The sequence below is a fragment of the Vulpes vulpes genome, chromosome 16, assembly GCF_048418805.1.
Source record: "Vulpes vulpes isolate BD-2025 chromosome 16, VulVul3, whole genome shotgun sequence".
NCBI lineage: Eukaryota > Metazoa > Chordata > Mammalia > Carnivora > Canidae > Vulpes > Vulpes vulpes.
Window position 1 is genome coordinate 4,800,423 of NC_132795.1, and position 59,672 is coordinate 4,860,094.

At 56.7% G+C, this 59,672-nt stretch overlaps 2 protein-coding genes, 1 long non-coding RNA gene and 1 pseudogene across 20 annotated transcripts; 2 read left to right on the forward strand and 2 right to left on the reverse strand.

The window, feature by feature from the left end:
- Positions 1-5,570: 5,570 nt before the first annotated feature.
- On the reverse strand, positions 5,571-18,776 carry SLC4A3 (solute carrier family 4 member 3). 8 transcript variants are annotated; one of them, XM_072741489.1, is made up of 23 exons: positions 18,743-18,776; positions 18,083-18,202; positions 17,670-17,832; positions 16,812-17,092; positions 16,564-16,679; positions 16,077-16,303; positions 14,419-14,567; positions 14,091-14,271; positions 13,491-13,626; positions 12,923-13,106; positions 12,393-12,492; positions 11,737-11,921; positions 10,869-11,094; positions 10,492-10,710; positions 9,997-10,145; positions 9,617-9,811; positions 8,930-9,148; positions 8,602-8,691; positions 7,966-8,132; positions 7,253-7,506; positions 6,821-6,990; positions 6,486-6,659; positions 5,571-5,860 (listed from the first exon to the last, which is right to left on the reverse strand). In XM_072741489.1, exons 2-23 carry the CDS (start codon positions 18,131-18,133, stop codon positions 5,783-5,785), a joined length of 3,714 nt encoding a protein of 1,237 aa, XP_072597590.1. In that variant the 5' UTR covers positions 18,134-18,202; positions 18,743-18,776; the 3' UTR covers positions 5,571-5,782. The 8 variants fall into 8 exon arrangements, with proteins under 8 accessions (XP_072597590.1, XP_072597589.1, XP_072597591.1 ...); XM_072741488.1 differs by having other exon boundaries at positions 18,730-18,776; XM_072741490.1 differs by lacking the exon at positions 18,743-18,776 and adding an exon at positions 18,301-18,431 and having other exon boundaries at positions 16,077-16,276.
- Positions 16,259-23,318, forward strand: LOC140595871 (uncharacterized). Its single transcript, XR_011997811.1, has 3 exons — positions 16,259-16,335; positions 20,612-21,507; positions 21,909-23,318. It is a non-coding gene; the product is annotated as an uncharacterized lncRNA (long non-coding RNA).
- A 1,216-nt stretch (positions 23,319-24,534) lies between these two features.
- Positions 24,535-47,674, reverse strand: STK11IP (serine/threonine kinase 11 interacting protein). Of its 11 annotated transcripts, XR_011997810.1 has the most exons (28): positions 47,589-47,673; positions 47,335-47,420; positions 44,431-44,636; positions 44,179-44,253; positions 43,811-43,906; positions 43,333-43,440; positions 43,146-43,217; positions 41,763-41,889; positions 41,413-41,516; positions 41,193-41,288; positions 40,946-40,987; positions 40,608-40,754; positions 40,335-40,419; positions 39,453-39,782; positions 39,046-39,251; positions 38,593-38,709; positions 38,316-38,493; positions 35,799-36,029; positions 35,579-35,682; positions 34,627-34,724; positions 34,356-34,534; positions 34,048-34,129; positions 33,781-33,851; positions 33,078-33,325; positions 32,351-32,496; positions 31,582-31,676; positions 25,622-27,187; positions 24,535-24,647 (listed from the first exon to the last, which is right to left on the reverse strand). XR_011997810.1 is itself a non-coding variant. In XM_072741494.1 (27 exons), exons 2-26 carry the CDS (start codon positions 47,393-47,395, stop codon positions 31,586-31,588), a joined length of 3,300 nt encoding a protein of 1,099 aa, XP_072597595.1. In that variant the 5' UTR covers positions 47,396-47,420; positions 47,552-47,673; the 3' UTR covers positions 30,716-30,790; positions 31,582-31,585. The 11 variants fall into 11 exon arrangements, 10 of the variants coding, with proteins under 10 accessions (XP_072597604.1, XP_072597597.1, XP_072597599.1 ...); XM_072741494.1 differs by lacking the exons at positions 24,535-24,647; positions 25,622-27,187 and adding an exon at positions 30,716-30,790 and having other exon boundaries at positions 47,552-47,673; XM_072741495.1 differs by lacking the exons at positions 24,535-24,647; positions 25,622-27,187 and adding an exon at positions 30,993-31,010 and having other exon boundaries at positions 47,552-47,673.
- Positions 47,675-49,526: 1,852 nt separating this feature from the next.
- LOC112922472 (ATP synthase F(0) complex subunit C1, mitochondrial pseudogene) lies at positions 49,527-50,051 on the forward strand (annotated as a pseudogene).
- Positions 50,052-59,672: the final 9,621 nt, after the last annotated feature.

Sequence of the window (59,672 nt, forward strand, 5' to 3'; positions counted from 1 at the left end):
AGAGAGAATTTTTTTTCTTTTAACTAGGGTTGCTTCCATCAATGGGAACTTTTGGGGTGGATATTGACTAGATCCTCACATAGGTGACCCTATGACCAGTCAAGCCCTATCACCAGTCTTTAACTTCCTAACTTAAAGACGAGGGCAGCCAAGGAGACCACTCCCTTAGATATCGGTGATTGATCCCTAGTCTTCGAACCAGAGTCCGGGCCATAAAGCCTATCCAAGGCTCACGTCGGAGTTTGCATTTATTTGACCCTTAAGGAACATAACTATAAATTTTTCCCCTCCAACTCTAAAGAATCTTGCATTGTAGGAGTGCCTGGCTGGCTCAATCAATAGAGCGTGTGACTCTTGGTCTCAGGGCTGTAAGTTCAATCCCCATGTTGGGTATAGAGACTACTTTAAAAAAAAAAAAAAATCTTAAAAAAAAGAAAAAGACTCCTGCATTCTTTTCATATGATTTTTATGCCTTGGGACTGCACAAGCCTCAAGGATGTTAAACTTTCATCTAATTGAATTCTGGTTCTCTCTCAGAGCCTTGCCCGATTATTTGGCTGTGACTTCCAAAGTCATTGTCCAAGATCATCGCTCAGCCCTGCTCCTCACCCTACCTCACAGCCTGCAGTCCCTGACTTTCTAATCCCCCTGGGAATGGACAAGCAGACTCCTCCAGGATCTGTTTTTCTGGCAAGGCTAAGGAAGATGTTCTTAAGCTTCGTAACTTTGCCCAGAGGTTGTTGGGGGGAGGGGATTACCATGGCCCTACAGCCTCCAGAGGCAGCCTCTACAGTAGTCAAGGTCTGTTGGAAGAACAGGTCCACAGAAAAGGCACTAGAGCCAAATCCCTAATCTCCAAGAAGGATGAGGGGACATAACCGACGTCATCACCTTGGTGCCTGCACCGAGCTAGAACCCAGGACTCCCGACTCCCAGCCTCATGGTCTGGCCACAGAAACACGATGCCCCTCAAGAAGAGCAAGACCAGCAGGGCCAGGAAGGGCCTCACAGATCCCAGCCCCCAACCAATCAGCCCAAACATCAGAACACGCTACATACCGCCTTCCAGGTTGCCTGGTAAACAGAATAGAACTGGGCACGGCCCCGTTCTATTTCTAAAGGAAATGAGCACACCAGGTGTTTGTGTTTCCACACTGAGGAGAAGCAATAAGGAGAAATGACTTCCAGCTATTAGTGGAAATGGGGGTGAGGGCTGGGCCTCAGAGAGCAGAGGCTGAAGGAGAAAAAGGGAGAGAATGAGGGCAGCCTCCAGGGGTCCTGGCATTGGGGTAACTCTTACAAAGAAGCCCTATATACTATGCGCCTGGGTGGCTCAGCGGTTGAGCGGCTGCCTTCGGCTCGGGTCGTGATCCCAGGGTCCCAGGATCGAGTCCCACATGGGGCTCCCAGCAGGGAGCCTGCTTCTCCCTCTGCCTGTGTCTCTGCCTCTCTCTGTGTGTCTCTCATGAATAAATAAAACCTTACAAAACAAATAAACAGAGGATTCCCTGTATGCGATGTGCACTCCACAACCAGCAGGAAGAAGATGCTCTGGGCCCTCTGTCATTCGCATATTGAAGAACCACTGGTAGAGCAGGAAAGGGACGTAAGCGGGACGTGAGGCCTCCTGCTGATCCGAGCCCCAGGGCCATCTCTCACCCTGTCCATCCCCCATTCGGCTGCAGCCCCTGGGGCCCCCGCGGCACCCTCTCTTTCCCGCCTGCCGCTGTCTGCTCATCAGCCTGGGGTGCAGCACCACCAACAGCTCCCCCTCCAGCTGCCTCAGGAAGAAACCCACGATGCCTCTTTGGACCTCGGGGATATTGTCACCAACAGACACCACAAAGTGACAGCTATAAATGAAACTAACAAACACGGGGACCAAAATACTTTCAGAATTTTTTAACGGTTCTACTGGTGTCACCCGTGGCCTTCACTGGACCCTAAATGGAGCACCTAAAGGGTGCTGACCCTTGACCTCTGGGCCCTGCTTTCTCTGCCTCCTGTTCACCCGAAGCCCTCCGTGCACCCCTGTGACCAGCCGCCGTTCACTGTTGATGTTAGAAGCACAAAAACAAAAAAACAAAACAAAACCAAAAAAAAGGTCTCAGGCTGGGTCTCTGTCCATCTTACGGCCCTGCGGGAAGACTGACAAGCCCGAGCCGCAGAGGTGCAGCGGGCGAGGTGCCAAGGCCAGCATGCTAGGGAGCCTCAAATGAAAGTCATTTTGTACGTGTCCCTCAATGCTCTCTTCTGCATACTGTCATCCAGCAGCTTCCAGGCCGCTCTCTCCAGCTGGACCGCCTCCTCTCTGTCTCTCACCTCCCATGATCCTGGCAGCCCTGTCCCAAGAGCTCCCTGTTGCTCCTCCAGGGCCCCCAAATCCAAGCGGACAGGGCCTCCACGCCCAGAGGACATTCCCAAAGGCTGTCTGCTTAGTCCACACTTGACAAAGTTTGATAAAAAGAGACATTTCCGACTAGATTAAAAAAAAAAAGAAATCCCGGCAGAGGTCTCAAAATCTTCAGCCTTCCTTCCAGAAAATAAACCCTACAAATATTGGAGTTTGCTCCTTGCGCAAGTGGAGAGCCACACAACCAGTCAAGTCCTCTCTTTTTGGCAGTTACAGAATTTATTTATCTGGAAACCAGATTCCTCACTTTGGGTTTCCCATGTGCCTCACCGGATTCGAGCCACAGTTCGGTGCTTACCCAGAACCCGTTTTATTTTTCCCAGCAAAGGCTTCGTCACCAGCTGCACAGGCAGCGCTCGCCACGGGTGTCCTTGAGCCCTGCTTTGCCTTTCCATCGCTACTCAGAATTCCCTTTAGAAGCTCTAAGTGTCAACAGGCATGATCATTATTTGAGTCACCTGATACCAGAAGAGATGTCACACGGGCTGCCAAATGGGACACATTATTGCCAGGTTTGGTGCCCTGGAGGAGGGGCCCGGGCAATGCAAGCAGATGGTCTGTGAGCTCCGACAGCCAGAAGCTTTCACGAGGACACAGACATCCTGAGTGAGCTGAATCCCCAGCATGGAATGAGGAGGTGCCAGCCGCCCTCTTTGCTCAAAGTAAAAGAATGAGTTAGCACTTCTCTGGCCCTGACGTGGGCCCGAACCCGTCTGAAAAGGAGAGCTCTGGGCAGCTGCCCAGGAGGCGACTGTAATCCTGTGCAGAAAGCTAATAATCCCACGGCCCCACAATTCTCCTTACTAGAAGGGTCCTGTCCCACCTCGCATGTGCCCACTCGCCAAGCGGCTTCCAGTCTAAGGCAGGTAGCAGTGGGGCCCGTCCAAAATACCATGGCCTCGGACCCCATCAGAGTCCCCCAGAGCTGTGCCACCAGATGGGGCCGGATGGGGCTCCTCCCTGATGCTTCCCTCTCCTTCCCCTGGAAGGAGACGTCCTCGATGGAGCCGCCCAGGGCCCCAGAACAATGAGGCTAGAGAGTCAGTAAAGAGAAAGTCAGAGGAAACAGGCTACGAACGATTGGGGACAAACTAATCATCCAGGTCCCAAGCCAAGCCAGGTGCCTTTCTATGGGCTTGCCACTGTTCCACCGTCCTGGTCTTCCTCTCCTCCATGCCTAACCCTGCCCCACTGTCACTCCCTCCCCTGCCCCCCTCAAGGCACCTACCCATCCTGGCAAACTTTCAGGTAACTACAACCTCCACAGGCCTCTTGGAGCCCCATCAGGCCCCCACCCTGGGTGAGGAAGGAATCCCCGGGCCGGCACCCCGGCGTGCACCTGCACCTGCACCTGCCTTCCCTCCCTCGGGGGCAGTAAAGGTGGGTGCCAGTGGCGGTTGTCTTCAGGGTTCCAGACTCTCCGGCCTTATTCACGTCCTTCCCCACTGGGTGACACGCTCACTAGCCAGAGGTTAGATCTGGTTCTATCTTTTCACCTCCTGTTCTGAGGCCCCGGCACCTAGTTTTACTGAAGGCCACCCTGACACGCCAGCCGGGACCAAGACACATTCCTTTTGAAAAGCCCCCACCCTCTGGTTTCTCACTTTCCAGTTGAGCAACACCCCCCAATTCTCAGCCATTTGCCAGAGGTGACTGACAGCCTGTGTCCAAGGAAGAGCCGAGCTTTCCTGGCTCCGGCCACCACCTCCCCTCAGGGGCTCAGGAAGGAGCAGGTTATTTCCTGTGGGGTCCCAGCATCCCCCAGGCCAAACGGGGAAACCGGCTGCCACCAAGGCCCAGTGTGGAGCCAGGCTACCTGACGGGGCTCAGGGAAGGGACAGAGTCTTGCACACAAAGCCTCTCGGCCAAGGCCACCTGGGCGTGGGGCCCCTGCCATCTCGTGTAGACTCTGCTCTGCACTCGTCTGAGTTCTAGGTTTTTGCGCTTAACCTCAACTTTTGCTCCTGGCACAGTTCCTCTGCAGTTCCACCTGGACTTGGCCAATGTCAAGGAAAAAGGATTTTGTCTTCACACAGGCCAAGGGAGCCAACCAAAGGCCAGGTGGAGTCAGAGGCCACCGGGGGGCCAGGGACCCAGGGGCCGGCTGGAACGGAATGCTGAAAGCTGAATGACAGCCCCGGACCTCTGGAGGGCGCATCTCTTCCCTTTCCTCGCAGGGGTCTCTCCCCTCCCTGCTGACCCGCTTCGGGGCTCTAGCTGTTGGCCTTGAACAGCTGGGACGAAACTGGAATCGAGAAAGAAAGAAGCAGGGCCAGCCCAGGTGGGGCCGAGGGAAGCCGGCTCTGGATGCTCAGGGCCCCGCAGCACCGTGGAACCCCCCGGAACCTCTCTGGCCCCTCCGTGTCTCCCAAGGAGGCATGGAATTTGCTGGAACTGGGGTCTGGGACCAAGAGATCCAGCTGGTCCACCAGATGGCAGTGCTACTCCTGCGCGGAGGCGACAGGGCCCGCAGTGCGGCACAGTGGCCACCGGGGGGCAACACGGGGACCACCGGCTTCCCTTAGCGACTGGTTGCCTAGCAACTGTGACGCAAGGGGCTCCCAGTTTGCACCCTCTTCAAGGCCTCCCAGGTTATTTCTGGCAGAACAGACTGTTGCACAAGGAGTGGCCTCAGGAATCCCCACGCTGCTACTCTAAAACCGTGAGACTAAAATGGTCCAGGGACCCCAAATCCGGCCCCACCCTGGCGTCTGGGGGACTGGGCTACTGTCCCTGCTCTTCAAGAAGGCCGGGGATCAAGAAAACATTTTCCATTCCCTTCCATAGCCCCACAGCCACCGGGACACTGATTTCTCTAAGGCGAAGGCGAAGCGACCTGGCCCTGTCCCCTCCCCCGCGCCCTCCCTTCCCAGCAGGGGGTAGATCAGCAGCAGGTGACCTTGAGCCAGACCTTGAGCCTCCCCCACTCCCCAGCTGGACCTGCAAGGGCTGGGGGGCAGGGGGTGATGATAAGGTCCAGCTCTGACCTTCTGTGGTCTGGAGTCCCTCCCTTCCCGCCGCCCCAAGAATTCTGTCCTTGCCCGAGCCTCTCTCCCTGGTTTTGATGACCCTGAACATAGAATTCTTCTAATTCCAGTTGGATAAGAATGACCAGACCGACCAGAGGTGGAACCAAGAAAGTGAGGCGGACACAAGACACGGAGTGTGGTTATAATGAGCTCAAAGCCTGTGCCGGTCTGGTCTGTGCGAGGGCCCGGGCGCGCCAAGGTCAGGGCCCTGGGCAGAGTCCGCGGGCAGCGGCGTTAGTGGTTCCCGCACGTCTCTGGGTCATGAGGGGCCCGCCGGCCCCGGGCCCGGGTGTGGATCACTAAGGTGTCAGGGTCTCTGAGGGGCACCCCAGTGGGGGGGTCACACGGGCATGTGTAGCTCGTTGTACTCATCCTGGCCGTCCTCGTCGAAGTTGGGCTCGGCATCCTCGGAGTCCAGCTGCAGAGAGGAGAGGGTGGGAGGGGCGGGGAGGAGGCGCTCCCCCCCCCCCGCCCCCCAGCAACTCCTCCTGCAGCCCAGGCCTCGCTGGCTGCCAGGACAAGACCCCAGCCCCCCAGCCGCAAGCACTTCCCTCCGGCCAAAACCCTCCGGTCACCGCCCCAGTGACACCACCTGTGACAGTAACAGTGACAGCAACGCCCACACATCAGTACTCCCAGCGGCGTCTCCTGGCTCCTGTGCCGCCTCTGTGCACCACGTTCGGGCGGGTGACTTTTCAAAACCCTCCTCCAGCTCACAAACACAGGGCTCCGGACAGAGGGGTTCAGTGCCATTCGACCCCCTGCGCGTCCCTTGGCTGCGTGCTTTTGTTCAGGACACAGCCTGCACAGCCGTCCCGTGCTCACTTGCCACCGAACCCACCGCGCTCCGTGCTTTACCTGGACTAGTCCTTCACCCTCCCGAGGATTGTCTAAGGTAGAGTCCCTCAGCAGCCCATTAACGCCGCGGAGGTAAGCTGTCCGGAGGTTAGATCACTCGCTCTGGCCACACCCCTAGCGGGTGGCACGGCAGAGACTGGAACCCAGGCCTCCCTGACTCCAGGGCCCCAAGCAGCATCCCTTACCGCCTGCAGCTCCCTGTCCTGGAAGAGCCGGGGCAGAAGGCAGCGCCTCAGGGGCACCGTGAGCAGCAGCAGGAAGGGAAAGGCGAGTGAGGCTGCCGTGGACTTGACCACCCAGAGCAGTGCGATGCAGCTCAGCTGGATGCAGGTGAACAGGTGCATCCGCCACGTCTTCACCTGCAGAATGGGCCTCAAGTCTCACGGCACAGCGCCCGGCCTACTCCCACCACGTCTTGGGGGACCCGGCTCCGCAGGTCACTCTGTCCATCTCCCGCCCAGGAACCCCTCGGACCCCCTCCCTGTCACTCCCTTCCTTGCCCCCACACCCCCGGCCCTACCTTGGTCACATAGGGTTGCTCGGGATGGTGTTTTGCCGGCATGAGGATAAGCAACAGACGCTGGGAGAGCTGGATACCGGACAGGGACGTGACCCCCATGTACAGGAAAATCCCAAAGAGCACAGCCAAGGGGATCCGGCGCAGCACAGCCCCCATGACGATGGACAGGCCTGGAGGAGGGGACACGGACCTACCTGACCCCTCGGACAGCCCCCATGAGGATGGACGGGCCTGGCGGAGAGGGGTAAAGAGCTCATAGGGTGTTACGGGGGCAGGTTGGGGTCAGAGCGGGTGCGGGACACGATGCGTCTGGAGACTCAGAAGGGACCTGAGTCGAGCCTGGGAGACAGAGTGGATTTAAGGCCACAGGGACCACGAGAAGGCAAGCGTGTGGACGGGGGCGCGGGGGCCCGGCGAGGTGGGTGCCCTCACCCACGAGGCTGGCGATGAGCACTCCGGTGACCCGCTGCTCCCGCACCTCCTGGATCTGGGGCTTGTCGCCGGGCGCGATGGCCGTGCGCATAACAGTCAGTGCGTTCACGTGCGTGACCGAGCGGACGGTGGCAGCCGTGAGCCAGGGCAACCCGAAGAGCCCACATAGCCCCCCCAGGGAGCCGATGAGCAGCAGGTCCAGGTGGAAGCCGGAGCCCTTGAGCAGCCTGCGAGCCTTCTGGCTGACGATGAGCCTGCGGGGCCAGGCCGGGGAGCGGGGTGAGCGGCGGGGAGGCCAGGCCGGCCATGGGGCCAGCGCAGGGCAAGGACAGGCACTGAGGCGCGCCCCCCCCAACGATCTGCCAGCTTCCTCTTTCCAGTTCCCAAAGTGGTGTTCTCACATTTAAGCAAATGTGAGCTAAAAACCTCATCGTGTGGATATTTAAAACACCACCGAAGCCAGATGCTCGGTCTCACCACATTGTGGTTTAACCAAAATGAGACACATGTGAGCATCACTGGGTGAGAGGACGCACTGCCAGAGCGTTGCGAGGACTGCCAAGTGCCGCCCTGCAAATGCTGGCGGGGACAGACGGAGACCGCGTCACAGCACTGCAGGGAAACCGCGCCCAGGGCCAAGTGCGCCCAGGCCGCCACCCCGCTGCTTCCCGCTCCTCCCCCACCTGCCCCACCCGGGGTCCCCCAGCGCTCACGCAGTGATTTGCGTCTCCATGAAGATGAGGATGAGGACCAGGAGGGCGGGGACGGCAGCTGCCACCATCATCCAGGGCGGGAAAGGACGGGCACTGCCCAGGGGCGGGATGAACCACGTGCGCTTATGAGGGGACGTCACCGAGAGCCCCGTGGGCACCGTCAGCTTCTGCATGGCGGGAAGGAAGACAGGGTTCAGGGACACCGCCTCCCCAGGGTAAGGACCCCCCGGAGCAGCTGCTCCCACCGAAGTTCTGTGTTCCCAGTACCAGCGTTCCAGGAAACCTGAAGGTGAACAGGTTTGGAGAAAACTAGTTGTCCGTCTTCCAAAGTCCCCCCAAGGGTCTGGTAGAGGACAGAGGATGATATCCTTTCTCCCCGAGCCCCAGGGATGCCTGTCATTTGGGCCCCAGCCCCATACCTGCCCCAGGAATCTCGGCCAAGGGCCCTACATGGACACAGATCCCTGGCTGGCCTCCTCAGCTGCCCCCAGCCCACCCGCCCCGCGGGGCCCCAGCAGGTCACTACTTCACTAAAAAACCTGAATCCCACCCGTGATGGTGGCCGCTGCGGCAACGGGAATGTGTCGTGGCCTCCCTCTCAAGACGCCAGGTGGGAGGGAGGCGGGGCTTGCTCACCTGGGTGTAGGTGTCTGTGATGGAGTAATCCACGAGGACCATCACCAGAATGGAAATGGGGATGCCAAAATCCCCAATGATGCGGCGAGCCTTGAGGGGGCCACGGGGGAAAGGAGCGGAAGGTGGAAATGAGGGCAGGAGACTCACACTCCCAACTCTCTGGGGTCTGAGCTGGTCCCTCGAAATCCCACGGGGGTGCCGCCCAGCTCAAGAGGGCACCCCGGCCTGATTAAACCTCTTTGAAGCTCCTGACCGGAGGGACTGCACTGATTTGGTTTAGGGCCACCGGTTGACCTGGAGAACTCCGGACGGGGGCTCCACCACGCACCTTGCCACCCAGGAAGCGGCTGTTCCTGAACTTCCGCAGGAAGAAGGCAATGAGAAAGGTCCCCAGCATGAGGATGAGGGATAGCAGGGCCGTGTTGGGCTGGTTCCTCGGGCCGGGTGGCCCCTCGGTGGGGGGCAGGGCACTCCCGTTCAGCTCCAGCCCAGCCTCCAACGCCCCCTCGGGGGGGTAGAATGGCAGCAGTGGGTGCTCCGTGAACACCTGTGCGGGTTACAAGGTTGCCCTAGCACTCACCTGGGGGGGTGACCCTAATTTTATCAGCCTGATTTCATACAGTTGTCGGGGGGCCGCACTGACCCCTCACGTACCTGACCAGGCAACAGTATTCCACGACATCCAACTACATCACACGCACACACACATGCACATGCACACACGTGCACACACACACACACACACTCCCCTACAGGAGCCCCATGGCGCTGACCGTGCCCCACACCCTCACATGGTGCAGCCCCGCTGGGGTTCTAACCTGTACCCTCTGGTGCGACTCCCTGCCCTTCAGCTCTGACCTGCCCAGGGCTCCCACCCCCCACGCCCACACCCGCGGAGCCCTCTTCCTTGTCCCCTCTGCTCCCAGGGCTCCATGCCACCCCCTCCCACGCTCTCCTCCCCAGGGTGCTGCCCAGCCCCCCCCACACCTCCCCCAAGACCTCTCTGGACCCCCACCTTGTAGAGCTTGTGGAAGGTCTCATAGATGAAAATAAGCGAGATGAGGAAGGCAAAGATCTCCTGGGTGAAAGGTGAGATATAGCGGACCAGGAAGCTGCCCTCGGCGGCCACCAGGGCAAGGACGAAGACCACCAGCCACAGGCCGACCCACACCCGGCCAGTGAGGTACTCCAGGTCCTGGGACCGGCAGAACTGGAGGCCAAAAGGGAGGCGCGGTTACCCACAGCGGGCTGCCCGGGGGACACTGGGCCCCGGGGGACGGGCGGGCAGGGACGGGGGTGAGCTCCACAGGGGGAGCGGGAGAGAGACCGCAGGGACCCATCGCCTGGGCCGAGGGACGGGACCTGAGATCCCTGGGCAGGGGGGGGGGCTGTCACCTTGAAGAAGGCTTCTTCGAAGACCAGCAGCGGCCCCGAGAAGCCGACCACAAGCAGCGGCTGGGCCCCCAGCAGGGAGAAGAGGACGCCAAGCACCGCCGTGGACACGATCAGCTCCGACACGCCCATCAGCCCCTCCGTCTTCTCCCCTGGCACAGACAAGGGTCAGCGGGAGCACCCTGGCCCGGCCCCCCGTCTCTATCTAGCTTACCCTGACCTGGGGACCCAACTCCAACAGAGCAGCCCATCCCTCCCAGCTCGCTCACCACCAGCCCCCTCAGCACCCCCCGCCCCGTCATCACAGGTCCCCCACCCCTTGCACCTTTCCTGCCCCCTCTCACTTTCTAGATCCCCTGATCAGCAGCTCTTTGAGACGGTCACGCTGGAGGCTATCCCCACTCACCCATCAGCACCCTGAGGGGATCACTAGGGTCCCGTGACCACAGACTTGCAGGTGACACTGGGTCCCCTCCCCTGGCCCCCCCTCCACCTCACCTAGCAGCCCCCCGAAGGTGATGGCAGGGCTGAGGGCGGCGAAGTAGATGAAGAGCACGGCTGCCACGCACTGGGAGTGCAGGGCGTCTCGCAGGTCACTGGGGTAGTGTGGGTACCGGCGCTTCACGTCCCGCACGAGCCCCCCAAAAACCGAGCCAGTCCGCAGCAGGGGGTCATCTTCGGGGGTTGCCTCGGAGCCACCCAGCTCCACAGACAGCTCTGGGGGAACAAGGGGCCGCTGGAGCACAGGCCACCCCTCCTGCCGGGGAGTCCGGGGCTCAGTCCCTCCCATGGGGGCACCCAGGAGTTAGGGAGTCAGGACAGGCTGGGCTCATGAGCTGCGGGGTCCGGGGGGTGTGGGCCCCAAAGGCTCTGACCTTTCCCGGGGGCCACATAGCTCCCCTGCGTGGTCAGCTCCACCTTGGTCTGTTCCCGCTCCCGCCGCTTCCGCAGCAGCTCGCGCTGGAAGGCGGCCACGGAGCGCAGCAGGTCGCGGCCCTCCACCTCGGATGGAGGAATCACGATGCTGCCGTCCAGGAACTCACTGATGGCGCTCAGGAGGTCCTGCCGGTCGTCTGCCTGGTAGGCGGCCTCATGGAACAGCTGGGAGGCAGGAGAGGCAAGGGCTGAGCCGCCCAGAGAGCCCCTGGAGGGCTTCCGGGAGGAGGCGTTGGGCCGTCACAGAGCCAGAGGCAGGGTGGACGTCTGGCCACGTACAGGGATCCGGTGCGATTGTCAACAAAACATTGACTCCTGCCCCTGCTGGCTGGCGACGGGCCACAACCCTGAACCTCCGAGGGCCTTCTATTCCTCCAGGAGCTTCCAGGCTTTTCCACGATGCAACGACTACAGGGGCGACCACAGGGGCCCCCAGAACCATCCAGACTGGAGTTCTCACCCCTACAGGTCGGTCAGTTAGTGTTTCCAACATCCCCCCAGCTCCGGGAGCTTCCTGTCCAGGCCGAGGGGCAGCCGCAGCGGAGATGGACAACACAGCCAGCGCCCCCGTCAAGTCTCATGTCTCATCCAAACTTGGGGGCCTTTCTCTCCCCCGTCAGCCACCTCCTCTTCCCACAGCCCAGCCCGGGGCTCCCTCTTCTCCCCTCGGCCAACAGCTCCCCCTCCCACTGCCCAGAGCACAGCCTCCACCCAGAAGGGCTTCCCGCGCCCCCGCACCCATGGGCGCCAGTGTAGGCGGGCAGGTGAGCCACAGGGCAAGAGGAGGCCCCGGTCTGCAGGACCCACCTTGTCGGACATGAGGGTGGCGATGGAGCGCCCAAGCTCATGGTAGTCAGTGCTGGTGTGGCTGGGACCCAGCATCACAAAGAGGAAGCGAACGGGCACCGGGACTTCAAGCACAGATTCCAAGAGCACAGCCTCATTCAGGCGCACAAAAGCTGCCGCCGGCTGCTCCAAGAAAGGCACACAGCCTGGGGGAAGAGTCAGGCACAGGGTGGGGGGGGCACTGGGCAAAGAGGATCCGTCCAGGCTGGGCCCGGAGAAAACACCTGTGGCCACGCCGTACAGTTGAGCAGGCTGTGCACTGCACAAAAAAACCCCATTCTAGGGAAACCCTATTCGCGTATACGCTCACGTACTGATTATGATTCACCAGGAGGTGAAAAGTTAACAGTCTCCAAGAAGGAGCATTTCTTTTTAATTCTCACAAAAGTGCTACGTGGACTAGCAAGCAGTCCAAGGGAGCGGAACGCTGGATGGGAAGCAGGCAGAGGACCGTGAAAGAGCGAGCTGGGGGCGCGCTGGGCTGTCAGGAAAGGCAGGAGGGACATGCCGTCGGGGGCCTGGCTGGGGCTGGAAGGAGAAGCTGCAGGCCAGAGCCCAGGACCCGCAGACACGGCGGAAGCACCCGCACCCGGGGAGGGGGCCCCCTGCCTCCTCACCCACGAGCACAACAGTGGCCTCTGCATCTTCGGGGATCTTCTCCAGCAGCTTCAGACTTTTTCCCCGGTGACCGTCTCCCCCGGGCATGTGGAGGGGCTTCTGAGGACGCAGAACTGGAATAGGGCTGGGACCCTGACCGGAGGCCGTGGCAGGCCCTGCCATCCCTTGCTCCAGCCCTGGGCCTGTGCCCTGTTTTCTCCCTCCCCGACCAGGAGAGGGACCGTCGATGATGTGCCCCATGTCAGGAGGAGACCACGCGGGCTATGGCCGCCTCCTCCAAGCTGCCCCCCACCACCCCAGCCCCGTCTGGTAGAAACAGGTCCCATGGATCTGCTGCATCATCCCATCCACACCTCCCGTCTCTTTAGGGCAGGGGCCTCCACGCATGTCTGCTACAGACCCCCCCACGTGCCCCGTATGGTGCCAGGCACCCGACCTTCCTGACCGGCGCAGGGAAGCCATCAGTGGCCTCCAGTGAAACCAGAAGCCCCCTCAGTTCCCCAGCCCAGGTCTGAGCAAGGCGACTGACCTCCTTGGCATCGGGGTCGTGAGGCCAGAGTGGGGCTGGCTCCCCGACGTCATCGGACATGGTGGGCACCGCCCCGTCAGGGCCGTGGCTGGGGGTTGGGTGATGATTCCCCAGGACAGAGTTCACGCTGGAGCTGGAGGGGTTGCGGGGAAAGAAGCCGCTGTCCTTGTCATCATTGGGATGGCTGTGAAGAGGGCAGAGGGGGCGAGGCAGGTTAGGGAGAGAGGTGGGTTTTTTTGTTTGTTGTTTTTTTTCTTAGGTATCTGTCATACTTGGCAGGGCACTTGGATTTGAGCCCTGGCTTGCCCTGAACTAGAAATAGGCCTTAAGTAAGTCAACTGCAAGTAAGTCAGCCTGGGGGCTGAGCGGTGGAGGGTCAGGGCCTCTCCCCCCGCCCGCCCCCCAGTGTAAGGAGGAACCGTCTACTGGCTGGTGCTGTCCGAACGCGCCGGGAGGGAGATCCCCGTGGCTTGGGTCATTCAGGCAGAGGCTAGAAAGCCCCACGGGAGAGTCTGTGCTCCCGGAAGGCCCCTCCCAGCCCCCCCCGCCCCCGCCCCAGCCCCGGCACCTGTGTTTCAGTAGGAGGGTGCGCAGGACGCTGGCCCTGTCCTCCGGACGGATCTGGTCAGACACGATCATGGTCTCCACCACGAGGTGCGCGATCCCCGGCAGGGTGGTCTGCTCCAGGTCCAGGAGGGCGGCTCCTGGGGGCACAGCGGGGGGGCGGTCCCATCAGAGGGGAGCAGCCACCCCAGCTGCCCTGCTCCCCGAGGGCAGGCAAACAGGCCGGGGGAGCCAAGCGCCCGACGCGCACGGGCAGACGCGCAGCGCCACGTGGCACGGCCGAGCCACACAGGGGGGGGGGGGGGGGGGATGTGCAAAGGGGCACAAGAGCAAGGGCGTGGCCCCCCAAACCCAGGGAGGGGGGTCCTTTGTTAGTTTGCGGCACGTGGCCTGGGGCCTCCTCTGGCCGGGTGCTGTGGGGGTCCCTGCAGCACAGCCCCGCGCCCGGAGCCTACGGCCACGCAGGCAGCCGACGTGCCAGGCCGGCCCGGGGGGCGCGGGACCCCGGGGGGGAGGTCCCAGGGCTGCCCGGGCTGCTGCGGCCAACGCCGCAGGCTGTGAAGGCGGCAGGGCCCGGCGCCGGCCCGCAGGGCGATGGTCCTACCGTGGGCGATGGTCCTCCTGAGCTCCAGGAGGCTGCGGAACGAGAGCGAGGCCACGTGGGGCTTCCCCCAGCGCTCCGTCTCCTCCTCCACGTCCTCCTCAAACTTGATCCAGCGCGCAGTCTCCCGCCAGTGGGGCTCCTGGCTGCGGTCCAGCGTCAGCTCATTCAGCTCCACAAACACCTAGGGCCAGGGCGCCAGGGTGAGGGTCTGGGCGCCCAGGGGGCGGGGGGGGGGCAGCCGGCCGTCAGTGGCCTCCAGCGGGGGGGGGGAAGGGAGCCTCTGGGGAGGACAGGGGAGAGGGGCCCGGGCCACCCCAGCCTCCTGTACCTCGTGAGGCCTCCGATCCAGCTGCTTCTTCTTCTTCTTCCTGCGCAGGACGGGGGCCAGGCCACCGGGGCTGCCCCTGCCGCCCTGCGTCCGAGACGGCTTCTTCACTAGGTGCCGCCGCACGCCAGGGTTGTCCTCCAGCCGGTGACCTGCACGCAAGGCGGGGGGCTGGTCCCGGGGGTCCGGCTGGGGGCCTCAGGGGCACGGCCGACCCCCGCCAGCCCCCTGCTCTGCCCAGCCAGAGGCCACGTCTATACAACCACGGGGTCCAGCACGGCCACGTCAGAGGCCACTGGCCAAGCCGCTGTCAAAAGGCAAACCCCAACTCAGCCCACGGCCCCCGCTGCCTGCCCTGCCGCACGGCCCCCGCCTCTTGCTCTGGGGCCACCACCTCCATCGAGTCACCAGGCCCCCAGCACTTGCCCGGTGCCTGCTCTCAGCGCCCACGTCGCCCGCGCAGATACACAACGGGCAGGCTCAAGCAGCGCTCCGTCCCCTCCTCCCTGCCTGCCCGTCCAGGCCAGCAGCTGCGGAAAGGCCAGCTGCCCTGCTACTCACAAGCTGGTCCCCCTGCCACGGGGCTCAGCTGGCCCTGGGGGGGTTCCAACAGGTCACCGTCCTCAAGGTCCAGCACCAACATCTCCAAGTCCTCTGAGGCCAGAGAGTCTCGCGTGCTGGGGGCTGGGGCCATCCAGGGGCCCCGACCCTCGGCCTCCCCAGGCCCAGGGCCCGGCGGCCTGTTGGGCTCTGCGGCCTCCTCCAGCAAGCTCATCATTCTCCCAGCGGCCGAGCCCTGGCCCCTGCCCGCTGTCTCCCAGAGCCCTGGCTCTCCTGAAGGGTGGCAGCCTGGACCAGTGGTCTTTGTTCAACCAGAGCCTCCTGACCTCCCACAGCCCCAGGCCTGCTCCCTGCTGCTTCCAGCCCCCACCCTGAGTCTGTAAACACGCCCTCCCCCTTGACCACCCCCCCCCACTGCTGCCATCGGATTGTTCCTGTCCCTGTCCTCAGGCCCTGGCAACTTTCCATGACGTACTGAGCTCCAAGCCCTCCCCACCAACCCCCGCCCACACGCCATGCTTCCAAGGGGGAGGGAGGTGGGGTCAGTGATGCCCCCGGCCTGGGCACCGAGCCCCGTGGGTGATGACAGGTGGTACAGAAACCAGGGCGCTGATAAGATGGAAGGAATGTGCCGAGATCACAGCCAGGCCCGGCCGAGGGTGGTGTGAGAAGCAGGGTTCCCCCCGCCCCCCCGAATGTAGGGAGAAGCAGGACCTGGAAGAGTGGCTCACCCTCAGGGGGCTGGCATGAAGAAGACAAAAAAGAGTTTGCCCTGAGAAGAGAAGGCTTGGGGGCGGGGGATATAATGTCCCCAAATGTCACGTGGAAGGAGGGGGTTGCCTTATTCAGGGGGTGACTCAGAGGACAGAATCAGGACAGAAGGGCAGAGGTGTCACGAAGTGAAATCTCAACTCTGGCAGCCAGAGAGACGGCTTGGTGAGGTAGTGAGCTCCCCGTCCCTGGCCATATGCCAGCAGATGGGGATACGGCCGAGGGGACTCAGCGCTCGGCTGGGGAGACCCCAGAGCTTCTCCAAGGCCCCTCCCGGGCGGGGCACCCAAAGGGGTGGGCCATGGGGGTCGCCACAGGGTGTCACTCACTCTTCATGTCATCCAGGTCCGCGGAGCCCAGCATCTGGGCCTCCGCCTCGTCGGTGGGCACCTGCTGCTCCGGGCCACCTGGGCTGCCCAGGGCACTGCCGGGGCACAGCCGCTCCCGCAGGTCGTAGCTGGCCGACGGGCTCCAGGGCCGGCTCTTCTCCCCAGCGACTCGGGGGACCCGCGCCCGGGGGCTCGAGGAGCTGAGGAGGCACCATGGCAGCCTTGGACTTGATGGGGAACCACGGTGGAGATGGGCCAGGTTAGGGGGGTCCTTCGCCCTTCCCCAGCTTGGGGTCCTGGAGTCCTCCTGGGCGGAGAAGGACGCTCCCCCCCGCCTCCCCGCCCCCATCTTACTGCCCCCCACCCCCTCCCCCGGGATACCCTCTCTCTCCTCCTGGTCCATCCCCGCCCCCTCCCCTCTCCTCCCCAGGACAGTCCCCGGGGACCCGGGGGAGCCTGGGGCCTGCTGCGGGCTGGAGGCCAGTACCTGACTGCCGGCGGGGCGCTCTTGTCAGACCCGGGGCCCCCCGAGGCCGGGGGCTTGGCGCAGGCGGCCCTCCCGGAGAGGCCAGGGCTGTCCTCCTCATCGCTGCCGATGGAGAACTGGGGACAGACGTGGGTGCCCTGGGTCCCTGGGCCGCCTCAGCCCCCGCCCCCCCAGGCAGCCCGGACCCCTCTGCTGAGTCCTCTCCGCACCCCCCAGAAGCCAGTCCCCTTTCAAGGGCACACCCCTACCTTTGCTTTCTGGGGAGACCCTGAGGGCGGGGGCTCCGCGGGCTCTGCCTCAGATTCCCCTTCCTCTTCCTCCTCATCGTCCTCCTCCTCCTCCTCCACTCCGGCTCCCCCCTCCTCCTGGATGGGAGGGGTCCCCTCGGAGGGGGGAGCCGAGGTTCTCTCCTTCTTCCTCTTCCTTCTGGTCTGCCGGGCAGAGGTGGGGGGCAGTCGCCGCAGCTTGTGGGGCGGAGGCAGGCGCGCCGAGAGCGGGTGGTGGGTGTGGTGGGATGTGTGCCGGTGAACTGGGGGTGCAGGAGAGCCGGTTGGGGTCCCCGCAGCACAAGGGGGCCCCTCACCACCCCGGGGCACACGCCTTATTCTAGCTCAGGGCCTCAGACAAGGTCACCCTAGTCCTTCCTGGAGGGCCAGGCTCCCCCTGACACCTGTGTCCACGTCCAGCCACTGGTAAGGCCTGGCAGAGGGGGGACCTGGAGTCGGGAGTCGTGAATGAACGGGGGGCCTGGGGGGCGAGGGAGGCCACGACACGGCAAGGGCGGGGGGAGGTGAGGAGGCAGGGGCAAGAGAGCAGGCCGAGCCAGGGCACAGCCATGGTGGGGAGGATGAAGGTCACCGAGGAGGGCCTCGGGTCCACTGCCTACGTCTCCCCCGTGTCTGGGGCCCGGCTCCCCTGGACGGCGGACAGGCGATGGGTGAGTGAGGCAGGATGACTTAACATGGCATGGTGGCCCGGCACAGCGTCCAGCACAGCGTCCAGCACAAGATGGCACTGGGTGACCAAGCCAGTGGTGAGCACGGTGATGGTGGCAATGAAGGTGATGCGGTGAGGGCGGCCACCCTAGGGGGCCCCGGGCTACCCACACTCAAAGTCCCGCTCGCTGTAGCTGCGGCTGGGCTTCTCGGGGTCCCGGGCCGGGGGCTTGCTGATGAGGTCCCCAAACCTGCTCACAGCCAGGGTCTTGCCCAAGTCGTCGTCCTCCTCCAGGTCCGGACTCAGAGGCGGCTCCTCCAAGGGCACCCGGACCTGCGGGCTCACGCGGCGTCCCTAAGGCCCGGCCCGATGCCCCCGCGCCCCCTCCCAGTGCTGGGGCGGCGCCGGCTCGGCCGCCCCCTCCCCGCGCCCTCCCCGCGCCCTCCCCGGGGCGCAGCACGGGCAGCCCCCAGGGCGCTCGGGTCCCCGCCTCGGCCCGGCCCGCCCTGCTCGGGGGTCCCGGGGTCCCGGGCTCGCCCGCCCCCGCCCCGCCCCGGCCCGCCCCCGCCCGCGCGGCCGTCACCTGGGGGAGGGGGGAGGCGCCCCCGGGCGGCGGGATCGCTCCGTTGGCCATGACCGCTCAGCGGGGGGCCCGCGACCCGGCCGAGGACAGGGGCGCGCTGCGGGGGCCGCGCGGGGGGCCCTGCGGGGGAGCGCGGGTCAGCAGCCCGCCCCGCGCCCCGCGAGGCCCCGCCGCGCCCCCGCCGCCCCGGCCCGGCCCGGCCCGGCCCGCGCTGCTACCTCGGGGCTCGGGCGCGCGCGGGGCCTCCGCCGGCCGCCGCGCCCCATCGCCCTGCCGCGCGCTCCCCGGGCCCCGCCGCGAGCCGGCGGCCACGAGCGGGCGGAGCGGCGGACGCAGGCGCCGAGCCCCGCCGCAGCCCGGCCCCGCCCCTCGCGCTCGCTCCGCAGCTCCGCCGCCGGCCGCACAATGGCAGCGCGCGGGCCGCCGCTCACCCCGCCCCGGCCGCCGGCCCCGGCCCCCGCCAGCCCTCCCGGGGCGCCCACGGACGGGAGCGCGGCCCTGCGGCCCCGCAATCCCCGGAGGGCGCCCCCCCACGCCCCGCCCCGCCCCCCACGCCACGCGAGCCCGCGGGCCCAGCGGACCCCTGAGGTCCCCGCGCGGCCTCCAGCCACCTGCTCTGCCCCCGCCGGCACCGCCCCGCGCTTGACCTTGGCACATCACCTGCCCTCGGCTCCCCCGTCTGTGGCCTGGAGCGGGACTGGGCTCCGGGGCGCGTCCAGCCCTAGCTCAGGGGCCGCACCTCCCCTCCCATCCTCCACCCCCTTTTCCAAGGGCAAAGGTCTTTGCGAGGACCTCTGCTGTCTGGCTGAACCGGGGCCCCTCAATATGCCCTAAGGCCCTAGGGAGGCCAGGTCCCCGAATCCTTGGGAAGACGAAGGGGATGTGGGGCCGATGAAGGTGGGCAGCTCAGAGAGGGAAGCACACTGCAGAGGGGTAGGGGGACAGGCAGGGTGCTGGCTTTCACCCCGTGACCTTGAGCGTGTATCACTCCCACCCCGGCCCTCATCTGGGTCTCAGCTCAACCCCAAAGGAAGATTTTCTACATTCAAAGCCACACCAAGGGGAGACGGGGAGGGCAGCTCAGGTGTGAGAACACCCACTGGCTTTGCGCCACCCCAGGCCCCGTCCATACTCAGGTCGGCCTCCCCACAACACACATGCGTGACCCTGCCGTGGTCACAGCTGGGAAGCAGGCTGCCCATCCGGCATCAGGGGTGTATACAAGGTGACTGGGGGAGCCTGAGCCATTTAACTGCACCCCCCCCCAACACCGAAGGACATGTGCTTGGCCTCCCCATCTCCCAGGGCGCCGAATGAGTCAGGACCGCAGGGGGAGTTGCTAGCTGTGTAAGTGGAGCGTGTGAACTGTGCCCCAGAACTCGGGGTGCGAGACCCATGTGTTACAGATTGAATTATGTCCCCACCAAACTTATGTGTTGAAGTTCTGATCCCAGGCACCTCTGGAGGTGACCTTATATGGAAATCACCTAGTTAGAGACGTTCCGGTGAGGTCATACAGGGTTAGGGTGGGCTCCCTTTTTCAATATGACTGGTGCTGTTATGAAAAGGGGAAATGTAGGGATCCCTGGGTGGCGCAGCGGTTTGGCGCCTGCCTTTGGCCCAGGGCGCGATCCTGGAGACCCGGGATCGAATCCCACGTCGGGCTCCCGGTGCATGGAGCCTGCTTCTCCCTCTGCCTATGTCTCTGCCTCTCTCTCTCTCTATCATAAATAAATAATAAAAAAAAAAAAATTAAAAAAAAAAAAAAAAGAAAAGGGGAAATGTGGACACAGACGTGCCCTCAGGGAGGACACCGTGGGAGGATGGAGTCAGGACACCACAAGCCGAGGAACCCCCGGAAGCTGGGACAGGTCCTTCTCTCGCATCTGCGGAGGGCACGTAGCCCTGCTGACACCTCGATCTCAGACTCCCAGCCTCCAGAACCAGAAGCAGGAGATAATAAATCTCTGTGGTTTAAACCACTGAGTTTGTGGTATTTCATGACAGCAGAGACACCGTCCCAAACCTTTATATCCCGAGCCAGGTGACTCGGTTCCAAGTCTCTCCCTTGAGGAGTGTTTACACCTCCAGAGAGATACTGGGGAGCCTTGGAGCCTTTCGCAGTGGGGAACATCGCAGAGGACTCTCTCGGGTCTACCTGCAACAGCTTGGTCCTCCTCACGGCCCCGGCGCCTGGCCTCTGAGCTACAAAGCTGGACAGTAGCCACTGGAATACCAAGACAGCCTGGGGAGGGTCCTGCCAAACTTACTGGGCCCTGCACACCGTTGCCTTAAAAGCCCCACATGACTCCTGGGTCTGAGGCCCCTGCCCTCGCCGGGGAGCAGGCTGAGCACAGGCCCTCATCTTCCCGGACCCCTCAGCCTCCCGGGCCCTCTCACCCCACCCGGAGTGGGCAGCTCTGGGCTGTAGCCTTGGAAGCCCCTCCCCTTATCCCCCCGTTGCTGGGATGATGGGGCGATATCCCCCTCCAGGGACCTTCAGATGCTGCGAGTCGTGTCTCCTTACAGGTGGAGCTGGAGGAGATGCTGACGGCCACCAGCTGCTTCACGCCAGCTCATCCCCTCGGACATCAGCGCACGCTTTCCGCGTGACCGCTCGGAGAGCCTGGCCTCCGGGAGGCCTTTCCAGTTGTGTTCTCCTGCACCTGTAATCATCAGGCCCCCGTACAGTGCTCCCAGTGGGCTCTTTATTTCCGTGACAAGAGGCCTGCTCGCCTACACAAAGGATGGCTGCCACGTGTGTGGGAGAATGGGGACAGGAAAGGTGACAACAGAGGTAGAAGCCCGGAGTGCCCCCCTCGCACCCTCCTCCTCGCCCCAGGCTGGCGTGAGCACCCCCACCCCACATGCTGAGGCCCAGGACGCTGGCCCGACACATACAGCACCAGCAAGGTCTGTCCCGTAGGTCCAAGAGCCCAGGAGCCATCCCACCACACCACCCCCATGTGGAGACACAAGCCCATCATCCTCTGGGGTCCTCGCAAATGGGCCAGGAGCCCTCCGGGGGTGGGCTCCTCTCGCAGCCCTTCCCGGGAATCGCTGTCTTGGGATCAAGCATGTGGGGAACGAGACTGATGGAGAGGATGTCTCTCATCTGCGGCTGCCCAAACGTTGGCCAACCCTCTACACCTCGGTCACGTCCCATGAGTACCGTCTCTCCAAGGTCGAAGCCCCGTGCCCCTCGCGGGACTCCCTTGAGGTGAGGGTACAGACACCACTTGGGTTCCATCAAGCTGACTCGCCTGCCCAAGAGCTGAAGTCGGAAGTGAGCAACGTGCACCTGTGCGAGCCCGGGAGTGGGGCGTGCGGGTCCTCTGAGGCGGCGGCGGTGCTTCTGCGGGCGCGGCTCTCAGACGCGCTGGTCCTCAGTCCTAGCTCTCGGCTCCTCCCCGCAACACCACCTGGTACTCACTATTTCCTTCCATCAGTTCCTTTCCAGCTTAGAGTAGCTGTTGCTGGCAGCTCAGCATCCTGATTGATGGAGTCGGGGAGACGCCCTGGGTCCAGGCCACGGGCCAGGCGGGCGGCAGGTATGAGTGGTACCACTACCAGGGCACCGGCAGCAAGCCCGTGGGGGCATGGCCAGCCTATTAGCAGGCCTGGGCCGTCCCTGCCTAACTACGTCACTCCTCGCCAACTCCTCGATCTTTCTTCCTTTATTTATTCTCGGTGCCTGACTCAGAAGAGCATGCGACTCCTGATCTCGGGGGTTGTGAGTTCGAGCCCCACCCACACTGGGTGTAGAGATTACTGAAATAAACTTTTTCTTATTCTCTTTTTAAGATTTTATTCATTTATTTGACAGAGAGACAATGAGCACAAGCAGGGGGAGCGGCAGGAAGGAGGAGAAGCAGGCTCCCCTGCTGAGCAGCGAGCCTGCCATGGGGGCTCCATCCCAGGACCCCAGGATCATGACCCGCATAGAAGACAGGCCCTTACACTGTGGAAGGAGCCTCGGTGTCCATCGAAGGATGACTGGGTAAAGAAGCTGTGGTCTATATATACAGTGGAATATTCCTCAGCCATTAGAAACGACAAATACCCACCATTTGCTTCGACGTGGATGGAACTGGAGGGTATTATGCTGAGTGAAGTAAGTCAATCGGAGAAGGACAAACATTATATGGTCTCATTCATTTGGGGAATATTAAAAAAATAGTGAAAGGGAATAAAGGGGAAAGGAGAAATAAGGAGTGGGAAATATCAGAAAGGGAGACAGAACATGAGAGACTCCTAACTCTGGGAAACGAACAAGGGGTAGTGGAAAGGGAGGTGGGGGGAATGGGGTGACTGGGTGATGGGCACTGAGGGGGGCACTTGATGGGATGAGCACTGGGTGTTATGCTATATGTTGGCAAATTTAACCCCAATGGAAAAATAAAAAAAAGAAGGCAGGCACTTAACTGACTGAGCCACCCAGGTGCCCCATAAACTTTTATTTTTTAAGGTTTTATTTGAGAGAGAGAAAGCATGAGCAGGGGGAGGGCAGAGGCAGAGGCAGATAGAGACTGCCCACTGAGCAAAGAGCCCACACAAGGGCAGTCTCCATCCCAGGATCCTGAGATCATGACCTAAACAAAAGACGGATGCTTAACCGACTGAGCTACCCAGGTGCCCCAAAATAACTGAGTTCTTAAAATTTTTTTAAAGCTTCTCCTTTCCTGAATCTTTTTTTTTTTTAAGGTTTTATTTATTTATTCATGACAGACACAGAGAGAGAGAGGCAGAGACACAGGCAGAGGGAGAAGCAGGCTCCATGCAGAGCCTGATGTGGGACCCCATCCGGGTCTCCAGGATCACACCCTGGGCTAAAGACGGTGCTAAACCGCTGGGCCATCGGGGCTGCCCTCCTTTCCTGAATCTTAATGCTAACACAATGATGACTTCATTACCTCAAATGTAGGTAGTGCTGTCCGGGTTACAAACCGCTTCGATATTCATACTCTCATCAGCTCACAACAACCCTCTGAGGTGGAGTGTCTCACTCCCATTTGACAGGCAACAGGAAAAAGGCTCAGAAAGGTGAAGGGATCTGCCTGTGGTCTAAGGCTCTGTAGGCAACATAGCCAAGAACTGAAGCCAGGGGTGGGGTGCCTGGCTGGCTCAGCTGTCCATCTTGGGGTTGTAAATGTGAGCCCCATGTTGGGTGTAGAAATTACTTAAAAATCTAAAAAAAAAAAAAAAGAATCTTAAAAATAAAATTAAAGTCCAGGGGCTTCTGGATTCCTGTGTTATATTTATCCCTATACATTACAGGGGCCGGCGGCCCCCACCACCATATCCCTATGCCCTCCTACAATGGTTGAACTTCCCAAGCCATGAGCACAAACTGAAGTATACCGCTAGCTTTCCAGGCAAAAAAAAAATTTTTTTAGAGATTCCATCTTTGCTACTAGAGGCTGCACAGGGGAGCGGCCTGAGGTCCTAGCCCAGCTCTGCCACCTGACTGTCACATGATCTTGAGCAAGTTACTTACCCTTTCTGGGCCTCACAGTCCTGGGGTTGTTGAAAGAAATGAGTTCATCCATGTAAAGGGCTTGAAACAGTGCCTGGCACGTAGTAAATGCTCAATAAATACGAGCCAGCTTCACTACGACTACAAATCTAAGAGACACAGTACCGAAAAGACCTTGAGTGACTTCAAATATGGGACATAACATGTCCACACATGAAATAAGGGGAAATCATCTTACACTTACAAGGACAATTAAGTCTTCTGGCCCAACTGGAAGATACTAATCATGCAAATTCCAAGACAGAGGGATCCAGAACAGGATAGATTCTCACACTCCTTGGCCAACGGACCAGTCTTTGCATCTGTAATCCTCACCCGGCAGACTGAAGAGTTTCTGGAAGGTGGGAGGGTGTGGGTTCAGCCCCCCATTGCCACCTAGACTGGCCTAGAACCCTTCTGGCCAAGAATATCTCCTCCCTGCTCCCCAGAGCCGAGCACCCAGCGCCATTTGTGGTTGGCCTCGTGGTGAGTAAGACATTATTTTTACAAGAGAGATAACGGGGCTTGAGAAAGAGCCCCAACTCTGGAGTTGGAAAGGCTAAAATAAAAATGAAATACCAGTTCAATGCTTGGCACGGAACAGGTGCTCAACAAATGTCACTCTTCTTTACTCCCGCTGTTGGCCGGCAGTGGTTTCTCCTATCATAGCCAGTGTCCCTCAGTAAACCTGGACTCAGATCTGAAACAAATCCAATCTCAGGAGGGCACTGCCTATTCCACAAGCTTCTCTCAGCCTGCAGAGCCCACCGTGCAGCTCAGATGCACACTCGTGGCTAGACCGACACTCTGATGCGTAAGTCTGTGCCCTTCCTCTGTTCCCCAACCACCTGAGCAGCTAGCCTGCTTTTTTTTTTTTTTTTTTTTTTAGCTAGCCTGCTTTGAATGTTGTTTTTTGAGAATGAATAGAACATACGCCTTTTTGTTTTTGTTTTTTAGATTTTATTTATTTGAGACAGAGCACAAATAAGGAGGAGCAGCAGAGGCAGAGGGAGAGCAGGTGCCCCACTGAGCAAGGAGCCTGATGTGGGGCTCCATCCCAGGACCCCCGGATCATGACCTGAGCTGGAGGCAGATGCTTAACCGACTGAGCCACCCAGGTGCCCCACTTTTTTGTCTTTTTTTCACCCAGAATCCAAGTCTCAGGAAACCTAGGGAGGTTTGCAGAGGAGGAAAAAGAAAGGGTTAGCAAGACATGCAATGTCTTGGCCAGAAGTGGGGGGAGAGGCCAGAAGCTGTCCCTGACCCTTTGTCTTGCCCCCAAGGTGTGGAGGGTGGGGAGAGGGAGGTCAGGGAGTCCTGCCAGCCCCAGGGGATGGGGGCTTGACATAAAATGTTTTGAAAATGCTGTAAAGCAGTATTTCCTGCACACCCAGGTGTGTAAGCCGAAACCCACTCACTCACTCTACACCAGCTCTGGGTGCACATCAGGGAAAAAACCTGACGTGGTCCTTACCCTTGGGCCCTTCACAGTCCCCAAACAAGCGACACATGAACTTGTGATTATAAGGTATGGCAAGTGGCCGTTACAGAGAACTGCGGTGGCATGGTTAAGGACTCTGTAGAGGGGACAGTGGAGCAAAGATCTGAAGGACACAAAATAGTGGGCCGCAGGACAAAGGGTATGTCGGGGAAGCAGGGCAAGGGGGAGCATCCGGGCAGAGAGCAGGGCCTAGGAAAGGGCTGTGGCAGGAAAGAACAGGCCTGGAGGTCCGGGTGCTGAGGATCTGGGTGGTGCTCCTCTGGTAGGTTGTGGTAGCCCTAGAACCGGGGGCCACAGGGCGACACACGGACAGAGGGCCTGACCGAGGGTGGGGGCGCCTGGCTGGCTCAGTCAGTAGAGTGTGCAACTCTTGACCTCAGGGTTGTGGGTTCAAGCCTCACACTGGGTGTAGAGATTACTTTAAGAAAATAAAATCTTTAGGGGCACCTGGGTGGTTCAGTCGGTGAAACATCTGTCTTCAGCTCCTGTTATGATCCCAGGGTCCTGGGATGGAGCCCCACACTGGGCAACCTGTTAGGCAGGGAGTCTGCTTCTCCCTCTCCCTCTTAAGATCTCAGGATCTTAAAAGATAAAATCTTAAAAAAAAAAAAATAAAATGATGGAAGGTGAGCCAGGGAAGGTCTAAGAGGCAATAAATACCGTTGAGGAAAGAGAGGGAGGTCCTGAACGGGAAAGGCTGCACCTGCTCGGTGAGACTGAACCTGGGCCTCGGCATCCTCACCTGTGAGAGAGAGATCATGCTTTTCCCTCGGGGCTGTACGGAGCCAACGGCGTTGAGGGATGATCACCACCAAGTGGCACAAAGCAGGTGCTCCCAAGCGGCGCTGTAGGACACTCGCCGCCTGCAGTACAGCCGTCCCGCCCCCCCCCAGCCGGGCCTGAGCCGGTTGTCCCCGCCCTCCCCACCCCCGGACTATAAGCTGCTGGACAGCAGGAGCAGGCTCCCATCCACCCACATAGTCCACCCTCCCACCTCCTCACAACAGCCTGGCCCGTTTTAAAAGCTCAATAAATGTCGTGGAATTGAACACAAGTGTGCGAGTAATTATAGTAACTAATAAACTGAGGAATGCTTCTTCGGAGGACAGAGAAGTCAGAGTCCGAGATGATCAAATGACAAAGGACGGGCCGAGAGAGGACACGCTGTGGCTCGCTCCCAAGCCGGGCCGCGTCTGACGTTCCCTCTGAGGCCCACTGGGGAAATATCCAGTCGTCAACGCACGGGCAGGGAGATGCAGGCTTTCTTCTTGTGATCACCAAGGGCATTCCGAGGCCACAAAGTGGGTTGGAATAACTCACGGGCAGTTCTGTTAAACCAGCACGGATTTGATGCTTCACGGTTCACATGGCACTACCGCGTGTGACAGCATTCCAGTTTAGTTATTGATGAGGCTCCTCCTCGATGGATGGAGAGGAGCATGCCACAGCCCGGCAAGGGCAAGTCCCTTCCCGGGGTTCAACAGTGAGCCACAGGCGCGAGGCATAAACGCGGACCTTTTAGATGGAAACCACTGTGCCTTCCCCTGTTCGACCACCGCTCCACGCGGACTCGTGAGCACGAAGATGCAAAGTCCTGCAGACACCCAGACACAGGCCCAGCATGGTCCTGTGGCTGAACCTCCCACCGCAGAAGGTCAGAAGCCACGGTGGCATCCTGGCCACGGAGGAAGGATGTCACCCTTCATTCCATGTGAAATGACCCATCAGCTAGGAGGCCCCTCCTCCCATTGAGAAAGAAAGGCAGAGCCTTCAAGCTGAGCAACTCTCCACTTTCCGAAGTCTCAGAGGTCAACATGTACGCCACTCAGCTTCGGGGGTGCCTGGCTGGAGCAGGGGACTCTTGATCTCAGGGTTCTGAGTTCAAGCCCCACCCTGAGGGTCGAGTTTACGTAAAGAAATAAAATTTAGGGGCACCTGGGTGGCTCAGTGGTTGAGTGTTTGCTTTCGGCTCAGGGCGTGATCCTGGGGTACCGGGATCGAGTCCCACATTGAGCTCTCTGCATGGAGCCTGCTTCTCCCTTTGCCTGTGTCTCTGCCTCTCTCTCTCTCATGAATAAATAAATAAAATCTTTAAAAAAAAAAAAAGAAAAGAAAATTTAAGAAAGAATAATAAAAATACATTTAAAAATATATCATTCAAAAAAAATAAAAATAAAATAAAAATAAAAACATATCATTCAATTGTGTCCACTGACACCCTACGTACAGCCTCATCTAAATTTTTAATTATTACTTTTGAATCAAAAGATGTTCGGGGGGTTAGGAATCTTTTTAAAACAAAAAGTAACAGAGCCTCAATACCATGCCTGACTCCTGTGCTCTTCTCATCTTGTTCCCCCACCACCAATTTGTCTCTCTGGAACTCACTTATACAAACACAAGCAAACACGAGTATATCCCATCCTACCTTATTTCTACAGAAAAAGGTGGCAGAGAGCTGTCACAGTTTCAGGGAGCAAATCCTTTCTCCCCACTGCCTCAGGCCTGCATGCCTCAGGCCCGCACTGCCAGCAAACCCAAGGCCAGAGAGCAGATCAATAAGCACTTGCTGGGGGGGGGGGGGGGGGGGGGGGGAGGCCAGAGTGAGTGGACCAGTCGATCCCTGGGGCCGGCCCAGGGTGTGAGAGGCAAGTGCTCGCGGGCGGACATCTGTGCACAAACGTCAGTAGCAAAGCAGTCCCAGGGCGAGGCAGGGCGTCAGAAGCAGGTGCATCCTGGCACCTGGTGAGGTACAGAGCTAAGGCCAGACGCTTCCAGGGGCAGCAATGGCCTCACCCTTGGCCGCTACCCCAGGGGCCAATACCAGCCCTTGTCTTCCGGGTCACCAAGGAAAGAGCACCCACAGGACAAGGGGTGCAGAGGACTTTGTCACACTGTTAAAACCACCTGCAGAGAATTAAAGCACCAAGAAATGGAGGGAGCTCCTCAATGGCTCCAGCCTCACGTCTTTGCAAATGATCCTAAACGGACTGCAGGGAGCCTGCTTCTCCCTCTGCCATGTCTCTCATGAATAAATAAAATCTTTTTAAAAAAAAGGACTGCAGGGGAGCCTGCCCTACCTGGACCAGGACCCAGTGGGCCTTCTGGGGGAGGTGCCTGTAAGTGGGCCTGGCCCCTCTGAAAGGGAGCTCTGGGCCGGGGGCTGCACAAGGTCCTTCTCAGGGCCAGTCCCGGCTTGTCTGCAGAGTGTGCGGGAGCGCGGACGAGGAAGGGGGTGTGCGCACCACCTGCAAAGTGGACTAGTATTTTTGGGAGGTTTTAATTTGCTTCAATTAAAAATTCAGGCCAGCTCTGAGCAAACAGAAGTAGGTGAACTTATTTTCTGAACCTCTGCACCGACATTTCTGGGCCCTCTACCCTAGCCAGCACTTCCTGACTGGCCAGTTCCAAGATGCACACGGCTTCCTCTCCACTCTCCAGCTAGAGGGACCAGGGTCCTGCTGGGGGAGGGAGGGAGAGACACCATCTGGCTCCACAACACGGGAGAAGCCCCCTCTCTGGGGCCTCAGCACCAGTCTTCCGGGTCTGCATCATTTCCATACACTGAGGGCTCCTTCCTCAACCTCAGTGGCTCCATATCTTGGGATCAAAGGACTGTAGGAAACACTTGGGAAAAGGAGATGCTGGCACCACCGTCCCCTCCCAGCAGCCCTGGCCAGGAGAAGGTAGTTGCTTTCTTGGGGGTAGTTTATGAGCCACTGGAGAAACCCTCCTGCCCTGACACACGCTCCAGCAGGCTCTGCAGTAGAACCTGTGTCCTATCAATCTCTGTCAAGTGAAGGAATAAATAAACTCACCCGTTCAATGTACTCATGAATGGCTACGTACTGAGCACGTTTCATGACAGGAACAATGCTGACCCACACGAGGGTCAGAAAAGGCAGGCCTGGGACGCCTGGGTGGCTCAGTTGGTTAAGCATCTGACTTCGGCTCAGGTAACAATCTTGGGGCCCTGGGAGCAAGCCCCACAGCGGGCTCCCCACTCAGCATGGAGTCGGCTTGTCCCTGGCCCTTTGCCCCTCCCCCACATCGTGCACACATGCTCACCATCTTTCTACAATAAATAAAATCTTAAAAAAAAAAAAAAAAGGGGCAGAACTAAGGAGGGGACTCTCACCAATATCAGCTCCTTCTCGTCCTCAGAATCCAGGGCCTTCTCTATTGTACTTTTGCTCTTTTGTGAGTTAGGGCAGGAAGCTGAGTGACCATCCTCCAGTGACAATGATTACTTCCCATGCGATTCCATATTCTGGGGCCCCAGGGTTTGCAGAGGGCTGGCTAGGTCACGGGAAGAAGTGGGCCCCAGGAGCCTAAGTCTTCTCTGGCCTACCCGACCCTAGGCCCCACCACGGACTTCCCCAAAATAGCTTTTTTTTTTTTAAGACTTCACTCATTTATTTATGAGAAACAGAGAAAGATAGGCAGAGACACAGGCAGAGGGAGAAGCAGGCTCTATGCAGGGAGCCCAGCGCGGGACTTGATCCCAGGTCCCCAGGATCATGCCCCGGGCTGAAGGCGGCGCCAAACCACTGGGCCATCGGGGTTGCCCCCCAAAACAGCTTTATAGTGAGGCCTGACCAAGTCTCCAGAGCACATCCCCCCATGAACCCTAAGTCAAAGGCCTTCTAGTGGGGAGAAAGGAGTAACCCCAAGAAACCACACACACCCCTTGCCCTCCAGATCCACACCTTACAAACCCTCCTACGTTGACCTTTCTAATGATAATAGGAATTCCAGGAACATGGCAGTCCTCCATATTCAGGTATGCAAAAATGACTTTTTTCTTGATACCTCAACTATATCCTTATTGTTATTATCCTCGTAATGAGCTCCCATCTCTAACCAACAGAGAAGTTAATCTGGTGAACATTCAAGCCAAACTAGCTTAATCACTGATTTCAGTTCAATCTATTCAAGTCTGACTTGGTCACATCCCCATTTGGGGGCTGGGCTTATACCACCCTCCTGCTGCGCTCCAGCAAGGACTGCCCGAGGGGCAAGCTCGCTAGCACACTCTCAGCTGACTTCCATGTGACTCCAGGGGCACATAGGGTCCTCTGGACTCCCTTCCTTCTCCATTCAAGAGAAATCTGGGCAACTAACCTGCCGAGACCTTAAAGACCATCTCCATGTGCCCTGGTGGCATAGGGAGCATCTGACATATCACTGTCTTCCCTAATTCCAAACACAGGACTATGCACAGGCCCTGCAATTGGAAGTTCCCAGTGTTAGAAGAATTGTTCCTACCCTGCTCCTAATGCCTTTTTCTAAAAACTCTCCTCACGGGATGCCTGGGTGGCTCAGTGGTTGAGCATCTGCCTTTGGCTCAGGGTGTGATCCCAGTCCGGCATCAGGCTCTCCGCAGGGAGCCTGCTTCTCCCTCTGCCTGTGTCTCTGCCTCTCTCTCTGTCTCTCAGGAATAAACAAAATCTTTTTTTTTTTTAAATAAGAGTTAAAAAAATAACTCTCCCCTCATCCCATTGCTGAGCTCTTGATACCCTTTTATGACCCTTTCAAATTTCTTACCGCTTAGTCCTTCCACTTAACGCCTGAAGATTGGCATCTTTGTTCTCTGCTGTTCAGCCGGAAGGGCTGAAAATCCCCCATGGATCAATACTTCACCTAACATCTCATGACTTCAGATACGTACGGTCCATCCGGCTCGCCTGTACTGGACAAGTGCAGGATTGTGCAGGGCAGGGGGGCCAAGGTCCCACCCCGTGAGTGGGGATGGGCATGGAGGCCCTTTAACGGCAGGGAAGGGGAGGCCGTGGGTCTCTGTGGTTTGCTGGATGCCAGGCCGTGAGGTCATATGAGCCTGGACACATCAGGTCTCCTCCCTTTACTGACGTGACCTTGAACGAGTCACTTAATTCCTCTAAGCCCACTTCCTGTAACGAGAAGCCACCCACTTCTCAGACCCCCGTGAGGAGCAGATACCATCACTAGGCACTTGGCTCAGCGCCCAGCATGTCACTGCTCCATAGACGAGAGCCACCCCACAACCACACAGCAGACTCAGCAAGAGCCCAGCTTCTGGGCCGAAGGGCAGCTGGGCTGGAGCCTCCAATGCTCCGTGCCCGAGCCTTCCCCCCAGGGCCTCTGCACAGACACGTGGGGGCCACTTGTCCTGCTGTGTCCATTTTCAGGTGCAAAGATCAAATCCCAAGTCACACTGGCTCAAGTCAGAATGGGGATTTATGTAGTTGGGACCGTTTCTGCGGCTCATTATTTGGTTCCAATTAGTGTAGGCCAGAGAGAGAAAGAGAGCGAAGAAATGGGAAGGGGCCTCCTTTAGTTCACATAACCTGAAGTTCCAGGGGCTGCAGGCACAGCTGGTCCAGGGACCCCGGAGAGACCAGCAGGACATGGCCCTGCGCGCTCCTGCTCCCGCCTCCACCTCTCTGCACCGCTGCGCTCTCAGGAAAGCTCCCCCCTCGTGGCCCACAGCTCCAGGCTTACCCTCTCAGCACCCCTCACGGGGAAAGTGAGCCTCTTTCTTGGGTGCTCCAGCAACCACACCGAGCACGTGAGCCCCTCTGGACAGATCACTGTGGCTGCGGGGACAGAGGTGAAGGTGAAGGACCAGGCTGCGTGAGGAGGGGGCGAGCGCTCCCTCCACAGCCCATGTCCACCCGCCCCTTCCCCAGACACCCCTCACCCCCAGCGCCCACTGCCCACGGCTGGAGATACTCATTATTTCCCAGCTGTAAATTGAGACCTAGACCCGAACTGGCCCCGTTTGTTGGGCAGTGATATCCACGTCGGGCCCCCTAACAGGCTCGGCTCGCTGAGGCCTGGTGCCCATGGGTCAGGGGTCCTACTTGCTCCCCTCAGCTGGGGCAGAGGGGGCTCCCAGGATAGACAAGGCTGAGGCTGCTTGGGCTGCCCTCTGCAGGGGGAGCTGTGGGCGGGGTGCTGTGTGTTAGAAGAGCTGAAGGAGCAGCAGGCTGCAGACTGACACATGGATGTACCCCCGTGGCATCCGGAATGGAAGCAATTTTATTGATACCTGAGACAAAGTGCAAGAGAAACATTCCTACCAACCACGGAGCCTGCCCCTTGGGCCCAACCGGGCCAAGCGACTCCTCTCACCCTGCCCGTGTGCCCTGGGTCACCGGGGCCTCACTGACGAGCCCCCAAGGCTGCCGAAGTCCGCAGCAGGGGTCCGAGGAGGGAGCATCTGCAGCCATGGCTCCCGAGGCAGGCGGGGTGGGCACAGAAGCCTCACCGGTCAAGATCTAGAGTCTCTTGGGTCACAGTCCGGAGTCCGATGGAAAACAACTCCTCCCAGGGCTCCCGGATCCAGGCCAGCAGTGCCGTCAGCTGCTCCGGACACACGACGCGAAGCGCCCAGAAACTCTCCAGCCGGGACACCTGGCAGAGCGGGCGTGGTGAGCTGAGGCTAGGGGGCCCTTCCTCCCCCCGAGCCTGTCAGCCCTCAGAAAACCCGACTTGGAGCTGCTTAATCAGAACACCTACTGAAGAACCCCCCACGGCTTCAGTCTTGTTTCTTTAAACCACTGCCCACTCCCAGCCCTGTTTTCCAGAACTCACGTTCTGGAGTCAATTCCAAGGATGGAGTTCAATTCCTGGATCTACCCTTTGTGACCCAGACACACTGGTTAATTGCCTCTGAGCCTCAGTTTCTCCATCTGTCCTAAGCCTAACGACAGCACCTCTTCCCACGGAAGCTGGGAAGATCAGAGGGCTGGCTCCCTCTGAACAAACGCGGACTCCAAGCAGCAGCCAGTGCGTCACGAAAGGTGTCCCTCGACACAAGGCAGGATCCGGGCCCGGGAGCTTCCGCCCCGGAGCTTCCGCCCCCACCACCAGCCCCGACCCTCTCTACCTGCTGCTCATCCAAACCCAGCAAGCCTCCTGCTCCTTGCGTCCTGCTTCTCCGTGTTCCCCCCACGACGACTGCTCCCCACTCCCCACATCTCTCTCTCACACACCTCATCGTAGAAGACCAGCTTCAAGTCCCCTGGGGCCGTACGATAGAGCAGCACCGAGCTCAAGCTGCTGAGGGGCCACTGCTCCCTGATGCGCACAGAAGGGCCCAGCCCCAAGGGCAGGGACTGCTCAGAGGCTTCGCCAGATGCTGCTGGAAGAGCAGGCTCCACCTGGGACCCCACAAGATCCTCCTCTAACAGGTACAGGGTGGACAGAGTCATCATCAGGGACACAGGGCAGGCCTCGGAGCCTAGAGGAAAAGAGACAGGGCGAGGCCCAGAGTAGGAAGCCACAGAGGAGCCCAGAGCCCTGGGGCGGCATCCCGGGACCAGGGCAGGAGCAAACCACATGCTGCCAAGGTGGTCACCGGGCAGCCTGCACCCCTGGAGGCCACAGCCCTCCCTTTTCCAAACTCCAGGCATCTTTAGCCTCCAAAACCTCAAAGACCCAAGACAAAGGGCACCCTACAGCCTCCTGGCCTCCTCTGACAGGATGGAGAGGGGCAGGCCCAGCCAATCTGCTCCACTCACAGAAAGCCTGTACCCCGAAGCAACTGAGGACCCAGGAAACCTCCCAGCCCCACTCAGAGAGGCCAGGAGGACTGAGGCTATGGCTGTGAGAGGACGTCCAGATTCTAGAAACTGTACACAGCGGCCCTGGGGGGCCTGCCAGGGGCCAGGGCAGGACAGAGTACAGGAGCCTCACCTTCCACCAGGAACACCCGAAGGTAGAAGAACAGGGGAGGCCCGGAGGAAGAGTCTCTCTCCAGCAATGGCCTGGGGGGGAAGGACTGGTCAGCCAGGGGGTAGGAAATGCTGAGGGGGGCAGGGAGGAGCAACTAGAGCGGGGTCACGTGTGAGGACAGGCGGCCGCCCAGGTGCTCAGGGCCCAGCCGTGGCTGCAGCCTGTGGAGAGGCCTGCACTCCGAGCAGCTGTGTGGGCACCAACCACAGCCTCGACCTATCCACTCACCAGAGGCGGTGCTTCGGGGTCACCTCCTCCTCTGTGGCCCTGACACCGCTCCTCCAGCTGGGGGGCAGAGCCTGCAAGACATCTGGACAGAGCCAGCCAGGGACGGGGAGCTTCAGACACTCCCTCTCCTCTATCCCAACCTCTCCACCTCTCAAGACCTTCCGTTCTCCTGATTTCTAGAGGTCAGAAACCTCTACAAGGGACGAGCCTCATCACCTGTCTGTCTCCACTGCGGCTCCCAGACGTGGGCAGCCGTGACCCCTCGGCCCCCACCCGCCTGCCCTGCGCCTCCCTTCCTCCTCTTTTACCGGTGAGCTCATCCAGAAAGGCCCGGCAACGCTTGGCATCTCGGGGCAGCAGGATGCAGCTGCCTGCACCGGCAGCCCACTCCAGCCGCAGACTCTGTCCTGCCAGCCCCAGTTCGATGCCACTCAGGTCGTGCAGGGGCACGGCCAGGGCTGGCTGCAGCCAGCTGGCTGGAGGCCCACTGTGGAGAGGGAGGGCCAGAGTGGTGGCAACGGGTGAGCGGAGCGAGACCCACGGGGAGCCCTGCCCTGTCCCGTGGCCCTGCTCGCTCACCATATCTCCCCCGTCACTTTCAGCACGTAAAGCCTGTGGTCAGACACCACCACCAGGCACACAGACTCCCCAGAGTGGCCGGCCAGCACCAGCGGCACCTAAGGGGGAGAGGAAGGTGAGGACAGAGGGGACCGGGGAGCCGGCTGCCGGGCTGAGAGCACAGTCCCTGCGGCCCTCCTCTCCTCCCCGCATCCACCGCCTAGCATCCTGCCGCTCCGACCCACCCTCCACATTCCCCTGCCTCCGGGGCTCCCGCAGCCCTTGGGATCAGCTCCAAACTCCTTGGCAAATACCTGAGGCTGCCCCCCAACCGGCCCTGCCTGCCTCTTCAGCCTTGTCTCAGGGCACCTGCCCCCACCCCACCTCCTGCTGCCCCCAGAGCAACAGGTTCCCCACTAGCCAGCTCCTCTCAGGACCCCATTCTTGCGCTGCTTCCTCTCCCTGCTCCCCTCCTACTCATCCTTCGACACCTGGATACCATCTCACATCTGCTACCCTTGAAGGGGAGGCGCCGTCCCTCAGGCTGGGTCCGACGCCTCAGCCTGATTCCAGCACTTTCATCTCTCACAGTCATGGGGTTCCTCACACCAGAGTAGAAGACAGATGGCAAGGCTGATTTACTCTGAATCCTTAGTGTCTCGCAAATGCTCGGTGCTCACAGAGACACCAATAACACTGTCACTTCTAACAGTGACGGGAGGCCCCATGTGAGGGCCTGGCGCTGAGCTAGGCAGCTGCCAGACACCGGTGCGCAGATACCACTGCACCCTGTAAGGCAGGCAGTGCCATCCCTGGTGTAGACTGGCAACAGCAGACTTAGGTACCAAAGGAATGTGTCCAGAGCCAGTGCAAGTGACCTCTGGAGTTGAAACCAGGAGGTTCTCGAGCCACTTTGTGACATGGCCTGCTACGGCAGAAACAGTGGGCACTCTGGTGAGCTAGGGGCAGAGACCTTGATGCAGCACTGGAACTCCTCCTGGGCATCGGTGAACACCTCGACATCCAGGAAGAGCCGGAGCCGGTGGTCCACAGAGCGGAGACCATGGCGCTCAGGGGCTGGGGGCAAGCAGCGGGCCGTCAGGCGGCCCCGGCTACCAAAGCACCAGCTCACCTCCTGGCCAGCCTCCTCCCGCCCCCAGACACCACCTCTGTCTCGTTTCACCTCTACTCACGGGGACTGAGGCTCCAACTGTGGCGATCCCGGGAGACCGGTGCTGGGGATGGGGCCCTGTCAGCCCTGCTGCCGGGGTCACTGTGCCCCGGAGGGTCGGGGACGGCGCTGACCGTCTGCGAGGGTGCTGGTGACTGTTCTCCCTGCCCAGGCTCCCTGCTGGTGGCTCCCAGAGACAGAGCCAGGAGAACCACATGATCACTACCGCAGTGTGGACACACAGCTGGAGATTCTGCAGGGATGAGCACCGTCCCTGTGAGCCCCCCCACAGAAGGCCACAGCCGCCCCCCCCCCAAGCTCATAACACTGCCTGCCCCCTCCTGGACTCACCTTGGCTGCATACACTCCCTACCATTCCCACCCGCCCCACCTCCTCTGCAGGCCTGCTAACCCACCGCTCTCCAACCCAGTGAGGGAGGAACCAACCCAGACCATGGCCCACAACCTCCTCAAAATAACACCCCACCTTCTGATTTCAGGCCTTCGCAAAGAGGACCAACCTCAGCCAGGCCCTGCGCTGGCCCCTCCCACAGTCTCGGTCTGTCATGTGCTCTGAGGCTCCACCAGCCACATCTGAAAGCCCCAAATCAACAGATCCGGAAGGCAGGGAGCCAGGTGTGGGTCCAATTCCAGGCTCTGTCACTTACTGGTGTCAGCTATCCAATTACAAGTCACCTAAGCTCTCGGAGCCTAGCTCCTCCTCTGGAATGGAGTGATGCCAGTGCCTGTCCTATGGGGTGGTCAGGATGGGGGAACGGTCAGGTAAAGAATAAAGGATGGGGGGGCAGGTGGATCGGCAGTGAGAGCAAACATTCTTTGAGCAGCTACAGCAGGCACACGCGGGACCCTTTGACAATAGAATCAAAACTCTCTGGGTCCTAATGTGCAAATGAGGAAAACAACCATCAAAAAACTAACACAACCTAGGGCACATGGGAGGCTCAGTGAGTTGAGCAGATGGCTCTTGGTTCTGGCTCATCTGCAGTCATAACCTTGGGGTCATAGGATCAGCCCTCCATCAGGCCCTTCGCCCAGCAGGGAGTCTGCTTGAGACTCCTTCCCTCTCCTTCCCACTCTGCTCCCTGCTCATGCACACCTGCTCTCCTACTCTCTCAAAATAAATTTAAAAAAAAAACAAAAAAAAAAAAAAACTGGAGCACCTGGGTGGCTGTCAGTTAAGTGTCTGCCTCTGGCTCCCTGGTCAGCTAGGAGTCTGCTTGTCCCTCTCCCACTGCCCCTCACCCTACTTGTGCTCTCGCTCTCCCTAATACATAAAATCTTAAAGAAAAAAAAAATCGACACCTCCTGCCCGACTGTCCAGTTGAGGCTAGCAGCGGCAGCTACCATTTACACAGGACCTTTGTTTTGTGCTGATACTGTGCCTGGTGTCCTTTTATCACATTTAAACCTCCTAACGAGGGATCGCTAGGTGGTTCAGCGGTTTAGTACCTGCCTTTAGCCCAGGGTGTGATCCTGGAGTCCCAGGATGGAGTCCCACATCGGGCTCCCTGCATGGAGCCTGCTTCTCCCTCTGCCTGTGTCTCTGCCTCTCTCTCTCTCATGAATAAATAAAATCTTTAAAAAATAAATAAATAAATATCCTAGCAGTATGGAGGGCAAGTTCACTCTCTTCTCTATCCAGATGAGGTAACCAAGGCTCAAACAGAAAAACATAGCACAGGAGAACATTCAATAATAATGACCCCCGAAGGTTCAGAACCCAGGGGCCACGTGACCCCACGCGGTACAGGGAGGTCTTGGAGGGGATGGGGCTGTTTCCACCGCACACCTGGTGCCACCGCAGAGGTTCAGGGTGGGGGATGGAGACGGGCCTATTTGCTCAAAATTTTAGTCCTGTCCAGCTGCTGCCAAGCAGACAAACCAGCTAGTAAGTCACACGTTTCAACACAGACAGCATCAAGAGTATCTCTTTTCTGTTTTACATCTACAAAGACGTTGCTTCCTGACTGATCCATGGTAAAAAACTCTCTCGCATTAAGGAAGAGCATGTGAAGAGATGCCATGAGGCACTCCTCGATCTCAAGTAGCCCACAAGGTCAGTCCAGGCAGGACAACCTCAGCCAACTCCCAAAACATCTTATTCAACAGCCAAACATGCTCTGGGGACAGCACTACACCCACGCTGTGGGTGAGGGCTAAGGAGCTTTTATGAAGTTTCTAAGTATCAGCCAGAAAAAGTGGAAAAGCCTGCAAGTTATGAAAAAATAATGAGTACGTTTCAACAATCACGGAGATTGCGTTTCCTGACTTTTAGAGAGAAAAAAAGGATAAAATTTCTTCTTTCACTTGGATTTTTTCTTTTTTTTTTTTTAATGTATCTGGCAGACAGTTTCATTTCTTCTCCAGACAGAAGAACTAGTGCCCACTCCTTCCTTCCCGGGGGCTCCCCCTCCATATTCCCTTCCTCGAAGCCACGGTCTCTGAAACGGGGGGGGGGGGGGGGGGGGGGGGGGGGGGGGGGCTGTGCGCAGGAAGGTCAAGGGCAAGGTACGTGTACCTGTCTCCTGGAACAGAGGCCTCCAGCCTTCCTCACTGTCCAACCCCAACCTGGGCTCCTCTGGCTTGAACTCCTGGCCACAGCGGAGACACTGGAGTCTGCCCCGCAGCGGGTCTCTTGCTTCCCCAAGCTGACGCTGAGCCGTGGTGGCTGCTGGGGTCAACACAGCAAGCAGCTCCTGAAACAGGGTGGGCCGGAAGCAGCTGTGAGCAATGGACCCTGGACCCCGGCCTTCCAGTCTTCCTCCAGCCCCCTGGGCCTCACTCGAGGCCGTTACCTGGAGAGCTGCATGGGCGTCGGGCTCTAGCACCACATAGCGACGCAGCTGCCGGTCAGGGCAAATGTAGGAGAAACGAAGAACGAGGACAGGGGCCCCGGGGAGGGGATCTGAGCCCTGCACACACAGAGGGGGACCAGGCAGGAAACAGAAGGGAGGGATTGGAGGCATCTGGGTTTAACCGACAGAGTGCAAGAAAATCAGCTCCGGACGTCGTGAAAACGTGCCTGCTGACATCCACACTCTAGCTCAGCGGCCCAACCCCTCAGTCCAGCCTTCCAGGCCGTCTGGGGCCACGTCTTGGCCCCCACAGTTCCCCTGCGCTGCTCCAAGTGTCCATGAGAGGCTGGGGAGACTCGCCACTCGGTGCCTGGCACCTAGCACCCAGCTGTCCCAGTCAGATCCTGCAGGGAGCCCAGCACTCCTGCCAGGACCCCTGACACCACCGCTCACCTCGAGCGCTGGCCGCCCCTCGGTCTGAGGCTCAGGCTCCACCTCAGCCGCTTCCAGGCTCTGGAGCTCAAGCCGGGCCAGGGTCTGAGCTGCTTGGAGTTCCACCTCAAACAGGTGGCTGGAGGTGACCCGGAGAAAGCATTCCCTGCCCCGCACACCGTCCGGCCCCTCCAGGGGACACACCAACATGGGGCGACACAGCTCCACTGCGGAGACCAGGAGAGCAATCCTGTGAGAGGGACAGGTCTCCGCAACTTCTGGCCCTCCCGCCAGAAGGGGTCAGCCCCCCCCCCCCCCCCCCCCCCCCCCCCCCCGCCCCAAGCCTGGTCTTCCCGACTCTCCCAGATGTACCAGCAGCACCTGGCCCAGTCTCCCTGGCAACTGCCAAGCGAGCGCTCACCGCTCACCTTCCACTTCATCGGGCTCCTTCGCCTCCTCGTCCTCCTTTCCTTCTTCCTCTTTCCCCTGCTCCTCCAGCCCCCCTTCCTCCTGGAGCTCCGGCTCTGGCCTGACCTCCTCCACCATTTCCTGCGGGGACTCCTTCTCTGGGGGCGGAGGTCCAGGCACAGACCCTGGGCTCAGGGGCAGCGTGCTGAGGGCAGGGGCCTTGGAGGACGTAGCCACAACAGGGGTCCCAGACGCCCCCAGGTGATTCCTGTACTGCAGCCAGTCACAGCCGAACCGTTCCCGGAAGCTGTTCAAGAGTTCCAGCTCCCGGTGCTGCTGCACAAACCGCCCTGGGCCAGTGGGGAGCGGACCGCTGAGCGAGCCCGCAGTCTCCCCACGACCCCCAACAACCCCAGCCTCTTCTCCCACTGCTCCTCGAGGTGAAGTGATATAATGGGATCAGAGGGAGACCAAAGGCTGCCCCTCAGCAGCATGTCCCAAAGCGTGCCCCAGGGAACACCGTGCTCAGGGCCGGTGGGAACCATGCAGCACATGCTGCCGGGGAGGGGATTCGGGATACCTGGGAGTGTACAGGGGTCCTGGGATGTCCCGGAGGGAGCACACCTAGTTAACGCTGGTCAGCCCAGCTTTCATCAAGTGACCCTTCCACATCCCCCACAATTCACGTTCCTTGAAAAACCCTTTGGAAAATGCTGCCCAGGGGCAGTCTCTTCTTTCCTTAAACTAGAAGGACTGAGGCCCTCTATAGCGCCCTGCTCCACCGCAGCACTCAAGAGACTGGTGCAGGACAGAGGGCAGGACTGACGCAGGACGAGGGCAGGACGGAGGGCAGGATGGAGGGCAGGACGGAGGGCAGGGCAGCCGGGCCACAGCACACTTACCAGCCGGGGAGGGATCCAGAGTCCGGGGCTCTGGGTCTGTATCACTGGGTTCTGAGATACTTGCCCGCCTCACACGAACCCGGCTCTGAAGGTGGACACGGGACCAACGCTCTCTGAGAGCCAGGGCCCCCCACCCCGCCATCCATCGCCACACACCCACCCTTACCCAGAAAAACCCCCACAGGCAAGGAGGTGGCCTCTCTCTTCCCAGCCCATCCATAACCCAGGACCCCCATAAAAGGCCCCAACCCCAGGCACAAAGACGCTCTTTACCTTGACCTTCCGGTGAGGCGGCTGGGCCACAACGCCCCCAGAGGAGATGCTGTCACTCAGGTCAGGGCCACCTGAGGTTTCAACAGTACTCCCAGCTGGCCCATGCAGAGGTGTGGCCGAGGAGCCAAGCCCCGAGGACGTGGAGGTCTGGCATGTGACAACAGGAAGGAGGGTGAGGTGGGAGCCAGAGGTGCACCTCTGCCCACTGGGCAAACCAACGGAGGGGCCTACTGTGTAGCTGCCCAGAAGGAACCCCTACCCAGGGGCCCCCTCCCCTTTCCTGTACTCCCAAGTGGATTCAGATGGCCTCCTCCTGCCGGTGCGCCCAGCACACTAACCTGAAAGTCGGTCACTGACAAGACTTTCCCATCAAGGAGGAACTAAGCAAAGACAGGGGGGAGGGGCCGTGTTGGTGGTGCAATACCTGCTGCCCACCCAGGGGGCCCTGCCGGCCATGCAGGGACCCATGGGCTCAGCTAGGGGCCCAGGGCCGAGGCCTCCCTCCCCTGGGATCGGGTGGTGAGAAGATGGGGAGGAGGACAGGCAGGAAAGGGAGAGCAGAGTGGGCAGGAGAAGACTGCTCACGCCAGTTGCAGCATCCCTGGCCCGGGGTGACAAGTACTGGGCGGTGGCCGCTCGGTGCGCAGGGTGGAACCACAAAGGGTTCCCTTCCAGGTAGAGCTGACGGGCAGGAAGAGGAGACTGAGATGGGCCTCAGGCCTCCCTGTGTGAGGAAGGGCACGAACCCAACCAGCCTGGGAGGGAGGGAGAGGCGCAAAGCTGGCTGCCAGCTCGGAGCGCTCACCTTGCGGAGCTCAGCCAGCAGCCACAGTGGTGCCAGCTCCCGGTGTCCTTCTAGCAGGTTGTATGCCAAGTCCAGGTGCCGAAGGTTCTTCAGCTGCTCCAGGCCTGGGGCAGAGGCGAGAAGGGAGGAAGGACATGTGTTGCAGGGGGAGGCAGGGTGCTGGGGGAGCGTAGAGCAGAAAGACGAGCCTGGGCACCCCTACCCACAGGCCCACATTAGGCTCTGGATGCACACAGGACCCAGGGACCCAGGCCACCCCGAGTCTCACACCGCCCCTACACCCCTCCATGTTTGTCCCGCCCTCCCCCACTCCCCAGCCCCCCACCTCCCTCCCCATGCTCCGCACTCACCCTGCAGGCTCCGGAGCTCATTGCCTCGCAGTATCAGGGTCCCCAGAGCCACCCCCGAGGGTCCCACTCTCGGCACCAAACGCAGGTGGTTATAAGAGATGTCCAGATGGTAGAGCTCAGACAAGTCCTGAGAAGGAGTGGTGATGCAGGTTCTCTCCTTGACCAGACCCTAGCTGGGCTCCTCTGAGCCTTCTCTTCGAGTAGGCCTCAACCCTGGTCTATAAAGACTGCACACTTGCACCACAAATGAGTTCTCGGGTCCTCCACCCCACCCCCCACCAACATTAACAGGGCTGAACAAATACCAGCATAGTTCCTAATAGCTCAAGGTCACATCCTTGGGAAGACAACTCTAGCTCCCTTACCTTCCCTCCTAGGAAAACCCAAGGCTGCCAGGAGAATTTAGTTTGGTCCAATCAACAGCTGAAGACAGAGCCCCTGTCTCCCAGCCTCGGTGGGAAGGTAGGCGGCCAACTCCAGCAAGCCTGAACCCCGACAGATTTCACGTGGACCAACAACCCCCCTTCCTGCTTTTTGTAAATTTCCACTTCCTTGACTTCAGAGGAAACGGACTAGTTTGGTCAAGGAGAGATTCTGCTCAAGCCTCTGCCTTCTCCCTCACTCTCCCTTTAAAATGCCCAGTAATCTCTGCACAAATCAAATTTAAGTTCAGTTCATGCTGAAGTTTATCTCAAATTAGGATGTTTTACTACTGATTACACAGCATGATAGCTTATTACCACCGCAGTGGTGTATTACGGATTAAAATCTGTCCTCACCACATTAACTACTGTCTAACTTTTTTTTTTTTTCATTCATGAGAGGGAGAGAGAGAGAGAGAGAGAGAGGCAGAGACACAGGCAGAGGGAGAAGCAAGCTCCACGCATGGAGCCCGACGTGGGACTCGATCCCAGGTCTCCAGGATCACACCCTGGGCTGAAGGCAGGCACTAAACCACTGAGCCACCCGGGGATCCCCTACTGTCCAATTTTGTCTCTGACCATGAGACTTGGGAGAAGCTTCTCCACCATCATCCCCAAACTACCTTTCCTGAGCTAGATGCAGGGCTATGTAACATCACACAACTTCCCGGAGCACTTTAATACTATAAAAGCAGGTCCTCCTATGATTTCTGCTTGACAAATTAAGAAACTTGGAGGTTGGTTATCCCAAGTCACACAAGGATTAGGAGCTGAGATCTGAACACTGGCTTCTCCTATGCTACGGCCTGAATTCCCAAAGAATACTGCCTCCAGGGTGAGCCCAACCTGGGGGATGGTGTGGGACAGGAGTAAGGTGGGAGCAAAACCCGGCCAGGAGAGTTGGAGCAGAATGATCACAGACCCACGTGGTGCCAGCCCCAAGCAGCCTGCTCAGACTCACCATCAGGAAGCCCTCGCAATCCTGGACTTGATTGTGACTCAGATTCAGGAAGCGGAGAGCTGACAAGAGACGCTGGGGGGAGAGGGGGGAGCAGCAAAGAATCAGACACCTTCAGGCAGCCAGCTGGCCCTCCTCCCTAAGGGCCCTCCCTCTTTCCCCCAAGCCCCCTTCCCTCGGAGGCACTCACCAGGGAGCTGTCTAAGGAAGTCAGTGCATTGTAGCTGAAGTTGGCAGAGACCAGAGCCAGCCAGGGCAGGGCAGAGCAGAGGTCACCGCCGCAGGCTGAGAGGAGTTCCTGAGACAGGGTGCTCCATTACATCCGCTGTCCCCTCCTCCCTGCTCCAAGGCCATGCTGTCCCCTAGCCATTCACTTGTTCTTTATATACTAAGCTTGGTCTGCAGGATGGACATACAACAAGCCCAGGGCCCTGCTCCCAGGAGTTTGTTGTGGAAGAATGGGGACCTGGACATGAGAATACTGAGTACAAGACGGGAGGCGAGACCATCAACACCCATAGGAACACGGTGCTGCCACGGGAGCACAGCAGAGGGGCAAGGACACTCTCCACAGGGAAGCGGGGAAGGCTGCGAAGAAGGGGAACAGCAGAGCTTGGTTCTCTGTGTCCCTAGAACAGGGATCCGGGGCCAGCCCTCATCTTCCTTACCTCTAGGGCCTGGATGCTCCTGCTGCAAATCAGGGTCTCCAGCTGCGAGTAGATGCCACAGAGGCCCCGGAGGCAGTGAAGAGGGACACCTCGGAGCTGAGGTGGAGGCAGGGAGGGAGGCTGGGAGACACTTTCACAAAAGGCAGAGGCTTCATCCCACTTCCCTCCTTTTACAGGGAGGGAAAAGGTGACAAATCCAACTATGGTTCAGGGAAGCATTAAATGGACGAGATGAATGGTGCGTCACTGCAGAGCAGTGGGCACGCTCAGGCCTGGCCTGCCCACCAAAGGGGGCCGTCTCTTTCCCCATTCCCAAAAGGTTGCCTCAAATTGGGTTTTGTGTGCCAGCATCCCCCAACACACCATACCTCCAGCTGCCGAAGGGACTTGAAGGGAAAAATCTTGATGGGCCCTGGAAGCCCAGAACCAGGGACGTGTACCAGCTAAAAGAAAACACTTCTGTCACCGAGGCCAGCACACCTCCCCTTCCTGGGCCCCTCCTCCTCCACACAGCCACCTACAGCTCCCACATCTTCTGGATCCGGGCCCTGCAGACTTCATGTGCCCACGCCCCCTGCCCCCACACCCCCAAGCATCCTACTCCATTCCCAGTGCAGGACCTTGAGTGAAAGAGTTTTCTGCAGCACATCGAAGAGGAACTGAAGCTGGAGGATGACAGGGGAGTCGGCAGGGTGAGAGGGCAGAGCCACAAAGCCTGTCTGGCCAGGGCTCCATGGCCCCAGGTGCAACTCAAATACATGGTTCAGCTGCTGCAGGGTGGTGGTCAACAGGCTCAGCGTGCTACAGCCAGACAGGACCACGTCGCCTGCAGGGAAGGGGGCAGACAGGAAGGAGGACATAACAAAGGGCTCTTTCCCTTTATTCTGAGACTCTGTGACCCCAGGATACACCCAGTCGCCTCCGCATTGTAGATCTTCCACTGCCAGGGTCATCCCATCTCCTCCCGGCTCACAAGCCTTGGGCAGCTCCCCTCTGTCTCCACAAAAAGTCTTAACTCTTCAGCCTGATGATATGACTTTGCATTCACTACATCCAACCAACTTTCCCAAATTTTCTTTCACCATCTGCTCAAGAGAGTCCGGTCTACTCACAGAGCTGGGAATACAGTCAACTTGATTCACAGAGGCTTTATTTTCTGACACATTCCCTTCCACTCTGCCCAGCTTGAGACCTTCCTCCTCTAGGCAAGAGTCTCAATGCGTAGCACTGCTGCCCTTTTACACTATCATCATTCACTTTACATAAAAGCCAGTTGAGCGTTTCATCTTTTTTTTTTTTTTTTTAAGTAAACTCTACACACAACATAGGGCTCAAACCCACAACCCCTGAGATTAAGAGTCACATGCTCCACTGCTGAACCGGCCAGACGGCCCATATCTTTGATCTTTACTTCCTTTTCTGATTGCAAGAGTAACAAGAGCACTTAGAGAAACTTTCAAACCATTCCAAAATGCATGCCAGAGAAAAAATAACCGCTCATTATAAAATAGGTATTATTCTCAATCTCCACGTTAAAACAGCTCTCTCTAATGAGATTGTCATCCTTGAGGACATCTTTCGTTCACCTTGGTATCCATCACTGCACCTTCAAAAGTACAACCACGAGGTAGGCAGGGAGAAATACTTTTCTACTTTAAAAACAAAAACAAAAACATGATAGAGTTGAAAGATGTTGCAGAAATATTACAGAGAGATAACCTAGATTCTTCATCGGGTTTCCACTAACGTTTACATTTTATGTAAATGTGGTACAATATAAAGTCAGCAATCTGATGCTGCTACGCACATACAGTTCTATGCCACTTCTGTTGTTTGGTGTGGATCCCTGTAACCAACATCACAACCAAGATACAAAACTATTCCATTCCATCACCATACAAATCCCTCTCTTGCTATCTCTTATAGTCAGACAGACAGACACACACACACACACACACACACACACACACCCATCATCCCTAACCCCTGGAGCACCAGGCCAGATTGGTGCCAAACAAACTGGTAAATCCTGCAATGTTACATGAAAGACATTCCAGGTACTAGACACCAGGGACAGATGTGGACAGGGTTCAAAGACTCTACCCACCCTCAAAGAGCCTCCTGGTGTGGAAGAGATAATAAAACATGTACACAGTTAGCAAAACAAGCCAGAGGGGCACGTGGGTGGCTCAGTGGTTGAGCGTCTGCCTTTGGCTCAGGTCATGACCCCAGGGTTCCGGGACCGAGTCCTGCATCGGGCTCCCCACAGGGAGCCTGCTTCTCCCTCTGCCTGTGTCTCTGCCTCTCTCTGTGTGTCTGTCATGAACAAATAAATAAAATCTTTGGCGAGGAGGTCGGGGGGGGGGGGGGGGGGGGGCGGAGAGCAAACCAGAAAGTACAACTGCTCTAAAGAGAGATTCCACAGACCCCACCAACGGGAGTACTGGGTACAACGTGCGGGGAGGCAGCTAACAGGAATCAGGTGGGATGCCCCAGACCACTCCATTACCTCATTTAAACGTCACCAAATGCCCTGAAGAGAAGCACCATTGACCACCTCTTAAAGAGATGGAAACCGGGGTCTTGGAGAACAATACTCAGTAAGATTGAGGTTATATAGATGGTAGCAAGTTGCTACTTCTGTCTTATCTCAAAGCCAAGCTTTAAAAAAGTAAAAAATGAATTTTTTTTAAAAAGCCAAAGCTTGGGGGTCCCTGGGTGGCGCAGCGGTTTGGCGCCTGCCTTTGGCCCAGGGCGCGATCCTGGAGACCCGGGATCGAATCCCACATCAGGTTCCCGGTGCATGGAGCCTGCTTCTCCCTCTGCCTGTGTCTCTGCCTCTTTCTCTCTCTCTCTCTCTCTGTGACTATCATAAAAAAAAAAAAAAGCCAAAGCTTGTTCTATCACACTAATGTCAACCACAGTGACCAACCAGCGTGACTCCGCCGTGCCCAGCCACCGAGACAACGTGGAGAAACCACAGCTACCAGTGTCCAGCCTCTACTCATTCCGCAAACACGGCCCCAAATGCTCTCTGGGGATTAACGTTAAACCCCACAACCACCTTTTGAGTCTAAGTGCGATCTTATGCCGTTTCCCTGCCGAGGAAGACTGAAGCTCAGAAAACTTAGCAACGTCACCACGTTTGAAGGAGTCGGGCTCCCGACCCCGGTGAATCTGACTCCCTAACCTCGTGCACTGAGCGCCCTGCCCCGCAGCAATGGTGATGCCTGTCCCTGGTCTCCAGAGACCCGCAGCCAAGTAAAGCTCGCTGTTCTCTGGAAGCACCAGAGGGTGCGGCACCGGGGCGGGGTCCCGGAGCACGGCTGAGGTGTGCAGCGTCACTCACCGGAGAATATACTCCGGAACCGTAAAAAAAATAAAAAATAAAAATGCATAAGACGCCCGAACCGTCGTGACCTTCAAGAGCTGTAAGTCCACGATTCCTAAGAGGGGGGGCGCCCCTGGAAGGCAGGGCGCACCCGCACCGCGCTCCAGCCCCAGCTCGCCGGGGACGCACTCACCCGACTCCCGCAGCAGCCCCGCGAGCTGCCACACCAGGGAGTCCCGCTGGGCCGTCGTCATGGCCACGGGACGCCGGGGGCGGGGCCTGGGAAAAGAGGAAGCGGAAGAGCCTCAGGTGGCTGGTCGTACCAAAAGCCCAGGGTGTCCGCGCAAACCGAGGCCTCGCGCGGAGAAAGGAGCAAGAAAGAAAGCGGGGAAGAGCGTCCCCCCGGGTACCCTTTCGAGAAGCGAAGGCCAGGACACCCGGACCGACCTCCTGGGCGCTCCTCCCACCAGTTGTGCAGCCCGGCGCCTATCAATAATGGCGGAAGTCCCGCCCCGGAAGGAAGAAGGGCCGGCGGGACGGCCGGAAAGCGCGCCTGCGCTGCCGGAAGCCACGCCCCAAGTCGTGTGGACGCACCTGACGGGGGCGGTCCCTTCGCTGTCGCACCAGCCCGGAGCGGGGCCCCGCCATCCAAGCCCCGCCCCCAGCCCCAGCCACGCCCCCGCCACACAAGCCACGCCCCCGCCGTCCAAGCCCCGCCCCAGCCCCCGCCCCCGGACTTGGGGGTCTTTTAACGGAACTGGCTTCTCAAGGAGAATTGGGTTTTGTGGGGTTTTTTTTTTAATTTTTTTTAAGATTTATTTATTCATAGACACAGAGAGAGAGGCAGAGGGAGAAGCAGGCTCCACGCAGGGAGCCCGACGCGGGACTCGATCCCAGGTCCCCAGGATCAGGCCCTGGGCTGCAGGCGGCGCTAGACCGCTGGGCCCCCCGGGCTGCCTGTGGTTTTTGCTTTAAAGGTTGTATTTATTTATTCATCAGAGACACAGAGAGAGGCAGAGGGAGAGGCAGGCCCCCGCGGGGACAGTCCATCAGATGCCGCTGGAGGGTGCAATACAGTCTTTATCTCAAGTTGCAGAACTGGAAGGATCTTATTATAATTATTTTTTTTTCTAAAGGCAAAATGATGTGAGACGACAGTTGGCGCCCCCGGCCACACAGCCGAGCGCCCGTGGCCGCTGTGTGATGGAGCCAAAGCGGAGGGGGCTCCGCTGAGAGCAAGCGCGAGGGGCTGGACCGCTAATCCCAGGGCGCAGGACTGCCAGTCCCTGCTTCTGGGTCACCCGGACTAAGGAGCAGGGCGTCCCTGCCGTCACTGCCAACGGGCCCTCCTAGGGGAGAAGGGGCAGACTGTCCGGAGATCCCTGACACTCTGGTGTCCCCAGCCCGCAGACTCTCAGAATTGCTCCACTCATATGCATGGCCTCTGTAGCCAGATTCGCTCTACTGTCGCTTTGCTTCCCAGAAATGTGAAAAGTGGAACAAAGAGAGCAGCAAGGAAAGCTGCAAACTCTGGGAGAGGAAAAACATCTCCCAGAGAAGCAGCCCCAGGAGACCAAGCAGTCCTAGTTTCCAGGCCCCCTTTGCGGGGCCCACTCCCCCTTCTGCCTTCAGGCTGCAGAGGAGGCCTTGGCCACCTTCCAAAGAATTCCCACCCAACTTTTTTTTGTTGTTGTTTTCCTCAAAAAGTACAGAGTGTACCTCTGTAAATTGTTACCATAAGAACCTCCACTAAGACAAAAACTTTTCTTGAAAACTGAAGTCTGAAATGGAAAAATAAAAAATCCCATTCCCAGAAACAAAGTGTGTATATATATATATATATATATATATATATATACACCTCGAACATTTTTAGAAATATGCCAGAAATATGTGAAGGAAACCAGAGAACTTTAAGGACATTAAATGAATGAAAAGTCAACATGTTCCTGATGAGATTTGACATTATAAGGATGTCAGTTTAATGCGATTTTCATCAAAATCCCAATGGGGAGCTTTTGGAACTTGACAAGTTGATTATGAAATTCTTCTGGAAGACTAACATAAGCACAGCCAAAACATTTTGAGGAAAAAAAAAAAAAAAAAAAGAATAAGAGGCACTAATAGGGGCCTTGCCCTAACAGTAGCAAAATGTCCTGTAAAGAAAGCAGCAGTAAGGGGCACCTGGTGATTTAGTTGATTAAGTGTCTGCCTTTGGCTCAGGTCACAATCCTGGGGTCCTGGGATGGAGGCCCATGTAGGGCTCTCTGCTCAGCAGGGAGCCCACTTCTCCCTCTGCCCTTCTCCCTGTTCATGTTTGCTCTCTCTCTCTCTCTCTCTCTCTCTCTCTGAAATAAACTCTTTAAAAAATTAAAAATGGAGACCTAGAGCTAAAGCCGGGAGACTGAGAAAATGCAGACCACCGGGGCATTACTCATTCCTCCGGCTCTGATCCGCTGCTGTACCAGGGATCTAATCAGGCCTTTGTCTGCCTCCTTCTTGAGTAGGCCAGAGATCCCATCTAAACAGCCATCCTACAGCAGCTCCCCACTTCAGGTGGCCCAACGGGAGTTTCAGACCAATGTTGTCTCCCAGGACATTGACACAGCAGCCAAGTTTATTGGCACTGGGGCTGCCACAGTTGGTGTGGCTGGTTCAGGGGCTGGTATTGGGACAGTGTTTGGCAGCTTGATCATTGGCTATGCCAGGAACCCGTCTCTCAAGCAGCAGCTCTTCTCCTATGCCATTCTGGGCTTTGTCCTGTCTGAGGCCATGGGGCTTTTCTGTTTGATGGTCGCCTTCCTCATCCTCTTCGCCATGTGAAGCTCCGTGAGGGTCACCTATCCATCCCTGCTGCTTCGACTTCAGGCCATGCCTGGTGCTGGAGTGTGTTAAGCTTTACCATTAAACACAATGCTTCTCTAACAAAATTTTTTAAAATTTTTTTAAATGTTTTTTTAATTTTTTATTTATTTATGATAGTCACACAGAGAGAGAGAGAGAGAGGCAGAGACATAGGCAGAGGGAGAAGCAGGCCCCATGCACCGGGAGCCTGACGTGGGATTCGATCCCGGGTCTCCAGGATCGTGCCCTGGGCTACAGGCAGGCGCTAAACCACTGCACCACCCGGGGACCCCTAAAATTTTTTTAAATTAAAAATTAAGAATTTAGGGACACCTAAGGGTGGCTTAACAGTTACGCATCTGCCCTCAGCCCAGGGCCTGATCCTAGAGACCCGGGATGGAGTCCCACATTGGGCTCCCTGCGTGGAGCCTACTTCTCCCTCTGCCTGCATCTCTGCCTCTCTCTCTCTCCTTGTATCTCTCATGAATAAATAAAATCTTTTAAAATTTTTATTTAATTTAAAAATTTGTTTAAAAAAGAAAGGAAGCAACAGTAACCAAAGCAGCATGATACTGACAAAGAGGCAGACAAAAATGGGCAGATCAATAGAGCAGGAATAACCATGATTACATGGATTTTTTTTTTTTTTTGCTATATGTGATAAATTAACTTTAATGATCTTTTTTTTTTTTAATTTTTATTTATGATAGTCAGAGAGAGAGAGACACAGGCAGAGACACAGGCAGAGGGAGAAGCAGGCTCCATGCACCAGGAGCCCGACGTGGGACTCTATCCCAGGTCTCCAGGATCGCGTCCTGGGCCAAAGACAGGCACTAAACCGCAGCGCCACCCAGGGATCCCTAACTTTAATGATCTAACTAATAAGTTGTTCAATAGTTTGAGGACAATGAGCTGTCCAACCAGAGAAAGGGAAGTTTCTTCTCTCCTGGCATGCACGTTAAGTTCCAAAAGGATTAAACAGACAGGGGTACCTGGGTGGCTCCATCAGTTGAGTGTCCAACTCTTGCTTTCACCTCGGGTCATGGTTTTAGGATTGTGAGATCAAGCCCCACATCAGGCTTCAAGCTCAGTGCAGAGTCTGCTTGAGATCCTCTTTCTCTCTCTGCCCCTTCTCCTCCCACTCCCTCTCACTTAAAAAAATAATAAAAAAATTAAAATAAAATAAAATAAAATTTTATTATTAAAAATAATTAAAAAGTTAAATTAAAAAAAATTAAATCTAATGACTCTTTAAAGTTTGAAGTACAGGGATGCCTGGGTGGCTCAGTGGTGAAGTGTCTGCCTTTGGCTCAGGTCATGATCCCGGGGTCCAGGGATCGAATCCTGCATCAGGTTCCCCATGGGGAGCCTGCTTCTTCTGCCTATGTCTCTGCCTCTCTGTGTGTCTCTCATAAATAAATTTTAAAATCTTTAAAAATAAAGTTTGAAGTTCAAATTCACTACTTAAACAGATAATATCTGTGTTAAAAAGGCATGCAATGCATTTCAAAAAAAAGTCTTTAGAAAGAAAGTCACACATATCACCTACTATCACATAATTTTATAATACCGTGAATGAAATAGTGTTTCTCAAAGAAATGCTGTAATATCATGCTCTTCACTTATTTTTTTTTTTTTAATTTTTTTGTATTTATTTATGATAGTCACAGAGAGAGAGAGAGAGGCAGAGACACAGGCAGAGGGAGAAGCAGGCTCCATGCACCGGGAGCCCGACGTGGGACTCGATCCCGGGTCTCCAGGATCGCGCCCTGGGCCAAAGGCAGGCGCCAAACCGCTGCGCCACCCAGGGATCCCATGCTCTTCACTTATAAACAGTCTTCAGAGTTTTATTCCTCAAGAATAACACTCCCCCTAAAATCAGAAATGCTCAGCTGCACCTTCCAGGCATATGACTAAAATCTCCCAGCACACCCCTGGACCTGGTACTGGGAAGGTACAGCTTAGCCACCTCAGGTTTCATTGCCGTGTTAATTTTCATGAGAGAAGTGAATGGTAAGCAGCTGCCACTGGTAGCACCCGTGACACCTTTAATTTCCCTGGGGTGGCCTCTGCAAAATGCTTGTGATCAAAGGGAGGAGGTAAGGTGAGCTGGTTACTAGCTTAGGCAGCAGGGGTGGAGTTCTAGAAGGGAGGAAAGAGTCTTCATACAAGAATGACAAAGTCAGGGGCGCCTGGGTGGCTCCATTGGTTGAGTGTCTGATGCTCAGCTCGGGTCCTGTTCTCGGGGCTGTGAGATCCAGCACCTTCCTCGGCCCCGTGCTCGACAGGGAGTCTGCTTCAGACTTTCTCCCTCTTCCTCTGCTCCCCACTGGTGCGCTCTGTCTCAGTCTCTCTCTCTCTTTCTGCCTCTGTCTCTAAAATAAATGAATAAAACCTTTAAAAGGGGGGCAGGGGTGTCTGGCTGGCTCAGTCGGTTAAGCCTCTGCATTCAGCTCGGTCATGATCCCAGGCTCCTGGGATTGAGCCCTCCATCAGGCTCCCTGCTCAGTGGGGAATCTGTTTCTCCCTCTCCCTCTGCCCCTCCCCTCCAATTGTGCATGATCTCTCTCTCTGTCTCTCAAATAAATAAATGAAAAAAAAAATTCACACACTAGGGCTGCCTAGGTGGTGGCTCAGCGGTTAAGCATCTGCCTTTGGCTCAGTGCATGATCCTGGAGATCCCAGGATCTAGTCCCACGTCAGGCTCCCTGCATGGTGCCTGCTTCTCCCTCTGCCTGTGTCTCTGCCTCTCTCTCTCTCTGTGTCTCTCATGAATAAATAAAATCTTTTAAAAAATAAAAATAAAAAATTGACACACTTAAGATGAACACTGGATGTTATACTATACATTGGCAAAGTGAATTTGAATTTTTAAAATTGTAAAATTAATTAATTAATTAATTTTTTTTAATTGACAAAGTCAGCTACCAGAGAATACAGACCTCAGAGTCCTGGTCCTGCTTGCTTCTGACCCTTGGAGCATGCAGGCCCCTAGACTCTTCCCACACGGGAACGGAAGTAATGGTTCCTTGTTAGGACCTGAGCCATTGTCCTAGATCTGGACCTCACTGCTGTGGGGCTCCAGCCTCCTGCAGCAGATCAGACGATGGAGACCTCAGGATTCCTCCAAAATGAAAAGTTTGCACTTGAAACTGAGTTGTGGGTAGGGAGGGTGAAACTGGACGATCTACTTGTTTCTTTCTTTCTTTCTTTCTTTCTTTCTTTCTTTCTTTTTTTTTTGTTTGTTTGTTTGTTTAAAGGATTCTATTTATTTACTCATGAGAGACACAGAGAGAGAGAGGCAGAGAGAGAAGCAGGCTCCATGCAGGAAGCCCAATGTGGGACTCGATCCTGGAATTCCAGGATCACTCCCTGTGTCAAAGGCAGATGCTCAACCACTGAGCCACCCAGGTGTCCCTACTTGTTTCATTAACTAGGTATCTCCATGGTGTGGGAAGGGGGGCAGATGGAGAGAATGAGGAGGTGTGAAAATCACCTACAAAACCAGAATTGTGGTGAGGGTTTGTGCTGGAGCGGCGGCCGTGCGCCGGGCAGAGGCAGCCCCAGGATGGGGCCGTCGGAGGCCGTTCTTGCTGCACGAGGTGCCACACGTTGGTTCTCTTGGCTCTGCTACCTGACCTAGCCACAAAAGACTGCCCTGGAGTTGGCCCAGTCACCAGAATCGAACATATGGAACAAATCAGCCGCATTACAGGAGGTCTGGCATGAGAAGGCTGCGTTAGGCCCTGACCACACGAGCCCATCAGAGCCTGGGCCCAGGATGGACCCAGCACAAGGCCCGTGGAGCAAAGTGAGAGCAGCAGAAGCCAAGCTCAGGGCGAGGTTAGGGAAGCCAGGGCCACAGGCCGGCTGACCTGAAAGGAAGCAGCAAAAGAGCAATATTGAGCCCAGCCTGCGGATGTTTTGCAGCGCTGCCTCAAGTGAACTGAGGGGGTCCCTGGGTGGCTTTCTAGTGAACCCCAGGAGGCTTGAGAGTGCCTTTAATTCTTTTCATTGTCTCTCCTGGAAGCAGCTGGAGTCCTATGAGAAGGGGTTTGCAAAGTGCTCTATGGCAGATGGGAACCCATCTTGTCCCCTTCGCTCTCTGAGATTTAAGGTCATTAAATATACTTTGAAGCTACCCCATGCAAGAACTAGATCACTTCACGCATTACTCTTTTGTTAGGAATTTGGGCTGTTGTCAGATTAACACTTTTTAAAGATAATGCTGTGCTGAATTAAAAAGAGAGAAGGAAGAAGGAAAGATGGGAGACTTGTGGTTAAAAAGAAAGGGATGAACCAAAAGCTCCATCCCTCATTCAAGGGGTTTGGAAAAGCTCAAAGCCAGCTGGGAAATGGGGTGGGGGGGGGGGGGTAGTGGAGGCAGCTACAGAGAAGAGAGGAAAGCAGGCAGGATCCCAGAGAGGGAGAAACCAGTTTCCAGCATAACCTGCCCCCCCGACCCCCCACCCCTGCCCCAGGAGGCCTGCGGGCATGGTCAGGTACATTGGTGACAGGTGTCTTCCATCTCAATTCCTCCTGCACACAGGGCTGCAGAGGGGAGGGCCAGGCTCCACAGCGAGGACCAGCGTAAGACCTGCAATGGGGGACAAGGAAACCCATGAAACGGGAGGTCAGAGGGCTTAGGGTCCCCAGGGCTTGGCGAAAGGGAAAGGCACTGGCTGCTTTGCAATCTCCGAGCCTGTGTAGAAGCACAAAAAAGTGAGCAGCGGGCTCCCGGGTGGCTCAGTCCGTTGAGCCTCTGCCTTCGGCTCGGATCACGATCCTGGGGTCCTGGGATCGAGTCCTGCATCACCAGGCTCCCTGCTCAGCGGGCAGTCTGCTTCTCTCTCTCCCTCTACCACCAGCTCCCCCTTGCTCGTGCTCTCCCTCTCTCTCTCTCTCTCTCAAATAAATAAATAAAATCTTAAAAAAAAAAAAAAACGTGAGAGCAGCCTTTCTTCTTTCATTCGTTAGTTCCACAAATATTGACTGAGCCCTGACTGTGTGCCAGAGCCTGCGCAGGAGTCCCGGTAAATAAAGGAGACGACAGTACGGCTCTTGTTCTGGAGAAGCTGGCAGCGAGGTGCAAGGACAGACACCCACTCTCACACTTCAACACTGTGTTCACTTCCTATTGTTGCTGTAACACATTACACCCAACTTAGTTGCTTAAAACAGCACACATTGGTTATCTTACCCGTTCTGAAGGTCAGCAGTCCAAAGTGGATCTCACTGGGCCAAAATAAAGGTGTGGGCAAGGGCTGTGTGCCTTTCTGGAGGCTCCAGAATCTGCTTTTTTTAGTTTTCCAGCTTAAAGAGGCTGCCCACTTCCCTGGTCCCCTCCTGACTTCACAGCCAGCAACGGCCACTTGGGATTTTTTTTTCTCACATCAGTTCCTCTGACACTAACTCTTCTTCCTCCTTCTTCTATGTTTAAGGGCCCTGGTGATTACACGGAGCCCACCCAGATAATCCAGGATAATCTCCCTGCGGGCAATTTTCATTCCATCTGCAATCTTACTTCTCCCTTGCTCTCTGGCGTAACATTTGCACAGGCTGAGGACACAGACATCTTGGGGGAAGGGAGGAGGAGGCCAATAATCTGCTTCCATCAACACCCTGTGCTGCGGTAGAGGTGATGGATGATGGTTCCAGTCCCACGCTGCAAATGGAATACAGGCTCCGGCCTCCCCCTCCCAACCTAAGTGGTTAGAAATGAAAACATGCTTATCAAAATAAGTAACCTTGAGGCGCCTGGGTGGCTCAGTTGGTTAAGCATCTGCCTTTGGCTCAGGTCGTGATGTCAGGGTCCTGGGATCAAGCCCTGTGTGTTTGTCCCGCTCTCTGCTTGCTGGGGAGTCTGCTTCTCCTTCTCCTGCTGCTCCTGCTGCTCCTGCTGCTCCTGCTGCTTATGTGCTCTCTGTCTCTCTCTGTCAAATGCATAAAAAACTTTAAAAAAATAATAAAATATTTTATTTATTTTTAAGATTTTATTTATTCATTCATGAGAGACACAGAGAGAGAGGCAGAGACACAGGCAGAGGGAGAAGCAGGTTCCATGCAGGGAGCCCGATGCAGGACTCCATCCCTGGTCTCCAGGATCAGGCCCTGGGCTGAAGGCGGTGCTCAACCGCTGAGCCACCCGGGCTGCCCTGCCCCAGATCTTTTAAAAAAAATAATATAATTCCATAATTACCCTGGCAAACGAGGAGAGCCCTTGGTGGACCAGAAACCACGAGAATCCCCTGAAAGCTGGAAGGCAGGTAGGAACTGGTCAGAGAAGAAAATCACAGCCTAAAATGTGCGTAGCAATAGATCCCCACGGGAGTTGAAAGCACCAAAATCACTCCGAGCTCTAAGAGGGTGTATCCTGGGAGCTTTGGAGCTCAGAAATCACCAACCGGGAGCTGATGACTCAGGATGCCACCACGGACACCGGACACCGGACACCGTCAAGCATGTTAACCACTCCACACACCCTCCCCCTTCTTGTCACCTGGGGCCAAGAACTCCAGCAAGACTACCTGCCTCCAGGTGAGAGCAGTGGAAAGGAGAACATTAGGTGAAAGAAAGGACGGTGTTCTTGATGGCTGGTGACACAGGAGGAAAGGGAAGCACCCCTTGCAGAAGATGAGCTCCAAAATATGCCCCCCATCAGCATATGCCCCCTGCAGTTATTGGCAACGCATCACAATGTGCGCCAGGATATTGTCCCATCCCCCTTTTGCTAAGGGGGTTTAGAAATGGCAAGTGCAAATGGCCTCACAGGAAATCCCAGGTAAAGGATGAGGGTCTAAGGAGCCATTACCAAATGTTAGAAGAAAATCAACATCTTAAAAGAGCTCTCAAATCCAGCCTGGAGAAGAACTTCCACCCACTGAAATAGCTCATAGAGCAGGAACAGGAATTCAGAATAATTATCATCAGTCTTGGAGGCAAAAGGATATGTCAAAAATGAATGTGTACTCATTTTTAAAAACCCAACTGAAAAATTGAACGTGATTATGAAACAAAAAAAAAAAAACACCTCAGTAGAACACTCAAAAAATAGGCATTATGTTCTTGTATCACACAGTGCAAGACAAAATACGAACATGATTACTCACGAAATTTTCGACCTACGAAAAATTGAATATGATTATGGGAACAACAAAAACCCCTCAACAGTGCAACCAAAATGGGCATGTTTTTGTACCACACAGCGCAAGACAAAATACGGAAAGTATTCACTGAAAAGAAAATCTAAAATATACAGAGGACCAATCTGAAACATCCAATATCAGCTAATAGGAGTTCTGAAGTAGAGGGCACCTGGGTGGCTCAGTGGGTTAAAGCATCTGCCGTCAGCTCAGGTCATGATCCCAGTTCTGGGATCCAGCCCCCTGGGATCCAGCCTCACATTGTGAGTCCCCTGTTGGGCTCCATGCTCACCAGGGAGTCTGCTTTTCTCTCTCTGTCTGCCCCTCCTGCCCACTCTCTCTCCCTCTCAAACAAATAATAAAACCTTTTCAAAAAAGAGTTCTGAGGTAGAAAATACAATGTGAGAAGTTTTTTATTTTTTAAATTTATTTTATTTTATTCAAATTCAATTGATCAACGTATAGTGCATTAGTTTCAGAGGTAGAGTTCAGTGATTCGTCATTACATCACGTGCCCTCCTCATGCCCATCACCCAGTTACCCCAACCCCCCTGCCCCCTCCCCTCCAGCAACCCTCAGTTTATCTCCTATAGTTAAGAGTCTCTTGTGGTTTGTCTCCCTCTCTGATTTCATCTGATTTTATTTTTCCCTCCCTTCCCGTGTTCTGCTATTTTGTTTCTTCAATTCCACATGTGAGTGAAATTATATGATAATTGTCTTTCTCTGATTGATTTATTTCGCTTAGCACAATAACCATCTAGTTCCATCCACGTCATTGCAAATGGCAAGATTTCATTCTTTTTTTTTTTTTTAAGATTTATTTATTTACTCATGAGAGACACACAGAGAGAGGCAGAGACACAGGCAGAGGGAGAAGCGGGTTCCCTGCGGGGAGCCCCATGCAAGACTCGATCCCCGATCCCAGGATCACATAGATACTCAACCACTGAGCCACCCAGGTGTCCTGGCAAGATTTAATTCTTTTTGATGGCTGAGTAGTATTCCATTGTATATATAGATACCACATACCACATCTTCTTTATCCATTCATCTGTTGATGGACATCTGGGCTCTTTCCACCATTTGGCAACTGGGGATACTGCTGCTATAAGCATTGGGGTACAGGTGCCCCTTCGGATCACTACATTTGTATCTTTGGGGTAAATACCTAGTAGTGCAATTGCTGGGTTGTAGAGTAGCTCTATTTTTAACTTTTTGAGGAACCTCCCTACTGTTTTCCAGAGTGGCTGCACCAGCTTGTATTCCCACCAATAGCATAAGGGTTCTCCTTTCTCTGCATCCTCCCCAACAACATTTGTTGTTTCTTGTCTTGTTAATTTTAGCCATTCTGACTGATGTGAGGTGGTATCTCTCTCTCTCTCTCTCTCTCTCTCTCTCTTTTATGTGAGGTGGTATCTCATTATTGTTTTGATTTGTATTTCCCTGATGCCAGGTGATGTCGAGCATTTTTTCATGTGTCTGTTAGCCACTTGTATGTCTTCTTTGGAGAAATGTCAGTTCGTGTCTTCTGCCCATTTCTTAACTGGATTATTTGTTCTTTGGGTGTCATGTTTGACAAATTCTTTATAGATTTTGGATGCTGGCCCTTTATCTGATAAGACATTTACAAGTATCTTCTCCCATTCTGTAGGTTTGTCTTTTGGTTTTGTCAACTGTTTCCTTTGCTGTGCAGAAGATTTTTGTCTTGATAAAATCCTAATATATTGTTCATTTTTGGCATTGTCTCCCTTGCCTCTGGAGATGTGTCTAGCAGGAAGTTGCTGTGGCCGAGGTAAAAGAGGTTGCTGCCTGTGTTCTCCTCTAGGATTTTGACAGATTACTGTCTCACATTTAGGTCTTTCAACCATTTTGAGTTTATTTTTGTGTGTGATGTGAGGAAATGGTCCAGCTTTATTCTTCTACATGTGGGTGTCCAATTTTCCCAACACCTTTTGTTGAAGAGACTGGCTCTCTTTTTTTTAAGATTTTATTTATTTATTCATGAGAGGCACAGAGAGAGAAGCAGAGACACCAGCAGAGGGAGAAGCAGGTTCCATGCAAGGAGCCCGATGTGGGACTTGATCCTGGTATTTCGGGATCATGCCCTGGGCTGAAGGCAGATGCTCAACCACTGAGCCACCCAGGCGACCTGAGACTCTTTTTCCATTGGACATTCTGTCCTACTTTGTCAAAGATCAGTTGACCATAGAGTTGAGGGTGCATGGCTGGGTTCTCTATTCTGTTCCATTGATCAATGTGTCTGTTTTTGTTCCAGTACCACACTGTCTTGATGATCACAGCTTTATAATATAGCTTGAAGTCTGGAATTGTGATGCCATCAGCTTTGGTTTTCTTTTTCAACCTTCCTTTGGCTATTCAGGGTCTTCTCTGGTTCCATATAAATTTTGGGATTATTTATTTCAACTCTGTGAAATAAGTTGATGGTATTTTGATGGATTACATTGAATGTATAGATTGCTCTGGGTAGCATAGACATTTTAACATTTGTTCTTCCAATCCATTAGCACGGAATGTTTTTCGATTT

What these genes read in the sequence shown, in the direction of transcription:
- SLC4A3 (XM_072741489.1), bottom strand. Translation starts at nt 18,133, where the DNA reads ATGGCCAACGGAGCGATCCCGCCGCCCGGGGGCGCCTCCCCCCTCCCC. An exon ending in GCCGCTTCCTGGGTGGCAAG is followed by an intron (nt 8,692 to 8,929) that starts GTGCGTGGTGGA and finishes GGCCCCCTCAAG; the next exon opens with GCTCGCCGCATCATTGGGGA. An exon ending in ATGGAGACGCAAATCACTGC is followed by an intron (nt 7,507 to 7,965) that starts GTGAGCGCTGGG and finishes CTGGCCCCGCAG; the next exon opens with GCTCATCGTCAGCCAGAAGG.
- STK11IP (XM_072741503.1), bottom strand. Translation starts at nt 47,395, where the DNA reads ATGACGACGGCCCAGCGGGACTCCCTGGTGTGGCAGCTCGCGGGGCTG. An exon ending in GGGGCTGCTGCGGGAGTCGG is followed by an intron (nt 44,637 to 47,334) that starts GTGAGTGCGTCC and finishes CCTTCCCTGCAG; the next exon opens with GCGACGTGGTCCTGTCTGGC. An exon ending in CCAGGGATGCTGCAACTGGC is followed by an intron (nt 40,988 to 41,192) that starts GTGAGCAGTCTT and finishes GTCTTTGCTTAG; the next exon opens with TTCCTCCTTGATGGGAAAGT.